Below are 61,244 nucleotides of genomic sequence, written 5' to 3'. Positions count from 1 at the left end.
TTAAGGGACCCCCCCCAAGGTACTCGGGCATTGTGGGGACCCCCCCCAAAATAAAGGGACCCCCCTGGGACCCCCCTCAAAGGTACTGGGACCCCCCCCCAAAATGAAGGGACCCCCTGGGACCCCCCCCAAAGGTACTGGGACTCCCCCCCCCAAAATCAGGGATCCCCCCCAAAGGGACTCGGGCATTGTGGGACCCCCCCCAAAATAAAGGGAACCCCCTGGGACCCCCCCAAAAGGGAGTGGGGCACTCCTGGGACCCCCCCCAAAATTAAGGGACCCCCCCAAAGGTACTCGGGCATTGTGGGACCCCCCCCAAAATGAAGGGACCCCCCTGGGATCCCCCCAAAGGTACTGGGACCCCCCCCAAAATAAAGGAAACCCCCCCAAGGTACTCGGGCATTCAGGGGACCCCCCCCCAAAATAAAGGGACCCCCGCAGGGACCCCCCCCCAAAGGTACTGGGACACCCCCAAAATAAAGGGAACCCCCCCAAAGGTACTCGGGCATTGTGGGGACCCCCCCCAAAATAAAGGGAACCCCCTGGGACCCCCCTCAAAGGTACTGGGACCCCCTCCCAAAATAAAGGGACCCCCTGGGACCCCCCCCAAAGGTACTGGGAGCCCCCCCCCAAAATCAGGGATCCCCCCCAAAGGGACTCGGGCATTGTGGGACCCCCCCCAAAATAAAGGGAACCCCCTGGGACCCCCCCAAAAGGGAGTGGGGCACTCCTGGGACCCCCCCCAAAATTAAGGGACCCCCCCAAAGGTACCCGGGCATTGTGGGACCCCCCCCAAAATGAAGGGACCCCCCTGGGATCCCCCCAAAGGTACTGGGACCCCCCCCAAAATAAAGGAAACCCCCCCAAGGTACTCGGGCATTCAGGGGACCCCCCCCAAAATAAAGGGACCCCCCTGGGACCCCCCCCCAAAATCAGGGACCCTCCCAAAGGGACTCGGGCATTGTGGGACCCCCCCCAAAATAAAGGAACCCCCCTGGGACCCCCCCAAAATGAAGGAAAACCCCCTGGGACCCCCCCAAAGGTACTGGGACCCCCCCCCAAAATTAAGGGACCCCCCCCAAAGGTACTCGGGCATTGTGGGACCCCCCCCAAAATGAAGGGAACCCCCTGGGACCCCCCCAAAATAAAGGGAACCCCCCTGGGACCCTCCCCAAGGGTCTGGGGAACCCCCTGGGACCCCTCCCCAAAATCAGGGACCCCCCCCCCAAGGTACTCGGGCATTGTGGGATCCCCCCCCCCCAAAATAAAGGGACCCCCTGGGACCCCCCCAAAATGAAGGGTGCCCCACCCAGGACCCCTCCCTAAGGCCCCCCATAAGGCCCCCCCCCCATTTTTAACCACCCATAAAGTTCTTTGTCCTGCACCGGCCTCGTTTTTTGGGGTTTTTTGGGGTTTTTGGGGTTTTTTGGGGGTTTGGGGGTTTGGGGGGGCTCGGGGGCGTGGCCAGAGCGGGGGCGTGGCCTCAGACCACGCCCAGAGAGAATCAACCAATGGGAGCGTGTCACCGCCCGGCCTGCAGCCAATAGGAGCGCGGCTTTTGTTGCCAGGCAACGGGGGCGGCCCCACGCGCAGACGCCGCCGGGACTTCCCCCTGCGGGTGGCCCCGCCCACATCCCGAAGTCACCAATCAAAAGACAGAACTAAGCTGAGGGCCCGCCCACTAGGTGACAGACAGCACTATCAACCAATAGAAGCGCGAGACGCCCCTTCCCGCCTCCCTCCCACCGCTGCAGCGTCGACCAATGAAAAGCCGCGTTACAACCTCACCCCGCCCTCCCGCCCAATCAGCGCGCGCTTTGCAAAACACCGCGACCAGCGCGGGGGCCCGGGAGGGAAGCGAGGGGGAAGCGGGAGAGCGCTGACCAATAAGAAGCGTCGTTACATCGGCGCGCGAGGAGGCGGACCAATGGCAGCGCGCGTTACGGCGCGGCGCGGGCCGGGCCGGGGAAGGGGGAGAGGTGGCGGCCATTTTGATCGGGCCCCGTGAGGGGCCGTGAGGGGCGGCCATGGAGGCGCGGCGGCTGCGGGTGCAGGAGCTGCGGGACGAGCTGGGCCGCCGCGGCCTCGACACCCGCGGGCTCAAGGCCGAGTTGGCCGAGCGGTTGCAGGCGGCGCTGGACAGCGAAGGCGCCCGGCGGGGGGACGCGGCGGGCGCCGAGGGGCGCTGTAAGGGGAGAGGGGGTCGCGGCGTGAGGGGTGGGATGGGGCGAGTGGGAGCTTTGCTGGGGTCTCCGTGAGGGGCTTGGGGCGACCCTTCCCTCAGGGCGAGGGTCTGGCCCTGAGGGGTCCGGCTGTTCGGAAACCCCCGGCCTGAGGGGGCTTTGGGACCCCTCGGTTCTGAGGGGACCTGAGACCCCCCCCCAAGACCCCCGGGCCGGGTTCTGAGTGGCCCTGAGGACTCCCCCCCCCCCCCCCCCCCCGCCATTACCCCGCTTCTTGAAGGGACAGGGACCCCCAATTACCGTCATTCCCGAGGGGGTTGGGACCCCCAATCCCTGAGGGATCCCTGCACCCCCTGATCCCCCCTGACCCCCATTCCTGAAGGGTCTGGGATCCCCAATCCCTGAGGGATCCCTGCACCCCCTGATCCCCCCTGACCCCCATTCCTGAAGGGTCTGGGATCCCCAATCCCTGAGGGGTCCCTGCACCCCCTGATCCCCCCTGACCCCCATTCCTGAAGGGTCTGGGATCCCCAATCCCTGAGGGGTCCCTGCACCCCCTGATCCCCCCTGACCCCCATTCCTGAAGGGTCTGGGATCCCCAATCCCTGAGGGATCCCTGCACCCCCTGATCCCCCCTGACCCCCATTCCTGAAGGGTCTGGGATCCCCAATCCCTGAGGGGTCCCTGCACCCCCTGATCCCCCCTGACCCCCATTCCTGAAGGGTCTGGGATCCCCAATCCCTGAGGGGTCCCTGCACCCCCTGATCCCCCCTGACCCCCATTCCTGAAGGGATTGGGACCCCCCTGGGACCCCCACCATTCCTGAGGGTCCTGACCCCTCCCAGTCCCCCCATCCCCCCATTCCTGAGGAGTGTGGGGACCCCCAATCCCTGAGGGGTCCCTGCACCCCCTGATCCCCCCCTGTCCCCCTATTTATGAGGGGGCTGGGACCCCCTGGGACCCACCCCCATTCCTGAGGGTCCCGACTCCCCATTCCTGAGGGGGCTGGGGACCCCCTGTGACCCCCAATCCCTGAGGGGTCCCTGCACCCCCTGATTCCCCCCTGACCCCCATTCCTGAGGGGGCTGGGACCCCCTGGGACCCCCACCATTCCTGAGGGTCCTGACCCCTCCCAGTCCCCCCATTCCTGACCCCCAAATTCAGGTCCCTGCCCCCCAAATTGGGTCCCTGACCCCCAAATCGAGTCCCTGCCCCCCAAATTCAGGTCCCTGCCCCCCAAATCGACTCCCTGACCCCCCAAATCGAGTCCCTGCCCCCCAAATTCAGGTCCCTGCCCCCCAAATCGACTCCCTGACCCCCAAATCGAGTCCCTGACCCCAAATTCAGGTCCCTGCCCCCCAAATTGTGTCGCTGTCCCCCAAATCGTGTCCCTGCCCCCCAAATTGGGTCCTTGACCCCCTGAATTCAGGTCCCTGCTCCCCAAATTCAGGTCCCTGCTCCCCAAATTGAGTCCCTGCCCCCCAAATTGAGGTCCCTGACCCCAAATCGACTCCCTGACCCCCCAAATCGAGTCCCTGCCCCCCAAATTCAGGTCCCTGACCCCCAAATCGAGTCCCTGACCCCAAATCGACTCCCTGACCCCCCAAATCGAGTCCCTGACCCCAAATTCAGGTCCCTGCCCCCCAAATTGTGTCGCTGTCCCCCAAATCGTGTCCCTGCCCCCCAAATTGGGTCCTTGACCCCCTGAATTCAGGTCCCTGCTCCCCAAATTCAGGTCCCTGCTCCCCAAATTCAGGTCCCCACCCCCCAAATTGAGTCCCTGCCCCCCAAATTGAGGTCCCTGACCCCAAATCGACTCCCTGACCCCCCAAATCGAGTCCCTGCCCCCCAAATTCAGGTCCCTGCCCCCCAAATCGAGTCCCTGACCCCCCAAATCGAGTCCCTGCCCCCCAAATTCAGGTCCCTGACCCCCAAATCGAGTCCCTGACCCCCAAGTCGAGTCCCTGCCCCCCAAATTCAGGTCCCCACCCCCCAAATCGAGTCCCTGCCCCCCAAATTCAGGTCCCTGACCCCAAATCGACTCCCTGACCCCCCAAATCGAGTCCCTGCCCCCCAAATTCAGGTCCCTGACCCCAAATCGAGTCCCTGACCCCCCAAATCGACTCCCTGACCCCAAATTCAGGTCCCTGCCCCCCAAATTGTGTCGCTGTCCCCCAAATCGTGTCCCTGCCCCCCAAATTGGGTCCTTGACCCCCTGAATTCAGGTCCCTGCTCCCCAAATTCAGGTCCCTGCTCCCCAAATTGAGTCCCTGCCCCCCAAATTGAGGTCCCTGACCCCAAATCGACTCCCTGACCCCCCAAATCGAGTCCCTGCCCCCCAAATTCAGGTCCCTGACCCCAAATCGACTCCCTGACCCCCCAAATCGAGTCCCTGCCCCCCAAATTCAGGTCCCTGCCCCCCAAATTCCGGTCCCTGACCCCAAATCGAGTCCCTGACCCCCCAAATCGAGTCCCTGACCCCAAATTCAGGTCCCTGCCCCCCAAATTCAGGTCCCTGCCCCCCAAATCGTGTCCCTGCCCCCCAAATTGGGTCCTTGACCCCCTGAATTCAGGTCCCTGCTCCCCAAATTCAGGTCCCTGACCCCAAATCGAGTCCCTGACCCCCAAATCGAGTCCCTGACCCCAAATTCAGGTCCCTGCCCAATTCCTGAGGGATCCCTGCACCCCCTGATCCCCCCCTGTCCCCCCATTCCTGAGGGTCCTGACCCCCCCCCCGTCCCCCCATTTCCCCTCAGGGTTCCCCCCTTTTTCCCTCCCCTCCGCCTCTGATTTTTTTTGAGGGCTCCACCCTCCAACTTTGCCGCTTTTCCCTGCCCGAATTCCCCCTTTTTTCCACCCCGTTTTCCAGACGGCCTCGACAACCACAGCCACGAGCCCCAGGGTGGCTACCAGGGCCACCAAAGCCAGGAGTCCCAGAGCCACCAAGGCCACCAGGGCCACCAAGGCCAGGAGTCCCAGGGCTACCAAAGCCACCAAGGCCAGGAGTCCCAGGGCTACCAACCCTACGAGGGCCACGAGCCCGAGGCCGAGCTGGGCTACGAGAGGAGAGCTCTGGACCAGGAGAGCCCCGGGCTGCCCCCAGGTGGGGTCTGGGGGGGTTCATGGGGTCTCTGAGGGGTCTTTGGTTGTGTTCCAGGGGTTCTTGGGGGTCTCTGCTCACATTTGGGGGGGGGTCTCTGGGGCTGTGTTTGAGTGGGGGTCTCTGGGGGGTCTCTGGGTGTGTTTGGGGGTCTCTGGGTGTGTTTGGGGGTCTCTGGGTGTATTTGGGGGTCTCTGGGGGTGTTTGGGGGGGTCTCTGGGTGTATTTGGGGGGGGTCTCTGGGTGTATTTGGGGGGGGTCTCTGGGGGTGTTTGGGGGTCTCTGGGTGTGTTTGGGGGGGGTCTCTGGGTGTGTTTGGGGGTCTCTGGGGGTGTTTGGGGGGGGTCTCTGGGTGTGTTTGGGGGTCTCTGGGGGTGTTTGGGGGGGTCTCTGGGTGTGTTTGGGGGGGGTCTCTGGGTGTGTTTGGGGGGGTCTCTGGGGGTGTTTGGGGGTCTCTGGGTGTGTTTGGGGGGGGTCTCTGGGTGTGTTTGGGGGGGTCTCTGGGGGTGTTTGGGGGTCTCTGGGGGTGTTTGGGGGGGTCTCTGGGTGTGTTTGGGGGGGGTCTCTGGGTGTGTTTGGGGGGGGTCTCTGGGGGTGTTTGGGGGGGGTCTCTGGGTGTGTTTGGGGGGCTCTGGGGGTGTTTGGGGGTCTCTGGGTGTGTTTGGGGGGTCTCTGGGTGTGTTTGGGGGTCTCTGGGTGTGTTTGGGGGGGTCTCTGGGGGTGTTTGGGGGTCTCTGGGTGTGTTTGGGGGGTCTCTGGGTGTGTTTGGGGGGTCTCTGGGTGTGTTTGGGGGTCTCTGGGTGTGTTTGGGGGGGGTCTCTGGGTGTATTTGGGGGGGGTCTCTGGGTGTATTTGGGGGGGGTCTCTGGGTGTGTTTGGGGGGGGTCTCTGGGTGTGTTTGGGGGTCTCTGGGTGTATTTGGGGGGGGTCTCTGGGTGTATTTGGGGGGGTCTCTGGGGGTGTTTGGGGGGGGTCTCTGGGTGTATTTGGGGGTCTCTGGGTGTGTTTGGGGGGGGTCTCTGGGTGTATTTGGGGGGGGTCTCCATCTCCTCTCTCCCCTCCCCCCCCAGAGATGAAGCTGCCGGAATCGAAGCCGGACGAGGCCCCCCCAGCCGCCGCCCCCCCCCCAAATTACCCCGTGCCCCCTCCCCCCACCTTCCCCACCCCCCCTTACGCCCTTCCCCCCCCTCCCCCCACCTTCCCCACCCCTCCCCCTCCGGGGGGCTACGGTGCCCCCCCTCCCCCCCCTCCCCCCCCCTCGGGCTACCCCGCCCCCAATTACAGCGCCCCCCCCCCAAATTACAGCGCCCCCCCCCCAAATTACAGCGCCCCTCCCCCCCCTAATTACGGCGCCCCTCCCCCCCCTAATTACAGCGCCCCTCCCCCCCCCAATTACAGCACCCCCCCCAATTACTCCGCGCCCCCCCCCTCCTTCAACGCCCCCCCCCCTTACGCCGCCCCCCCGGGGGGGGGTGGGGCCAATTTTGGGGGGGGTCCCGACCCCCCCCGGCCCCCCCCGAGCCGGAAGCGCCCGTTCGAGGAGCCGCGGGGGAGGGGCTACTACGAGCACCGCGAGGAGAAGAGGTGAGGGGAGACCCCCCCCCAAAATTAACATCCCCCCCCTCCCCAGAGAGCGATTTTGGGGTGGGAACCCCTCTCCCAAATTGGGGTGGGAACCCCCCAGATTTGGGGTTGGAACCCTCCCAAATTGGGGTTGGGACCCCCCTGGATTTGGGGTTGGAGCCCTCCCAAATTGGGGTTGGGAACCCCCTGGATTTGGGGCTGGGACCCCCCCAGATTTGGGATTGGAACCCTCCCAAATTGGGGTTGGGACCCCCCCAGATTTGGGGCTTTGACCCCCCCAGATTTGGGGTTGGAACCCTCCCAAATTGGGGTTGGGACCCCCCCAGATTTGGGGCTTTGACCCCCCCACCCCAATTTGGTGTTGGAACCCTCCCAATTTGGGACTGGGACCCCCCCAGATTTGGGGCTGGAACCCCCCCGGATTTGGGATTGGAACCTTCCCAAATTGGGGTTGGGACCCCCCAGATTTGGAGCTTTGACCCCCCCCAAATTTGGGCTGAAACCCCCCAGATTTGGAGCTTTGACCCCCCAGATTTGGGGTTGGGACCCCCCAGATTTGGAGCTTTGACCCCCCCAAGTTTGGGCTGGGACCCCCCCAGATTTGGGGCCGGGACCCCCCCAGATTTGGGGCTGGGACCCCCCAGATTGGGGCTTTGACCCCCCAAGTTTGGGCCGGGGCCCCCCCTAATTCACCCACCCCCCCCAGACCTCAATTTGAGGGGCTGAACCCCCCCCCCCAATTTGGGGTTGGAACCCCCCCGGATTCAGGGCTGGGACCCCCCAATTTGGGGCTGGGGCCCCCAAGATTTGGGGCTGGGACCCCCAAGATTTGGGGCTGGGACCCCCCCAAATTTGGTACCTGACCCCCCAAATTGGGTCCCTGACCCCAAATTTGGTACTTGACCCCCCAAATTGGGTCCCTGTCCCCAAATTGGGTCCCTGTCCCCAAATTTGAGTCCCTGACCCCAATTTGAGTCCCTGCCCCCCAAATTCAGGTCCCTGCCCCCCCAAATTCAGGTCCCTGCCCCCCAAATCGAGTCCCTGCCCCCCAAATTCAGGTCCCTGCCCCCCAAGTTCAGATCCCTGCCCCCCCAAATCGAGTCCCTCCCCTCAAATCGAGTCCCTGTCCCCCAAATGGAGTCCCTGACCCCAAATGGAGTCCCTGTCCCCCAAAATGGAGTCCCTGCCCCCCAAATTCAGGTCCCTGTCCCCAAATGGAGTCCCTGCCCCCCCAAATTGTGTCCCTCCCCCCAAATGGAGTCGCTGCCCCCCCAAATTGTGTCCCTCCCCCCCCAAATGGAGTCCCTGCCCCCCAAATGGAGTCCCTGTCCCCAAATGGAGTCCCTGTCCCCAAATGGAGTCCCTGCCCCCCCAAATTGTGTCCCTCCCCCCAAATGGAGTCTCTGACCCCCCAAATTGTGTCCCTCCCCCCAAATGGAGTCGCTGCCCCCCCAAATTGTGTCCCTGCCCCCCCAAATTGTGTCCCTCCCCCCAAATGGAGTCCCTGCCCCCCCAAATCGAGTCCCTCCCCCAAATTGTGTCCCTGCCCCCCAAATGGAGTCGCTGCCCCCCCAAATGGAGTCCCTGACCCCCAAATGGAGTCCCTATCCCCCAAATCGAGTCCCTCCCCCAAATTGTGTCCCTGCCCCCCCAAATCGAGTCCCTCCCCCAAATTGTGTCCCTGTCCCCCCAAATGGAGCCGCTGTCCCCGCCCTCACCCCGCCTGTCCCCGCTGCGCAGGGGCCGCTCGCCGCAGCCGCCGGCTGAGGAGGAGGAGGAGGACTTTGACGACTCCCTGGTGGCCGTGGACACCTGTGAGCGCCCCGTGCCACCCTCGGTGCCACCCTCGGTGCCACCAGCGGTGCCACCAACGTGCCCTCGGTGGTGTCCCCCGCAGACAACTGCGACCTGCACTTCAAGGTGGCCAGGGACCGGTACAGCGGCTACCCACTGACCATCGAGGGCTTCGCCTACCTGTGGTCAGGGGCCAGGGCCACCTACGGCGTCCGGCAGGGCCGGGTGTGCTACGAGATGAAGGTGAGGGGACAGGGATGGGGACAGGGGGACAGGGACAGGGGGACAGGGGTGGGGACAGGGATGGGGATGGGGACAGGGATGGGGACAGGGATGGGGACAGGGATGGGGACAGGGGACAGGGATGGGGACAGGGACAGGGATGGGGACAGGGATGGGGACAGGGGACAGGGATGGGGACAGGGATGGGGACAGGGGGACACGGGGATGGGGACAGGGACAGGGATGGGGACAGGGATGGGGACAGGGGAGCAGGGATGGGGACAGGGATGGGGACAGGGATGGGGACAGGGATGGGGACAGGGACAGGGGGACAGGGATGGGGATGGGGACAGGGATGGGGACGGGGATGGGGACAGGGGAGCAGGGATGGGGACGGGGGACAGGGATGGGGACAGGGGGACATGGGGATGGGGACAGGGGGACACGGGGATGGGGACAGGGATGGGGACAGGGATGGGGACAGGGGGACACGGGGATGGGGACAGGGATGGGGACAGGGGGACACGGGGATGGGGACAGGGGGACACGGGGATGGGGACAGGGGGACAGGGATGGGGACAGGGGAACAGGGATGGGGACAGGGATGGGGACAGGGATGGGGACAGGGGGACACGGGGATGGGGACAGGGATGGGGACAGGGATGGGGACGTGGGGACAGGGATGGGGACAGGGGGACACGGGGATGGGGACAGGGACAGGTGCCAGTGCTGGGTGACAGTGACAGTTTGTGGTGGCAGAGCTGGGTCCCGGTGGCAGTGCCAGGACGGGGTGACAGTGACAGGGCACAGTGACGGTGCCAGGGCACAGTGACGGTGATGGCTGATGGTGCCAGGGCACAGTGACGGTGACAGGGCACAGTGACAGTGACAGGACAGGGTGACAGGGCACAGTGATGGTGACAGGATGGGGCGACAGCGATGGCTGACGGTGACAGGGCACAGTGACGGTGCCAGGGCACAGTGACAGTGACAGGACCCGGTGACGGTGCCAGGGCCCGGTGACAGCGATGGCTGACGGTGCCAGGGCCCGGTGCTGCTCATGGTGACAGCGACAGGCGCTGGGGACAGGTCCCAGGGGCAGTGCCAGGTGTTGGTGACAGTGCCGGGTCTTGGTGCCAGCTCTGTGTCCCCGTGCCAGCTCCTGGTGCCAGCTCTGTGTCCCGGTGCCACCTCCTGGTGCCAGCTCTGTGTCCCGGTGCCACCTCCTGGTGGCACTGCTGGGTCCTGGTGGCACTGCCGGCTCCTGGTGCCAGCTCCTGGTGGCACTGCTGGGTCCTGGTGGCACTGCCAGGTCCTGGTGCCGGCTCCTGGTGGCACTGCTGGGTCCTGGTGGCACTGCTGGGTCCTGGTGCCGGCTCCTGGTGGCACTGTGGCAGTCACGGTGCTGTGCCCGCTGTGCCCGCAGGTGATGGAGGAGATCTCGGTGCAGCACCTGCCGTCCTCGGAGCCCGACCCCCACGTGGTGCGCGTGGGCTGGTCCCTGGACTCGTGCAGCACCCAGCTGGGTGAGTGCCCAAAATGGCCCCAAATGGCCCCAAAATGGCCCCAAATGGCCCCAAAATGGCCCCAAATGGCCCCAATGTCCCTGGACTCGTGCAGCACCCAGCTGGGTGAGTGCCCAAAATGGCCCCAAATGGCCCCAAAATGGCCCCAAATGGCCCCAATGTCCCTGGACTCGTGCAGCACCCAGCTGGGTGAGTGCCCAAAATGGCCCCAAATGGCCCCAAATGGCCCCAATGTCCCTGGACTCGTGCAGCACCCAGCTGGGTGAGTGCCCAAAATGGCCCAAAATGACCCAAAATGGCCCCAAAATGGCCCCAAATGGCCCCAGTGTCCCTGGACTCGTGCAGCACCCAGCTGGGTGAGTGCCCAAAATGGCCCAAAATAGCCCAAAATGGCCCAAAATGGCCCCAAATGGCCCCAATGTCCCTGGACTCGTGCAGCACCCAGCTGGGTGAGTGCCCAAAATGGCCCAAAATGACCCAAAATAGCCCAAAATGGCCCCAGTGTCCCTGGACTTGTGCAGCACCCAGCTGGGTGAGTGCCCAAAATGGCCCCAACTGGCCTCAAAATGGCCCCAAAATGTCCCGAAAATGGCCCCAAAATGTCCTCAGTGTCCCCAAAGTGTCCCCAAATGTCCCAAAATGGCCCTAAAAGGCTGCAAAATGGCTCCAAAATGTCCCCAAAAGTCCCCAAAATGGCTGCAAAATGTCCCCAAATGTCCCAAAATGTCCCCAAAATGTCCCCAAAGTGTCCCCAAATGGCCCCAAAATGTCCTCAAATGCCCCAAAATGTCCTCAAATGCCCCCAAATGGCCCCAAAATGGCCCCAAAAGGCCCCAAAAGTCCCCAAAATGTCCTCAAATGGCCCAAAATGGCCTCAAATGGCCCCAAAATGGCCCCAAATGGCCCCAAACATCCCCAATGTCCCCAAAATGGCCCCAAATGTCCCCAAAAAGCCCCAAAATTTCCCCAAATAGCCCCAGAATGTCCCCAAAATGTCCCAAAATGGCCCCAAAGTGTCCCCAAAATGTCCCCAAATGGCCCCAAAAGGCCCCAAAATGTCCCCAAGTGTCACCTCCCCCCAGAATTTTGGGGTCCCTAAAGGGAATTTTGGGGTCCCTAAAGGGAATTTTGGGGGCCCTTTAAGGAATTTTGGGGAATTTTGGGGTCCTTAGAGGGGATTTTTGGGATTTTGGGGTCCCCAGTAGGGAATTTGGGGTCCCTAAAGGGATTTTTTGGGGTCTCTACAGGGATTTTTGGGAATTTCTGTGTCCCTAAAGCGAATTTTTGGGGATTTTGGGGTCCCTCAAGGGAATTTTTGGGATTTCAGGGTCCCTAAAGTGAATTTTTGGGAGTTTTTGGGGTCTCTACCGGGAATTTTGGGTCCAAAGGTGGCAATTTTGGGATCCCTAAAGGGAATTTTTTTTGGGTTTTGGAGTCCCTGAAGAGAATTTTTTGGGGAAATTTTGGGTCCCTAAAGGGAATTTTGGGGAATTTTTGGGGTCTCCACCAGGAATTTTGGGGTCTGAAAAAGGGAATTTTTGGGGGGAATTTTGGAGCCTCTAAAGGGAATTTTTTGGGATTTCGGGGGCCCTGGGTGAAATTTTTTGGGGAATTTTGGGATCCCTAAAGGGAATTTTTTGGGGGGAATTTTGGATCCTCTAAGGGGAATTTTTTTGTGGAATTTTGGGGTCCCTAAAGGGAAATTTTTTGGGGAATTTTGGGGTCCCTAAAGGGAATTTTTTGGGGATTTCGGTGTCCCGGGGTGGAATTTTTGGGGGATTTTGGGGTCCCTTTATGGAATTTTTGGGGGATTCCGGTGTCCAAGGGTGGAATTTTTTGGGGAATTTTGGGTTCCTAAAGGGAATTTTTTTGGGAATTTTGGGGTCCCTAAAAGGAATTTTTTGGGAATTCCGGTGTCCCTGGGTGGAATCTTCTGTGGATTTTAGGGTCCTTAAAGGGAATTTTTTTGGGGGGGAATTTTGGAGTCCCTAAAGGGAATTTTTTGGGGAATTTCGGGATCCTGAAAGGGAATTTTTTGGGAATTTCGGTGTCCCTTTATGGAATTTTTTGGGGATTTCAGGGATTTTGGTGATCCGGGGTGGAATTTTTTGGGGATTTTGGGGTCCCTAAAGGGAATTTTTGGGGGAATTTGGGGATCCCGAAAGGGAATTTTTTGGGAATTCCGGCGTCCCGGGGTGGAATTTTTTGGGGGATTTTGGGATCCCTTTATGGAATTTTTTGGGAATTCTGGTGTCCCGGGGTGGAATTTTTGGGGGATTTGGGGGTCCCTTGATGGGATTTTTGGGGGATTTGGGGGTGTCGGTGACGGGTCCCTTTATGGGATTTTTGGGGAATTCCGGCGTCCCGGGATGGAATTTTTTGGGGGATTTTGGGGTCCCTTTATGGATTTTTTTGGGGATTTTGGGGTCCCAGGGTGGAATTGCTTGGGGATTTCGGGATCCCTTTATGGAATTTTTTGGGGGATTCCAGTGTCCCGGGGTGGAATTTTGGGGGGATTTCGGGATCCCTTTATGGAATTTTTTGGGAATTCCGGTGTCCCGGGGTGGGATTTTTGGGGGATTTTGGGGTCCCTTTATGGGATTTTGGGGGATTTGGGGGTGTTGGTGACGGGTCCCTTTATGGGATTTTGGGGGGATTCCGGTGTTCCTGGGTGGGATTTTTGGGGATTTTGGGGTCCCTTTATGGGATTTTGGGGGATTTGGGGGTGTCAGTGACGGGTCCCTTTATGGGATTTTGGGGGATTTGGGGGTGTTGGTGACGGGTCCCTTTATGGGATTTTGGGGGGATTTGGGGGTGTTGGTGACGGGTCCCTTTATGGGATTTTGGGGGGATTTGGGGGTGTCGGTGATGGGGTCCCTTTATGGGATTTTGGGGGGATTTGGGGATGTTGGTGACGGGTCCCTTTATGGGATTTTTGGGGGATTTGGGGGTCCCTTTATGGGATTTTTGGGGGGATTTGGGGGTGTTGGTGACGGGTCCCTTTATGGGATTTTGGGGGGATTTGGGGGTGTTGGTGACGGGTCCCTTTATGGGATTTTGGGGGGATTTGGGGGTGTTGGTGACGGGTCCCTTTATGGGATTTTTGGGGGATTTGGGGGTCCCTTTATGGGATTTTGGGGGGATTTGGGGGTGTCGGTGATGGGGTCCCTTTATGGGATTTTGGGGGATTTGGGGGTCCCTTTATGGGATTTTGGGGGGATTTGGGGGTGTCGGTGATGGGTCCCTTTATGGGATTTTGGGGGGATTTGGGGGTGTTGGTGACGGGTCCCTTTATGGGATTTGGGGGGATTTGGGGGTGTCGGTGATGGGGTCCCTTTATGGGATTTTTGGGGGGATTTGGGGGTGTTGGTGACGGGTCCCTTTATGGGATTTGGGGGGATTTGGGGGTGTCGGTGATGGGGTCCCTTTATGGGATTTTGGGGGGATTTGGGGGTGTTGGTGACGGGTCCCTTTATGGGATTTTTGGGGGGATTTGGGGGTGTCGGTGACGGGTCCCTTTATGGGATTTTGGGGGGATTTGGGGGTGTTGGTGACGGGTCCCTTTATGGGATTTTTGGGGGGATTTGGGGGTGTCGGTGACGGGTCCCTTTATGGGATTTTGGGGGGATTTGGGGGTGTTGGTGACGGGTCCCTTTATGGGATTTTTGGGGGGATTTGGGGGTGTCGGTGACGGGTCCCTTTATGGGATTTTGGGGGGATTTTGGGGTGTTGGTGACGGGTCCCTTTATGGGATTTTGGGGGATTTGGGGATGTTGGTGACGGGTCCCTTTATGGGATTTTTGGGGGATTTTGGGGTCCCTTTATGGGATTTTTGGGGCATTTGGGGATGTTGGTGACGGGTCCCTTTATGGGATTTTGGGGGGATTTGGGGGTGTCGGTGACGGGTCCCTTTATGGGATTTTGGGGGATTTGGGGGTGTTGGTGACGGGTCCCTTTATGGGATTTTGGGGGGATTTGGGGGTGTCGGTGACGGGTCCCTTTATGGGATTTTGGGGGATTTGGGGGTGTTGGTGACGGGTCCCTTTATGGGATTTTGGGGGGATTTGGGGGTGTCGGTGATGGGGTCCCTTTATGGGATTTTGGGGGATTTGGGGGTGTCGGTGACGGGTCCCTTTATGGGATTTTGGGGGGATTTGGGGGTGTCGGTGACGGGTCCCTTTATGGGATTTTGGGGGGATTTGGGGGTGTCGGTGACGGGTCCCTTTATGGGATTTTTGGGGGATTTGGGGGTGTCGGTGACGGGTCCCTTTATGGGATTTTGGGGGGATTTGGGGGTGTCGGTGACGGGTCCCTTTATGGGATTTTGGGGGATTTGGGGGTGTCGGTGACGGGTCCCTTTATGGGATTTTGGGAGGATTTGGGGGTGTCGGTGACGGGTCCCTTTATGGAATTTTGGGGGGATTTGGGGGTGTTGGTGACGGGTCCCTTTATGGAATTTTGGGAGGATTTGGGGGTGTTGGTGACGGGTCCCTTTATGGGATTTGGGGGGATTTGGGGGTGTTGGTGACGGGTCCCTTTATGGGATTTTGGGGGATTTGGGGGTGTTGGTGACGGGTCCCTTTATGGGATTTGGGGGGATTTGGGGGTGTTGGTGACGGGTCCCTTTATGGGATTTTGGGGGGATTTGGGGGTGTCGGTGACGGGTCCCTTTATGGAATTTTGGGGGGATTTGGGGGTGTTGGTGACGGGTCCCTTTATGGGATTTTGGGGGATTTGGGGGTGTTGGTGACGGGTCCCTCCCCCTCTCGGGGTGCGCAGGGGAGGAGCCGTTCTCCTTCGGCTACGGCGGCACCGGCCGCAAGTCCAGCAGCGGCCGCTTCGAGAGCTACGGCGAGCCCTTCGGCGAGAGCGACGTCATCGCCTGCCTGGCCGTGAGTGAGCCCGAGGGACCCCTGAGTGACCCCTGAGTGACCCCTGAGTGACCCCCGAGTGACCCTGAGTGACCCCTGAGTGACCCCTGAGTGACCCCTGAGTGACCCCTGAGTGACCGCTGAGTGACCGCTGAGTGACCGCTGAGTGACCCCCGAGTGACCCTGAGTGACCCCTGCGTGACCGCTGAGTGACCCTGAGTGACCCTGAGTGTGACCCCGAGTGACCCCTGAGTGACCGCTCAGCGACTCCGAGTGACCCTGAGTGACCCTGAGTGACCACTGAGTGTGACCCCGAGTGACCGCTCAGGGACCCCGAGTGACCCTGAGTGACCGCTGAGTGACCCCTGCGTGACCGCTGAGTGACCCCGAGTGACCGCTGAGTGTGACCCTGAGTGACCCCTGAGTGTGACCCTGAGTGACCACTGAGTGACCGCTGAGTGTGACCCCGAGTGACCCCTGAGTGTGACCCTGAGTGACCGCTGAGTCACCGCTGAGTCACCGCTGAGTCACCGCTGAGTGTGACCCCCGAGTGACCGCTGAGTGACCCCGAGTGACACTGAGTGACCACTGAGTGTGACCCCGAGTGACCCCTGAGTGACCCCGAGTGACCGCTCAGGGACCCCGAGTGACCCGTGAGTGACCACTGAGTGTCCCCTGAGGGTGACCCTGAGTGACCCCTGAGTGACCCCAAGTGACCGCTGAGTGACCTCTGAGTGACCCTGAGTGACCCCTGTGTGACCTGAGTGACCCTGAGTGACCCCTGAGGGTGACCCCGAGTGACCCCTGAGTGACCACTGAGTGTCCCCGGAGGGTGACCCTGAGTGACCCTGAGTGACGAGTGACCCCTGAGTGACCCTGAGTGACCTCTGAGTGACCCTGAGTGACCCCCGAGTGACCCCTGAGTGACCCCGGATTTGGGGATTTTGGGCCATTTTGGCATTTGAGGTTTTTGTCTCTCCCGCTTTCCCTCGTTTGCCCCATTTTTCACTGGTTTTTCCTTTTTTTTCCTGTTTTTCCCCATTTTTTCACCGTTTCCCCCATTTTTTTCCCATTTTTTCCCCATTTCCCCCCATTTTCCCATTTTTCCCCATTTTTCCCTGTTTTTTCCCCTCCTTTCCTCCCATTTTCTTGGCCATTTTTTCCCGGTTTTCCCCCATTTTTCCCCATTTTTTCACCGTTTCCCCCATTTTTTGGCCATTTTTTCCCCATTTCCCCCATTTTTTCCCCATTTCCCACCATTTTTTCCCATTCTTCCCTGTTTTTCCCCATTTTTCCCATTTTTTCACTGTTTTTCCCCATTTTCCCCCCATTTTTCCCCATTTTTTCCTCATTTCCCCCCATTTTTTCCCATTTTTCCCTCTTTTTCCCTCCTTTTCCCTCCTTTTCCCCGTTTTTTCCTGTTTTTTTCCTGTTTTTCCCCATTTTCCCCATTTTTCCCCATTTTCCCCCACTTTTTCCCACTTTTCCGTTTTTCCTCATTTTCCCCGTTTTCCCCCATTTTTTCCCATTTTTTCACTGTTTTCCCTCATTTTTTCCAATTTTTTCACCCTTTTCCCCCATTTTCCCCCATTTCTTCCCCATTTTTTCCCCATTTTTCCCCGTTTTTTTCTGTTTTTCCCCGTTTTTTCCCCATTTTTTTTCCCTTTTTTCCCATTTTTCCCCATTTTCCCCGTTTTTCCCCATTTTCCCCCATTTTTTCCCCATTTTTCCCCGTTTTTTTCTGTTTTTCCCCATTTTTTCCCCATTTTTTTCCCCTTTTTTCCCATTTTTCCCCGTTTTCCCCTTTTTTCCCCATTTTATCACCTTTTTTCCCTGTGTTTTCCCATTTGTTCACTCTTTTCCCCATTTTTTCCCTGTTTTCCCGATTTTTCCCCATTTTTCCCCATTTTTCCATTTTCCCTTTTTTTCACTGGTTTTCCCCATTTTTTGGCCATTTTTTCCTATTTTTTCCCCATTTTTCCCCCATTTTCCCCCATTTTTTCCCCTTATTTCACCGTTTTTCGCATTTTCCCATTTTCCCCCATTTTTGGCCATTTGTTCCCATTTTTCCCCCGTTTTCCCCATTTTTTCCCCATTTCCCCTATTTTCCCCTTTTTTCCCCATTTTCCCGCCAGTTTTCCCCATTTCTTGGCCATTTTTCACTCTTTTCCCCGGGTTTTCCCATCCCCCCCCCCCCCATTTTTTCCCATTTTTCCCATTTTTTGGCCATTTTTTCCCATCTTTTCCCATTTTTTCCCATTTTTCCCCATTTTCCCCCTTTTTTCCCCATTTCCCCCCGTTTTTGGGGCATTTTTTCCCATTTTCCCTGGTTTTCCCTGGTTTTCCCTGTTTTTTCTTGTTTTTCCCTGTTTTTTTCTGTTTTTCCCTGTTTTTTCCTGTTTTTTAGTTTTTTCCCTTTTTTTCACTGCTTTTTCCTGTTTTTCCCCATTTTTTGCCCATTTTTAACCATCTTTGCCCATTTTTCCCCATTTTCTTGCCATTTTCCCCCTTTTTTTGGCCTTTTTTTCCCATTTTTTCCCCTGTTTCCCCCCATTTTTGGGGCATTTCCCCCCCCATTTTTTCCCGTTTTCTCCCGTTTTATCATCTCTTTTTTCCCTGTTTTCTCCCCCATTTTTTCAGTTTTTTCCCCATTTTTCCCCATTTTTTCCCCGTTTTTCCCCATTTTTCCCCATTTTTTCCCCATTTTTCCCCGTTTTTCCCCGTTTCCCCCAGGATTTCGAGGCGGGCGAGGAGCTGGAGCTCTCCTTCCTCAAGAACGGCCCCTGCCTGGGCTCTCCCTCACTCTGAGGGCGCCTCATTTCCCATTTTTTCCCCATTTTTTCCCCGTTTTTCCCCATTTCTCCCCATTTTTTCACCCTTTTCCCCCATTTTTCCCCGTTTCCCCCAGGATTTCGAGGCGGGCGAGGAGCTGGAGCTCTCCTTCCTCAGGAGCGGCCCCTGCCTGGGCTCTCCCTCACTCTGAGGGCGCCGCATTTCCCATTTTTCCCCATTTTTTCCCCGTTTTTCCCCATTTCTCCCCATTTTTTCCCCATTTTTCCCCATTTTTTCCCCGTTTTTCCCCATTTCTCCCCATTTTTTCACCGTTTTTCCCCGTTTTTCCCCGTTTCCCCCAGGATTTCGAGGCGGGCGAGGAGCTGCAGCTCTCCTTCCTCAGGAGCGGCCCCTGCCTGGGCTCTCCCTCACTCTGAGGGCGCCGCATTTCCCATTTTTTCCCCATTTTTTCCCCGTTTTTCCCCATTTTTCCCCATTTTTTCCCCATTTTTCCCCATTTTTCCCTGTTTTTCCCCATTTTTCCCCGTTTTTTCACCGTTTTTCCCCATTTTTCCCCGTTTCCCCCAGGATTTCGAGGCGGGTGAGGAGCTGGAGCTCTCCTTCCTCAAGAACGGCCCTGCCTGGGCTCACCCTGGGCTCTCCCTCACTCTGAGGGCGCCGCATTTCCCATTTTTTCCCCGTTTTTCCCCATTTTTCCCCATTTTTTCACCGTTTTTCCCCGTTTTTCCCCGTTTTCCCCAGGATTTCGAGGCGGGCGAGGAGGTGGAGCTCTCCTTCCTCAAGAATGGCCACTGGCTGGGCGTGGCGTTCCGCGTGCCCAAGGAGTCGCTGGGTGGCCGCGCGCTCTTCCCCCACGTGCTGGTCAAGAACTGCGCCGTGGAGTTCAACTTCGGCCAGCGGCCGGAGCCCTTCTGGCCACTGCCCGCCGGCTTCACCCTCATCCAGCACCTGCCCCTCGGCCAGCGGCTGCGCGGCACCCTGGGGCCCAAGAGCAAGGCCGAGTGCGAGGTGGGGACCTTGGGGACACCATGGGGACATTGGGGACACCTTGGGGACCTTGGGGACACCTTGGGGACATTGGGGATATCATGGGGACATCCTGGGGACACCTGGGGACAGCACCTGTGGGGCACCCTGGGGCCCAAGAGCAAGGCCGAGTGCGAGGTGGGGACACCCTGGGGATACCTTGGGGACATTGGGGACACCCTGGGGACATCCTGGGGCACCCTGGGGACATCCTGGGGCCCAAGAGCAAGGCCGAGTGCGAGGTGGGGACGTCGGGGACACCTTGGGGACATCCTGGGGACATCCTGGGGACACCTTGGGGACATTGGGGACACCTTGGGGACATTGGGGACACCCTGGGGACATCCTGGGGCCCAAGAGCAAGGCCGAGTGCGAGGTGGGGACGTCGGGGACACCTTGGGGACACTCTGGGGACACTCTGGGGACACTCTGGGGACATTGGGGACACCCTGGGGACATCCTGGGGACACCCTGGGGGCCTTGGGGACACCTTGGGGACACCTTGGGGACACCTTGGGGACACCCTGGGGACATCCTGGGGACATGGGGACAGCACCTGTGGGGCACCCTGGGGCCCAAGAGCAAGGCCGAGTGCGAGGTGGGGACACCCTGGGGACATCATGGGGACACCCTGGGGACACCCTGGGGACACCCTGGGGACACTTTGGGGACATCCTGGGGACACCCTGGGGGCCTTGGGGACACCTTGGGGACACCTTGGGGACACCTTGGGGACACCCTGGGGACATCCTGGGGACATCCTGGGGACATTGGGGACACCCTGGGGACATTGGGGATATCATGGGGACATCCTGGGGACATTGGGGACATCATGGGGACATCCTGGGGCCCAAGAGCAAGGCCGAGTGCGAGGTGGGGACGTCGGGGACACCTTGGGGACACTCTGGGGACATTGGGGACATCATGGGGACATTGGGGACACTCTGGGGACACTCTGGGGACACTCTGGGGACATTGGGGACATCCTGGGGACATTGGGGACACTCTGGGGACACTCTGGGGACATCCTGGGGACATGGGGACAGCACCTGTGGGGCACCCTGGGGCCCAAGAGCAAGGCCGAGTGCGAGGTGGGGACCTTGGGGACACCTTGGGGACATCATGGGGACATTGGGGACACCCTGGGGACATCCTGGGGCCCAAGAGCAAGGCCGAGTGCGAGGTGGGGACGTCGGGGACACTCTGGGGACACTCTGGGGACATTGGGGACACCCTGGGGACACTCTGGGGACATTGGGGACATCCTGGGGACATTGGGGACACCTTGGGGACATTGGGGACATTGGGGACACCCTGGGGACATCCTGGGGACATGGGGACAGCACCTGTGGGGCACCCTGGGGCCCAAGAGCAAGGCCGAGTGCGAGGTGGGGACCTTGGGGACATTGGGGACACCTTGGGGACATTGGGGACATCCTGGGGACATTGGGGACATCCTGGGGACATCATGGGGCCCAAGAGCAAGGCCGAGTGCGAGGTGGGGACGTCGGGGACACCTTGGGGACACCTTGGGGACATCCTGGGGACACCCTGGGGACATTGTGGACACCCTGGGGACATCCTGGGGACATTGGGGACACCTTGGGGACACTCTGGGGACATTGGGGACACCCTGGGGACATCCTGGGGACACCCTGGGGACCTTGGGGACATCCTGGGGACATTGGGGACATCCTGGGGACATTGGGGACACCCTGGGGACCCTGGGGACACCCTGGGGACATCCTGGGGACACATTGGGGACATTGGGGACATCCTGGGGACATTGGGGACATCCTGGGGACATCCTGGGGCCCAAGAGCAAGGCTGAGTGCGAGGTGGGGACGTCGGGGACACCCTGGGGACACTCTGGGGACACCCTGGGGACATTGGGGACATCGGGGACACCCTGGGGACATTGGGGACATCCTGGGGACATTGGGGACACCTTGGGGACACTCTGGGGACATCCTGGGGACACCCTGGGGACATTGGAGACTTTGGGGACACCCTGGGGACATCAGGGACATCCTGGGGGCACCCTGGGGACACCCTGGGGACACCCTGGGGACATTGGAGTGGGGGACTCTGGGGTGGCTGTGGGGTGGCCCTGGGTGGCCCTGGGGGTGTCCCATCCCCGAGGTGACCCCGAGGTGACCCCGAGGTGACCCCAGGGTGTCCCTGTCCCCCCAGATCCTGATGATGCTGGGGCTGCCGGGGTGGCTCTGAGGGACATTGGGGTGGGTCACAGGGACATTGGGGTGGCTCTCAGGGACATTGGGGTGGCCCTGGGTGGCCCTGGGGGTGTCCCATCCCCGAGGTGACCCCGGGGCGTCCCCCCAGATCCTGATGATGGTGGGGCTGCCGGCGGCGGGGAAGACGACGTGGGCGGTGAAGCACGCGGCCGCCAACCCCGGCAAGAAGTACAACATCCTGGGCACCAACGCCATCATGGACAAGATGAGGGTACGGGATACTGGGGATACTGGGATGGACTGGGGACACTGGGACATCCTGGGCACCAACGCCATCATGGACAAGATGAGGGTACGGGATACTGGGGATACTGGGATGGACTGGGGACACTGGGATGGGACACTGGGGACACTGGGATGGGACACTGGGGACACTGGGACATCCTGGGCACCAACGCCATCATGGACAAGATGAGGGTACGGGACACTGGGGATACTGGGATGGACTGGGGACACTGGGACATCCTGGGCACCAACGCCATCATGGACAAGATGAGGGTACGGGACACTGGGGATACTGGGATGGGACTGGGGACACTGGGATGGGACACTGGGGACACTGGGACATCCTGGGCACCAACGCCATCATGGACAAGATGAGGGTACGGGACACTGGGGATACTGGGATGGACTGGGGACACTGGGATGGGACACTGGGGACACTGGGACATCCTGGGCACCAACGCCATCATGGACAAGATGAGGGTACGGGATACTGGGGATACTGGGATGGGACACTGGGGACACTGGGATGGACTGGGGACACTGGGACATCCTGGGCACCAACGCCATCATGGACAAGATGAGGGTACGGGATACTGGGGATACTGGGATGGACTGGGGACACTGGGACATCCTGGGCACCAACGCCATCATGGACAAGATGAGGGTACGGGACACTGGGGATACTGGGATGGGACTGGGGATACTGGGACATCCTGGGCACCAACGCCATCATGGACAAGATGAGGGTACGGGATACTGGGGATACTGGGATGGGACACTGGGGACACTGGGATGGACTGGGGACACTGGGACATCCTGGGCACCAACGCCATCATGGACAAGATGAGGGTACGGGACACTGGGGATACTGGGATGGGACACTGGGGACACTGGGACATCCTGGGCACCAACGCCATCATGGACAAGATGAGGGTACGGGATACTGGGGATACTGGGATGGGACACTGGGGACACTGGGATGGACTGGGGACACTGGGACATCCTGGGCACCAACGCCATCATGGACAAGATGAGGGTACGGGACACTGGGGATACTGGGATGGACTGGGGACACTGGGATGGACTGGGGACACTGGGACATCCTGGGCACCAACGCCATCATGGACAAGATGAGGGTACGGGACACTGGGGATACTGGGATGGGACACTGGGGACACTGGGACATCCTGGGCACCAACGCCATCATGGACAAGATGAGGGTACGGGATACTGGGGATACTGGGATGGACTGGGGACACTGGGATGGACTGGGGACACTGGGACATCCTGGGCACCAACGCCATCATGGACAAGATGAGGGTACGGGACACTGGGGATACTGGGATGGGACTGGGGATACTGGGACATCCTGGGCACCAACGCCATCATGGACAAGATGAGGGTACGGGATACTGGGGATACTGGGATGGGACTGGGGACACTGGGATGGGACACTGGGGACACTGGGACATCCTGGGCACCAACGCCATCATGGACAAGATGAGGGTACGGGATACTGGGGACACTGGGATGGGACACTGGGGACACTGGGACATCCTGGGCACCAACGCCATCATGGACAAGATGAGGGTACGGGATACTGGGGATACTGGGATGGGACACTGGGGACACTGGGATGGGACACTGGGGACACTGGGACATGCTGGGCACCAACGCCATCATGGACAAGATGAGGGTACGGGACACTGGGGATACTGGGATGGGACTGGGGACACTGGGATGGGACACTGGGGACACTGGGACATGCTGGGCACCAACGCCATCATGGACAAGATGAGGGTACGGGACACTGGGGATACTGGGAGGGGACTGGGGACACTGGGATGGGACACTGGGGACACTGGGACATCCTGGGCACCAACGCCATCATGGACAAGATGAGGGTACGGGACACTGGGGATACTGGGATGGGACTGGGGACACTGGGATGGGACACTGGGGACACTGGGACATCCTGGGCACCAACGCCATCATGGACAAGATGAGGGTACGGGACACTGGGGATACTGGGATGGGACACTGGGGATACTGGGGACACTGGGACATCCTGGGCACCAACGCCATCATGGACAAGATGAGGGTACGGGACACTGGGGATACTGGGATGGACTGGGGACACTGGGATGGGACACTGGGGACACTGGGATGGGACACTGGGGACACTGGGACATCCTGGGCACCAACGCCATCATGGACAAGATGAGGGTACGGGACACTGGGGATACTGGGATGGGACTGGGGACACTGGGATGGGACTGGGGACACTGGGACATCCTGGGCACCAACGCCATCATGGACAAGATGAGGGTACGGGACACTGGGGATACTGGGATGGGACTGGGGATACTGGGACATCCTGGGCACCAACGCCATCATGGACAAGATGAGGGTACGGGATACTGGGGATACTGGGATGGGACTGGGGACACTGGGATGGGACACTGGGGACACTGGGACATCCTGGGCACCAACGCCATCATGGACAAGATGAGGGTACGGGACACTGGGGATACTGGGATGGGACTGGGGACACTGGGATGGGACACTGGGGACACTGGGACATCCTGGGCACCAACGCCATCATGGACAAGATGAGGGTACGGGACACTGGGGATACTGGGATGGGACTGGGGACACTGGGATGGGACACTGGGGACACTGGGACATCCTGGGCACCAACGCCATCATGGACAAGATGAGGGTACGGGACACTGGGGATACTGGGATGGGACTGGGGACACTGGGATGGGACACTGGGGACACTGGGACATCCTGGGCACCAACGCCATCATGGACAAGATGAGGGTACGGGACACTGGGGATACTGGGATGGACTGGGGACACTGGGATGGGACACTGGGGACACTGGGACATCCTGGGCACCAACGCCATCATGGACAAGATGAGGGTACGGGACACTGGGAGGGGACTGGGGACACTGGGATGGGACACTGGGGACACTGGGATGGACTGGGGACACTGGGACATCCTGGGCACCAACGCCATCATGGACAAGATGAGGGTACGGGATACTGGGGACACTGGGATGGACTGGGGACACTGGGATGGACTGGGGACACTGGGATGGGACACTGGGGACACTGGGAGGGGACTGGGGTCACTGGGATGGGACACTGGGGACACTGGGATATCCTGGGCACCAACGCCATCATGGACAAGATGAGGGTACGGGATACTGGGGATACTGGGATGGATTGGGGACACTGGGATGGACTGGGGACACTGGGATGGGACACTGGGGACACTGGGATGGGACTGGGGACACTGGGATGGACTGGGGACACTGGGATGGGACACTGGGGACACTGGGACATCCTGGGCACCAACGCCATCATGGACAAGATGAGGGTACGGGATACTGGGGACACTGGGAGGGGACTGGGGACACTGGGATGGGACACTGGGGACACTGGGAGAGGACTGGGGATACTGGGATGGGACACTGGGGACACTGGGATGGGACACTGGGGACACTGGGAGGGGACTGGGGACACTGGGATGGGACTGGGGTCACTGGGATGGGACCCTGGGGACACTGGGATGGGACACTTTGGACACTGGGATGGGACACTGGGGACACTGGGACGGGACTGGGGTCACTGGGAGGGGACCCTGGGGTCACTGGGATGGGACACTGGGGACACTGGGATGGGACTGGGGACACTGGGATGGGACACTGGGGACACTGGGACGGGACTGGGGTCACTGGGATGGGACCCTGGGGTGGCTCTGAGGGTGTCCCAGGCGTGTGACAGCCCTGAGGTGACCCCAATGTCCCCCCGTGCCCAGGGGATGGGGCTGTGGGTGCAGCGGAGTTGTGCCGGACACTGGGATGGGACTGGGGACACTGGGGGACACTGGGGTGACTCAGGGTGCCACTGGGGTGGCACTGGGGTGACACTGGGGTGGCACTGGGTGGCACTGGGTGTGGTTGATGCCCAGGTGATGGGGCTGCGGTGGCAGCGGAACTACGCCGGCCGCTGGGACGTGCTGATCCAGCAGGGCTGGGACTGGGGACACTGGGGGACACTGGGGTGACACTGGGGGGCACTGGGGTGACTCAGGGTGCCACTGGGGTGGCACTGGGTGGCACTGGGTGGCACTGGGTGTCCCTGTGCCCAGGTGATGGGGCTGCGGCGGCAGCGGAACTACGCCGGCCGCTGGGACGTGCTGATCCACCAGGCCACGCAGTGCCTGAACCGCCTCATCCAGATCGCCGCCCGCAAGCGCCGCAACTACATCCTGGACCAGGTGCCAGCCTGGGCTCCTGTGCCCACCCTGGGCTCCTGTGCCACCCCCCGGGATCCCTGTGCCCATCCTGGGGTCTCTGTGCCACCCCCTGGGGTCCCTGTGCCCATCCTGGACCAGGTGCCACCCTGGGGTCCTGTGCCCACCCCCTGGGGTCTCTGTGCCACCCCCTGGGGTCCCTGTGCCACCCCCTGGGGTCCCTGTGCCCATCCTGGACCAGGTGCCAGCCTGGGGTCCTGTGCCCACCCTGGGGTCCCTGTGCCACCCTCTGGGGTCTCTGTGCCACCCCCTGGGGTCCTCGTGCCCATCCTGGGGTCTCTGTGCCACCCCCTGGGCTCCTGTGCCACCCCCTGGGCTCCTGTGCCACCCCCTGGGGTCCTGTGCCCATCCCGGGCTCCCTGTGCCCACCCTGGGGTCTCTGTGCCCATCCTGGACCAGGTGCCAGCCTGGCATCCCCGTGCCCACCCTGGGGTCCCTGTGCCCACCCTGGCATCCCCGTGCCCATCCCTGGGGTCTCTGTGCCACCCCCTGGGGTCCTCGTGCCCATCCTGGGGTCTCTGTGCCACCCCCTGGGCTCCCTGTGCCCTCCTGGGCTTCCTGTGCCCATCCCGGGCTCCCTGTGCCACCCTGGGCTCCCTGTGCCCATCCCGGGCTCCCTGTGCCACCCTGGGCTCCCTGTGCCCATCCCGGGCTCCCTGTGCCCACCCTGGGGTCCCCATGCCCATCCTGGGGTCCCCGTGCCCACCCTGGGGTCTCTGTGCCACCCCCTGGGGTCTCTGTGCCACCCCCTGGGGTCCCTGTGCCCACCCTGGGGTCCCTGTGCCCACCCTGGGCTCCCTGTGCCACCCTGAGGTCCCTGTGCCCATCCCAGGTATTTCCCTTTCCCTTTTCCCAAATTTCCCCTTTTCCACCCCAAATTCCCCCCTTTTTTGGCTGAGCAGAACAAAAACTCCCCCAAAACCCCCCCTAGGTCCCAAGTTTTCCCAATTTCCCCCAATTTTTCCACAATTTTTCCACAATTTTTCCCCCAATTTCCCCAAGTTTTCCCCAATTTTCCCCCAATTTTTCTCCATTTTTCCCATTTTCCCCACAATTTTCCCCAATTTTCCCCCATTTGTCACATTTTTCCCCAATTTTCCCTTTTTTTTCCCCAATTTACCCAATTTTTTCCCAATTTTCTGTCATTTTTTGCCCATTTTTTCCCCGTTTTTCCCAAATTTCCCATTTTTCACCCCAGACTCTCTCCAGCTCTCCCCAGCAGCAGGAAACGCTTCCAACTCCTCCTTTCCCACCCCAAAATCTCCATTTTTCAGCCAAACCGGCTGCAAAAATTCCCAAAAATCGCTAAAAAATCCCAATTTTTCCCTGTTTTTTCCCCGTTTTTTCCCAATTTTCCCATTTTTCACCCCAGACTCTCTCCAGCTCTCCCCAGCAGCAGGAAACGCTTCCAACTCCTCCTTTCCCGCCCCAAAATCTCCATTTTTCAGTCAAACCGGCTGCAAAAATTCCCAAAAATCCCTAAAAAATCACAATTTTTCCCCGTTTTTTTCCCATTTTTTCCCCTTTTCACCCCATTTTTTCCCGTTTCTCCCCATTTTCACCCCAGACCAACATGTACAGCTCAGCGCAGCGGCAGAAGATGCCTCCCCAACTCCTCCTTTCCCACCCCAAAATCTCCATTTTTCAGCCAAACCGGCCTGAAAAAATCCCCAAAAATCGCTAAAAAATCCCATTTTTTTGCTGTTTTTTCCCCGTTTTTTCCCGTTTTCTCCCTTTTTCACCCCAGACCAACGTGTACAGCTCGGCGCAGCGGCAGAAGATGCCTCCCCAACTCCTCCTTTCCCACCCCAAAATCTCCATTTTTCAGCCAAACCGGCTGCAAAAATTCCCAAAAATCCCTAAAAAATCACAATTTTTTGCCGTTTTTCCCCTTTTCACCCCATTTTCACCCCGTTTTTTCCCCTTTTCCCTGTTTTTCACCCCAGACTCTCTCCAGCTCTCCCCAGCAGCAGGAAACGCTTCCAACTCCTCCTTTCCCACCCCAAAATCTCCATTTTTCAGCCAAACCGGCCTGAAAAAATTCCCAAAAATCGCTAAAAAATCCCCATTTTTCCCTGTTTTTTCCCCGTTTTTTCCCAATTTCCCCATTTTTCACCCCAGACTCTCTCCAGCTCTCCCCAGCAGCAGGAAACGCTTCCAACTCCTCCTTTCCCACCCCAAAATCTCCATTTTTCAGTCAAACCACCTGAAAAAATTCCCAAAAATCCCTAAAAAATCCCATTTTTTTGCTGTTTTTTCCCATTTTTTCCCCGTTTTTTCCCTTTTTTTCCCCTTTTTTCCCCATTTTTTCCCATTTTCACCCATTTTCACCCCAGACCAACATGTACAGCTCAGTGCAGCGGCGGAAGATGCCTCCCCAACTCCTCCCTTCCCACCCCAAAATCTCCATTTTTCAGCCAAACCGCCTGAAAAAATTCCCAAAAATCCCTAAAAAATCACAATTTTTCCCCGTTTTTTTCCCATTTTTTCCCTTTTTCACCCCGTTTTTTCCCCTTTTCCCCATTTTTCACCCCAGACTCTCTCCAGCTCTCCCCAGCAGCAGGAAACGCTTCCAACTCCTCCTTTCCCACCCCAAAATCTCCATTTTTCAGCCAAACCGGCTGGAAAAATTCCCAAAAATTGCTAAAAAATCCCATTTTTTTGCTGTTTTTTCCCATTTTTTTCCCATTTTTTCCCTTTTCACCCCATTTTTTCCCATTTTCACCCATTTTCACCCCAGCCCAACATGTACAGCTCAGCGCAGCGGCAGAAGATGCCTCCCCAACTCCTCCCTTCCCACCCCAAAATCTCCATTTTTCAGCCAAACCGGCTGCAAAAATTCCCAAAAATCCCTAAAAAATCCCAACTTTTTGCTGTTTTTTCCCCTTTTTTTCCCATTTTTTCCCCTTTTCACCCCATTTTTTCCCGTTTTCACCCATTTTCACCCCAGACCAACATGTACAGCTCAGCGCAGTGGCAGAAGATGCCTCCCCAACTCCTCCTTTCCCACCCCAAAATCTCCATTTTTCAGTCAAACTGGCCTGAAAAAATTCCCAAAAATCGCTAAAAAATCCCATTTTTTTGCTGTTTTTTCCCCGTTTTTTCCCGTTTTCTCCCTTTTTCACCCCAGACCAACATGTACAGCTCGGCGCAGCGGCAGAAGATGCCTCCCCAACTCCTCCCTTCCCACCCCAAAATCTCCATTTTTCAGTCAAACTGGCTGCAAAAATTCCCAAAAATCGCTAAAAAATCCCATTTTTTTGCTGTTTTTTCCCCTTTTTTTCCCATTTTTTCCCCTTTTCACCCCATTTTTTCCCGTTTCTCCCCATTTTCACCCCAGACCAACATGTACAGCTCAGCGCAGTGGCAGAAGATGCCTCCCCAACTCCTCCCTTCCCACCCCAAAATCTCCATTTTTCAGTCAAACCGGCCTGAAAAAATTCCCAAAAATCGCTAAAAAATCCCATTTTTTTGCTGTTTTTTCCCCTTTTTTTCCCATTTTCTCCCTTTTTCACCCCAGCCCAACATGTACAGCTCAGCGCAGTGGCAGAAGATGCCTCCCCAACTCCTCCCTTCCCACCCCAAAATCTCCATTTTTCAGCCAAACCGGCCTGAAAAAATTCCCAAAAATCGCTAAAAAATCCCATTTTTTTGCTGTTTTTTCCCATTTTTTCCCATTTTCTCCCTTTTTCACCCCAGACCAACGTGTACGGCTCGGCGCAGCGGCGGAAGATGCGGCCGTTCGAGGGCTTCCAGCGCAAGGCCATCGTCGTCTGCCCCACGGACCAGGAGCTGCGCCAGAGAACCATGAAGCGCACGGACGAGGAGGGCAAGGACGTGCCCGACCACGCCGTGCTCGAGATGAAGGGTGCGCTTTGGGGAGAAAAACGGGCATTTCGGGAAAAACGGGGCGAGACACGGGGAAAATGGGGGAAAAAGGGTGAAAAACGGGGAAAAAAAACGGGGAAAAAACGGCGAAAATACAGCGGAAAACGGGGGGGAAATGGGGAAAAAGCGGGGGGAGAAAAGGGGGGAAAAACAGGGAAAAATGGCAAAAAAATGGGGAAAAAATAGCGAGAAATGGGGGGGAATAGGGAAAAACGGGGGGAGAAACGGGGAAAACGGGGGAAAAATGGCAAGAAAATGGGGAAAAAAATGGGGAAAAATGGGGAAAAAATGGTGAAAATACAGCGGGAAATGGGGGGGAAACGGGGAAAAAGCGGGGGGAGAAAAGGGGCGAAAAACAGGGAAAACTGGCAAAAAAATGGGGAAAAACGGGGAAAAAATAGCGAGAAATGGGGGGGAATAGTGAAAAACGGGGGGAGAAACGGGGGAAAAAGGGCAAAAAACGGGGAAAAAATGGGGAAAAAACGGTGAAAATACAGCGGAAAATGGGGGAAACGAGGAAAAAGCGGGGGGAGAAACGGGGCGAAAACCAGGGAAAACTGGCAAAAAAATGGGGAAAAACGGGGAAAAAATAGCGAGAAATGGGGGGGAATAGGGAAAAACGGGGGGAGAAACGGGGAAAAAGGGCAAAAAACGGGGGAAAAAACGGGGAAAAATGGGGAAAAAACGGTGAAAATACAGCGGGAAACGGGGGGGAAAACGGGGAAAAAGCGGGGGGAGAAAAGGGGGGAAAACCAGGGAAAAATGGCAAAAAAAAGGGGAAAAACGGGGAAAAAATAGCGAGAAATGGGGGGAATAGGGAAAAACGGGGGGAGAAACGGGGAAAACGGGGAAAAAATGGTAAAAACCAGTGAAAAAATGGCAAAAACACAGCGAAAAACGGGGGGGAAATGGTAAGAAAATGGGAAAAAATGGGGAAAAAGGGAAAAAAAACGGGGAAAAACTGCTAAAAAGGGGGGGGAATGGGAAAAACGGAAAAAATGCTGAAAAAATGGGGAGAAACGGGGAAAAAGAGCAAAAAACGGAGAAAAGGGGGAAAAAATGGCGAAAAAATGGGGAAAAATGGGAAAATTGGAAAAAACGGGGAAATGTGATTTTTGGGGGTTTTTTGGGGGGGGTTGGAAGTTGGGGGTGGGGGGAAAGGCTGGAATTTTGGGGGATTTTGGGAGAAAAAGGAGCAATTTGGTGGCAAAGCAGGGATTTGGGGAAAAGGCTGGAATTTGGGGGGAAAAGCAGGGATTTGGGGGAAAGGCTGGAATTTGGGGGGAAAAGCAGGGATTTTGGGGGTTGTGGGGCGCGGGGAGCTGCGGGAGCGGGAGGGGAAGCGCTCGGACGAGGAGGGCAAGGACAGGCCCGAGCACGGCGTGCTGGAGATGAAGGGTGCGCTTTGGGGAGAAAAACGGGCATTTCGGGAAAAACGGGGCGAGACACGGGGAAAATGGGGGAAAAGGGTGAAAAACGGGGAAAAAAAGGGGGAAAAAACGGCGAAAATACAGCGGAAAACGGGGGGGAAACGGGGAAAAAGCGGGGGGAGAAACGGGGGGAAAAACAGGGAAAAATGGCAAAAAAATGGGGAAAAATGGGGAAAAAATAGCGAGAAATGGGGGGGAATAGGGAAAAACGGGGGGAGAAATGGGGAAAATGGGGGAAAAAGGGTGAAAAACGGGGAAAAAAACGGGGAAAAATGGGGAAAAAACGGTGAAAATACAGCGGAAAACGGGGGGGAAACGGGGAAAAAGCGGGGGGAGAAAAGGAGGGAAAAACAGGGAAAAATGGCAAAAAAATGGGGAAAAACGGGGAAAAAATAGCGAGAAATGGGGGGGAATAGGGAAAAACGGGGGGAGAAATGGGGAAAATGGGGGAAAAAGGGTGAAAAACGGGGAAAAAAACGGGGAAAAATGGGGAAAAAACGGTGAAAATACAGCGGAAAACGGGGGGGAAATGGGGAAAAAGCGGGGGGAGAAAAGGGGCGAAAAACAGGGAAAAATAGCAAAAAAATGGGGAAAAACGGGGAAAAAATAGCGAGAAATGGGGGGGAATAGTGAAAAACGGGGGGAGAAACGGGGGAAAAAGGGCAAAAAACGGGGAAAAAATGGGGAAAAAACGGTGAAAATACAGCGGAAAATGGGGGAAACGAGGAAAAAGCGGGGGGAGAAACGGGGCGAAAACCAGGGAAAACTGGCAAAAAAATGGGGAAAAACGGGGAAAAAATAGCGAGAAATGGGGGGGAATAGGGAAAAACGGGGGGAGAAACGGGGAAAAAGGGCAAAAAACGGGGGAAAAAACGGGGAAAAATGGGGAAAAAACGGTGAAAATACAGCGGGAAACGGGGGGGAAAACGGGGAAAAAGCGGGGGGAGAAAAGGAGGGAAAACCAGGGAAAAATGGCAAAAAAATGGGGAAAAACGGGGAAAAAATAGCGAGAAATGGGGGGGAAATAGGGAAAAACGGGGGGAGAAATGGGGAAAACGGGGAAAAAATGGTAAAAACCGGTGAAAAAATGGCAAAAATACAGCGAAAAACGGGGGGGAAATGGGGAAAAAGCGGGGGGAGAAACGCGGGGAAAATGGTAAGAAAATGGGAAAAAATGGGGAAAAAGGGAACAAAAACGGGGGGGAAATGGGAAAAACAGGGAAAAAACGGGGGAAAAAATAGGGAAAACCGGCAAAAAAATGGGGAAAAACCGGGGAAAAAACAGCGAGAAACGGGGGGGAAATAGGGAGAAACGGGGAAAAAACGGGGGGGGGAAACGGGGATAAAAGGGCGAAAAATGAGGGGGGAAACGGGAAAAATGGGGGAAATGGGGAAAAACGGGGAGAAAAGGTGATTTTTGGGGGGTTTTTAGGGGCAAAAATGCCAAAATAATCCCAAAAAACAAACAAAAAAATCCTCCAAAAATCCCCAAAAAAACCCCAAAAATCCCCCCAAAAATCCCAAAATATACCAAAAATCTCCCCCCAAAAAATCTTCCAAAAACCACCCAAAAAATCTCCAAAACATCCCCAAAAATTCCCAAAAAATCCCCAAAAATTCCCAAAAAATCTCCAAAAAATCCCAAAAAAATCCAAAAAAATAAAAAAAAAAAATCCCCAAAAATCCCAAAATATCTCTAGAAAATGCCCCAAAAAAATCTCAAAAAATATCAAAAAGTCACCAAAAATAAAAAAAATCCCCCCCCCAAAAAAAAATCTCCAAAAAATCCCCAAAAATCCCCAAAAAGTCGCCAAAAAATCCCTTAAAAATCCCCAAAAATTTCCAAAAAATCCCAAAAAAATCCCCAAAAATCCCCAAAAATTCCCAAAAAATCCCAAAAAATCTCCAAAAAATCTCCAAAAAATCCCCCAAAAATTCCCAAAGAAATCTCCAAAAAATCTCAAAAAAGTCCGCAAAAAATCCCAAAAAATCTCCAAAAAATCCAAAAAAAATCCCCAAAAATCCCCAAAAATCCCAAAAAATTCCCAAAAAATCAAAAGTCGCCAAAAAAATCTCCAAAAAATCCCCAAAAAATCTCCAAAAAATATCCAAAAAATCCCCAAAAAATCCCCAAAAAATCCCCAAAAATCCCCAAAAATCCCCAAAAATTCCCAAATAATCCCAAAAAATCTCCAAAAAATCTCCAAAAAAATCCCCAAAAATCCCCAAAAATTCCCAAAAAATCCCCAAAAAATCCCCCAAAATCCCCAAAAAATCCCCAAAAATTCCCAAAAAATCCCCCAAAAAATCCCCAAAAAATCCCCAAAGAATCTCCAAAAAATCCCCAAAAAATCTCCAAAAAATCCCCAAAAAATCCCCAAAAAATCTCCAAAAAATCCCAAATTTTCTCCCAAAAATCCCGAAAAAATCCCCAAAAATTCCCAAAAAATCCCCAAAATTCCCAAAAAATCCCCAAAAAATCTCAAAAAAATCTCCAAAAAATCTCCAAAAAATCCCCAAAAATTCCCAAAAATTCCCAAAAAATCTCCAAAAAATCCCAAAAAATCTCCAAAAAATCTCCAAAAAATCCCCAAAAAATCTCCAAAAAATCTCCAAAAAATCCCAAATTTTCTCCCAAAAATCCCCAAAAAATCCCCAAAAATTCCCCAAAAATCCCCAAAAAATTCCCAAAAAATCCCCCAAAAAACCCCAAAAAATCTCCAAAAAATCTCCAAAAAATCTCCAAAAAATCCCCAAAAAAATCCCCCAAAAAATCTCCAAAAAATCCCAAAAAATCCCCAAAAATCCCCCAAAAATCCAAAAAAATCTCCAAAAAATCCCAAAAAAATCCCCAAAAATCCTCAAAAAATCCCCAAAAATCCCCAAAAAATCCCCAAAAATCCCAAAGTGCCCCGAATTTGCCCTCAGCTAATTTCACGCTGCCGGAGGCGGGCGACTTTCTGGACGCCGTGCAGTTCGTGGAGCTGCAGCGCGACGAGGCGGCCGCGCTCGTCCGGCGCTACAACGAGGAGGGCCGGAGCGCGGCCGGAGCGGCCGGAGCGGCCGGAGCAGACCGGTCACGGCCGGACGCGGCCGGAGCGCGGCCCCACGGCTTCCGAGGCCGCCCGGGAACCTTCCAGAACCGCGGAGGGAACGCCGGGAATTGCCGAGGCTTCCAGGGCCGAACGTTCCGGGGAGGAGGAGGAGGAGGAGGAGGAGGAGGAGGAGGAGGAGGAGGAGGAGGAGGAGGAGGGAATGGGACAGGTAGGGGGGGATTTGGGGGGTTTTGGGGGGATTTTGGGAGGATTTGGGGGGGATTTGGGGGATTTGCGAGGTTTTGGGAGGATTTGGGGGGATTTTGGGAGGGTTTGGGGGGGATTTGGGGGGGATTTGGGGGTGGTTGGGAGGATTTGGAGGGATTTGGGGGGATTTGGGGATTTGGGGTTTGGTTGTAGGATTCTTGTAGGATGCCTGTGGGATTCCTGTAGGAATCAGATGTAGGATTCCCGTAGGATTCCAGTGTAGGATTCCCATAAGATTCCCATAGGATTCCCATAGGATCCCTATAGGATTCCCAGTGTCGGATTCCCATAGGATTCCCGTAGGATCCCTATAGGATGCTGTAGGATTCCCATAGGATTCCCATAGGATTCCCATAGGATTCCCATAGGATCCCTATAGGATGCTGTAGGATTCCCATAGGATTCCCATAGGATCCCTATAGGATTCCCAGTGTCGGATTCCCATAGGATTCCCATAGGATTCCTATAGGATTCCCATAGGATTCCCATAGGATTCCCATAGGATCCCTATAGGATGCTGTAGGATTCCCATAGGACTCCCATGGGATTCCCCTAGGAGTCATCGTGGGATTCCTGTAGGATACCCGGGATTCCCATAGGATTCCGCTATCGGATTTCACTGTTGGATTCCCATAGAATTCCCATAGGATTCCCCCATGGAATTCCCATAGGATTCTATAGAATTCCCATGGGATTCAGCTGTGGAATTCCCAGAGGATTCCCCCACAGGATTCCATAGGATTCCAGTGTAGGATTCCCATAGGATCCCTATAGAATCCCTTAGGATTCCCATAGGATTCCCGTAGGATTCCACTGTGGGACTCCCATGGAATTCCCACAGGATTCCCAGGATTCAGCCATGGAATCCCACTGTAGGATTCCTGTCAGATTCCCATCGGATTCCCATGGGATCCCAGTGTAGGATTCCCATGGGATTGAACCCGGGTGCTTCCACCCCAAATGGGGGGGGGGACGGTGGGGGGTGACAATGATTCCCATAGAATTCCCCCAGAGATTCCCATAGAATTCCCATAGGATTCAGCTGTGGGATTCCCATAGGATCCCCTTCAGATTCCTGTGGGATCCCATAGGCTTCCTGTAGAATTCCCATAGGATTCTCATAGGATCCCATAGGATTCCTGTAGTTTCCTCTTAAGATTCCCATAGGTTTCCCATAGGATTCGGCTGTGGGATTCCCAGAGGATCCCAGAGGGTTCCTGTAAGATTCCCATAGGATCCCGGTGTTGGATTCCCAGAGGATCCCATAGGATTCCTGTAGCATTTGGCTGTGGGATTCCCACAGGATTCCCATAGGATTCCCCCCTAGGATCCCAGTGTAGGATTCCCTTACGATTCCCATAAGATCCCCCCACAGGATTCCCATAGGATCCCATAGGATTCCTGTAGGATCCCCTTAAGATTCCCGTAGGATCCCATAGGATTCCAATGTAGCATTCCCATAGGTTTCCCATAGGATTCGGCTGTGGGATTCCCAGAGGATCCCATGGGATTCCTGTAAGATTCCCGTAGGATCCCGGTGTCGGATTCCCAGAGGATCCCATAGGGTTCCTGTAGGATTCCCATAGGATTCCCCATAGGATTCCCATAGGATCCCAGTGTAGGATTCCCATAGGATCCCATAGGATTCCTGTAGGATTCCCATAGGGTCCAAATGTCGGATTCCCAGAAGATTCCAGCTGTGGGATTCCCATGGGATCCCTATAGAATCCTGTAGGGTTCCCATAGGATTCCTGTAGCATTTGGCTGTGGGATTCCCACAGGATTCCCACGGGATTCCCACAGGATTCCCACAGGATTCCCATAGGATTCTCCCATGAAATTCCCCCATAGGATTTCCCCATAGGATTCCCGTAGGATCCCCTTAAGATTCCCAGAGGATCCCATAGGATTTCCCCACAGGATTCCCATAGGATTCCCATAGGATCCCCTTAAGATTCCCATAGGATCCCATAGGATTCCCGCGTAGGATTCCCATAGGATTCCCCCCTAGGATTCCCATAGGATCCCAGTGGAGGATCTCCATAGGATCCCGTAGGATTCCTGTAAGATTCCCATAGGATCCCGGTGTCGGATTCCCAGAGGATTTCCCATAGGTTTCCCATAGGATTCAGCTGTGGGATTCCCATAGGATCTCCATAGAATCCCGTAGCGTTCAGCTGTAGGATTCCTGTAGCATTTGGCTGTGGGATTCCCACAGGATTCCCATAGGATTCCCCCCTAGGATCCCAGTGTAGGATTCCCTTACGATTCCCAGAGGATCCCATAGGATTCCTGGAGGATCCCCTTAAGATTCCCGTAGGATCCCATAGGATTCCAATGTAGGATTCCCATAGGTTTCCCATAGGATTCAGCTGTGGGATTCCCATAGGATCCCATGGGATTCCTGTAAGATTCCCATAGGATCCCGGTGTCGGATTCCCATAGGATCCCATAGGGTTCCTGTAAGATTCCCATAGGATTCCCCCCTAGGATTCCCATAGGATCCCAGTGGAGGATCTCCATAGGATCCCGTAGGATTCCTGTAGGATTCCCATAGGGTCCAAATGTCGGATTCCCAGAGGATTCCAGCTGTGGGATTCCCATGGGATCCCTATAGAATCCTGTAGGGTTCCCATAGGATTCCTGTAGCATTTGGCTGTGGGATTCCCACAGGATTCCCACAGGATTCCCATAGGATTCCCATAGGATCCCCTTAAGATTCCCATAGGATCCCATAGGTTTCCTGTAAGATTCCCATAGGATTTCCATAGGATCCCAGTGTAGGATTCCCATAGGATTCCCATCGGATCCCACCAGATCCCAGTGTAGGATTCCCATAGGATCCCCATAGGATTCCCGTAGGATTCCCATAGGATTCCTGTAGGATCCCCTTAAGATTCCCATAGCATTCCCCCATAGGATTCCCATTGGATCCCAGTGTTGGATCCCCATCGGATCCCCTCAGAATTCCCATCGGATCCCCTTAGAATTCCCATTGGATTCCCATCGAATCCCAGTGTAGGATTCCCGTAGGATCCCAGTGTGGGATTCCCATAGGATCCCATAGGATTCCCGTAGGATTCCCATAGGATCCCTTTAAGATTCCCATAGGATTCCTGTAAGATTCCCATAGGATCCCATAGGACCCCAGTGTAGGATTCCATAGGATCCCATAGCATCCCCTTAGGATTCCCATAGGATTCCTGTAGGATCCCCTTAGAATTCCCATAGGATTCCCTTCAAATCCCAGTGTAGGATTCCCATAGGATCCCTGTAGGATCCCCTTAAGATTCCCGTAGGATTCCCCCATCGGATTCCCAGTGTGGGATTCCCACAGGATCCCCATAGGATCCCCTTAAGATTCCCACAGGATCCCCATAGAATTCCTGTCAGATTCCCATCGGATTCCCATCGGATCCCAGTGTAGGATCTCCATAGGATTCCCTCAGAATTCCCATCGGATCCCCTTAGAATTCCCATAGGATCCCAGTGTGGGATTCCCATAGGATCCCATAGGATTCCCATAGGATTCCCCCATAGGATCCCATAGGATCCCTTTAAGATTCCCATAGGATTCCTGTAAGATTCCCATAGGATCCCATAGGACCCCAGTGTAGGATTCCATAGGATCCCATAGCATCCCCTTAGGATTCCCATAGGATTCCCTTCGAATCCCAGTGTAGGATTCCCATAGGATCCCATAGGATCCCTGTAGGATTCCCATAGGATTCCTGTAGGATCCCCTTAAGATTCCCATCGGATTCCCCCATCGGATTCCCAGTGTGGGATTCCCATAGGATTTCCCCATAGGATCCCCTTAAGATTCCCACAGGATCCCCATAGAATTCCTGTCAGATTCCCATCGGATTCCCATCGGATCCCAGTGTTGGATCCCCATCGGATCCCCTCAGAATTCCCATCGGATCCCCTTAGAATTCCCATAGGATCCCAGTGTGGGATTCCCATAGGATCCCATAGGATTCCCATAGGATTCCCCCATAGGATCCCATAGGATCCCTTTAAGATTCCCATAGGATTCCTGTAAGATTCCCATAAGATTCCCATAGGATCCCGGTGGAGGATTCCATAGGATCCCATAGCATCTCCTTAGGATTCCCATAGGATTCCCTTCAAATCCCAGTGTAGGATTCCCATAGGATCCCATAGGATCCCTGTAGGATCCCCTTAAGATTCCCATCGGATTCCCCCATAGGATTCCCAGTGTGGGATTCCCATAGGATTTCCCCATAGGATCCCCTTAAGATTCCCACAGGATCCCCATAGAATTCCTGTCAGATTCCCATCGGATTCCCATCGGATCCCAGTGTAGGATTCCCATTGGATCCCCTCAGAATTCCCATGGGATTCCCATCGGATCCCACCAGATCCCAGTGTAGCATTCCCATAGGATCCCATAGGATCCCTTTAAGATTCCCATAGGATTCCTGTAAGATTCCCATAGGATCCCATAGGACCCCAGTGTAGGATTCCATAGGATCCCATAGCATCCCCTTAGGATTCCCATAGGATTCCCTTCGAATCCCAGTGTAGGATTCCCATAGGATCCCATAGGATCCCTGTAGGATTCCCATAGGATCCCTTTAGGATCCCCTTAAGATTCCCATCGGATTCCCCCATCGGATTCCCAGTGTGGGATTCCCATAGGATTTCCCCATAGGATCCCCTTAAGATTCCCACAGGATCCCCATAGAATTCCTGTCAGATTCCCATCGGATTCCCATCGGATCCCAGTGTTGGATCCCCATCGGATCCCCTCAGAATTCCCATCGGATCCCCTTAGAATTCCCATAGGATCCCAGTGTGGGATTCCCATAGGATTCCCATAGGATTCCCCCATAGGATCCCATAGGATCCCTTTAAGATTCCCATAGGATTCCTGTAAGATTCCCATAAGATTCCCATAGGATCCCGGTGGAGGATTCCATAGGATCCCATAGCATCTCCTTAGGATTCCCATAGGATTCCCTTCAAATCCCAGTGTAGGATTCCCATAGGATCCCATAGGATCCCTGTAGGATTCCCATAGGATTCCTGTAGGATCCCCTTAAGATTCCCATCAGATTTCCCCATAGGCTCCCCTTAAGATTCCCACAGGATCCCCATCAGATTCCCATCGGATCCCACCGGATCCCATCGGATCCCAGTGTTGGATCCCCATCGGATCCCCTCAGAATTCCCATCGGATCCCTTTAGAATTCCCATAGGATCCCATCGGATCCCAGTGTAGGATCCCCATCGGATCCCCTCAGAATTCCCATCGGATCCCCTTAGAATTCCCATAGGATTCCCCCATAGGCTCCCCTTAAGATTCCCACAGGATCCCCATCGGATTCCCATCGGATCCCATCGGATCCCAGTGTTGGATCCCCATAGGATCCCCTCAGAATTCCCACCGGATCCCACCGGATCCCAGTGTTGGATCCCCCTCGGATCAAACCCGGGCTGTTCCACCCCAAACAGAGGCGGGGGGGGGGGGGGGGGTTGGGCAGAGTGGGGGGAGGGGAGGGCGGTACCAATGTCGGGTTGGGATGGGGGGGGGGAGGGGACACTCAGGACCCCCCCGCGGTGACCCCGCGGTGACCCCGTGTCCCCCCCTCCCCTCCCCCACAGGGTACCCCCGGGGGGGTTTCCCCTCCCCCCGCTGGGGCAGCGCCCCTCCCCCACCCCCGCCCCTCCCCCCCCCACCCCTCCCCCCCCAGGCCTCGGGGGGCTTCAGCCCCGGCCGGGGGGGGGCGGGGGGGTACAAGACCCCCGGCGGGAGCCCCCCCAGCGCCGCCAACGCCCCCGCGGCCGGGTACGGACAGGGACAGCAGGTGAGCAGCCCCAAAAACCCCAAATCAGCCCCAAATCCCTGTGGGGCACCCCAAAAACCCCGAAATCAGCCCAAAATACCTGTGGGGCACCCCAAAAACCCCGAAATCAGCCCAAAATCCCTGTGGGGCACCCCCGAAAAACCCCAAATCAGCCCAAAATCCCTGTGGGGCACCCCCGAAAAACCCCAAATCAGCCCCAAATCCCTGTGGGGCACCCCAAAAACCCCAAATCAGCCCAAAATCCCTGTGGGATACCCCAAAAACCCTGAAATCAGCCCAAAATCCCTGTGGGATACCCCCGAAAAACCCCAAATCAGCCCAAAATCCCTGTGGGATACCCCCGAAAACCCCAAATCAGCCCAAAATACCTGTGGGATACCCCAAAAACCCCGAAATCAGCCCAAAATCCCTGTGGGGCACCCCAAAAACCCCGAAATCAGCCCAAAATCCCTGTGGGATACCCCAAAAACGCCGAAATCAGCCCAAAATCCCTGTGGGACACCTCCAAAAAACCCCAAATCAGCCCAAAATCCCTGTGGGGCACCCCAAAAACCCCGAAATCAGCCCAAAATCCCTGTGGGATACCCCCGAAAAACCCCAAATCACCCCAAAATCCCTGTGGGGCACCCCAAAAACCCCAAATCAGCCCAAAATCCCTGTGGGATACCCCAAAAAACCCAAATCAGCCCAAAATCCCTGTGGGGCACCCCAAAAACCCCGAAATCAGCCCAAAATCCCTGTGGGATACCCCCGAAAAACCCCAAATCACCCCAAAATCCCTGTGGGGCACCCCAAAAACCCCAAATCAGCCCAAAATCCCTGTGGGATACCCCAAAAAACCCAAATCAGCCCAAAATCCCTGTGGGGCACCCCAAAAACCCCAAATCAGCCCAAAATCCCTGTGGGATACCCCCAAAAAACCCCAAATCAGCCCAAAATCCCTGTGGGATACCCCAAAAACCCTGAAATCAGCCCAAAATCCCTGTGGGATACCCCAAAAAACCCCAAATCAGCCCAAAATCCCTGTGGGGCACCCCCGAAAAACCCCAAATCAGCCCAAAATCCCTGTGGGGCACCCCAAAAACCCCGAAATCACCCCAAAATCCCTGTGGGATACCCCAAAAACCCCAAATCAGCCCAAAATCCCTGTGGGGCACCCCAAAAACCCCGAAATCAGCCCAAAATCCCTGTGGGGCACCCCCGAAAAACCCCAAATCAGCCCAAAATCCCTGTGGGGCACCCCAAAAACCCCAAATCAGCCCAAAATCCCTGTGGGATACCCCAAAAACCCTGAAATCAGCCCAAAATCCCTGTGGGATACCCCCGAAAACCCCAAATCAGCCCAAAATCCCTGTGGGATACCCCAAAAACCCCAAATCAGCCCCAAATCCCTGTGGGATACCCCCAAAAACCCCAAATCACCCCAAAATCCCTGTGGGGCACCCCAAAAACCCCAAATCACCCCAAAATCCCTGTGGGATACCCCCAAAAACCCCAAATCAGCCCAAAATCCCTGTGGGGCACCCCAAAAACCCCAAATCAGCCCAAAATCCCTGTGGGGCACCCCAAAAACCCCAAATCAGCCCAAAATCCCTGTGGGGCACCCCAAAAACCCCAAATCAGCCCAAAATCCCTGTGGGGCACCCCAAAAACCCCAAATCAGCCCAAAATCCCCGTGGGGCACCCCAAAAACCCCAAATCAGCCCAAAATCCCTGTGGGGCACCCCAAAAACCCCAAATCAGCCCAAAATCCCTGTGGGATACCCCCAAAAACCCCAGATCAGCCCCAAATCCCTGTGGGATACCCCAAAAACCCCAAATCAGCCCAAAATCCCTGTGGGGCACCCCAAAAACCCCAAATCAGCCCAAAATCCCTGTGGGGCACCCCAAAAACCCCAAATCAGCCCCAAATCCCTGTGGGGCACCCCCGAAAAACCCCAAATCAGCCCCAAATCCCTGTGGGGCACCCCAAAAACCCCAAATCAGCCCCAAATCCCTGTGGGGCACCCCCGAAAAACCCCAAATCAGCCCAAAATCCCTGTGGGATACCCCCGAAAACCCCAAATCAGCCCAAAATACCTGTGGGATACCCCAAAAACCCCAAATCAGCCCAAAATCCCTGTGGGGCACCCGAAAAACCCCAAAATCAGCCCAAAATACCTGTGGGATACCCCCCAAAAACCCCGAAATCAGCCCAAAATACCTGTGGGATACCCCAAAAACCCCGAAATCAGCCCAAAATCCCTGTGGGGCACCCCCGAAAAACCCTGAAATCAGCCCAAAATCGCTGTGGGGCACCCCCGAAAAACCCTGAAATCAGCCCAAAATCCCTCTGGGGCACCCCAAAAACCCCAAATCAGCCCAAAATCCCTGTGGGATACCCCCGAAAAACCCCGAAATCAGCCCAAAATCCCTGTGGGATACCCCAAAAACCCTGAAATCAGCCCAAAATACCTGTGGGATACCCCAAAAAACCCCAAATCAGCCCAAAATCCCTGTGGGGCACCCCAAAAACCCCGAAATCAGCCCAAAATCCCTGTGGGATACCCCCAAAAAACCCCAAATCAGCCCAAAATCCCTGTGGGATACCCCAAAAACCCCAAATCAGCCCAGAATCCCTGTGGGGCACCCCAAAAACCCCAAATCAGCCCAAAATCCCTGTGGGATACCCCCAAAAAACCCCAAATCAGCCCAAAATCCCTGTGGGGCACCCCCGAAAAACCCCGAAATCAGCCCAAAATCCCTGTGGGGCACCCCCGAAAAACCCCAAATCAGCCCAAAATCCCTGTGGGATACCCCAAAAACCCTGAAATCAGCCCAAAATACCTGTGGGATACCCCAAAAAACCCCAAATCACCCCAAAATCCCTGTGGGGCACCCCAAAAACCCCGAAATCAGCCCAAAATCCCTGTGGGATACCCCCAAAAAACCCCGAAATCAGCCCAAAATCCCTGTGGGATACCCCAAAAACCCCAAATCAGCCCAAAATCCCTGTGGGGCACCCCCGAAAAACCCCAAATCAGCCCAAAATCCCTGTGGGGCACCCCAAAAAAACCCCAAATCAGCCCAAAATCCCTGTGGGATACCCCAAAAACCCCAAATCAGCCCAAAATCCCTGTGGGGCACCCCAAAAACCCCAAATCAGCCCAAAATCCCTGTGGGATACCCCCGAAAAACCCCAAATCAGCCCAAAATCCCTGTGGGGCACCCCAAAAACCCCAAATCAGCCCAAAATCCCTGTGGGGCACCCCAAAAACCCCAAATCAGCCCCAAATCCCTGTGGGGCACCCCCGAAAAACCCCAAATCAGCCCAAAATCCCTGTGGGGCACCCCAAAAACCCCAAATCAGCCCCAAATCCCTGTGGGGCACCCCAAAACCCCCAAATCAGCCCCAAATCCCTGTGGGGCACCCCAAAAACCCCAAATCAGCCCCAAATCCCTGTGGGGCACCCCAAAAACCCCAAATCAGCCCCAAATCCCTGTGGGGCACCCCAAAAACCCCAAATCAGCCCAAAATCCCTGTGGGATACCCCAAAAACCCTGAAATCAGCCCAAAATCCCTGTGGGGCACCCCCAAAAAACCCTGAAATCAGCCCAAAATCCCTGTGGGGCACCCCAAAAACCCCAAAATCAGCCCAAAATCCCTGTGGGATACCCCAAAAACCCCGAAATCAGCCCAAAATCCCTGTGGGGCACCCCAAAAACCCCGAAATCACCCCAAAATCCCTGTGGGGTACCTCCGAAAAACCCCAAATCAGCCCAAAATCCCTGTGGGGCACCCCCGAAAAACCCCGAAATCAGCCCAAAATCCCTGTGGGATACCCCAAAAACCCTGAAATCAGCCCAAAATCCCTGTGGGGCACCCCCGAAAAACCCCAAATCAGCCCAAAATCCCTGTGGGATACCCCAAAAACCCCAAATCAGCCCAAAATCCCTCTGGAGCAGCCCAAAAAACCCCGAAATCAACCCAAAATACTCTGGGATACCCCGAAATCCCCAAAATCACCCCAAAATCCCTGTGGGATACCCCAAAAACCCCAAATCAGCCCAAAATCCCTGTGGGATACCCCAAAAACCCCGAAATCAGCCCAAAATACCTGTGGGATACCCCAAAATCACCCCAAAATCCCTCTGGAGCAGCCCAAAAAACCCCGAAATCAACCCAAAATACCTCTGGGATACCCCGAAATCCCCAAAATCACCCCAAAATCCCTCGGGATACCCCAAATCCCTGTGGAGCACCCCAAAACCCCCGAAATCGCCCCAAAATCCCTCTGGGATACCCTGAAATCCCCAAAATCACCCCAAAATACCTGTGGGATACCCTGAAATCCCCCCAAATCCCTCTGGAGCACCCCAAATCCCCCAAAATCACCCCAAAATCCCTCTGGGATACCACAAAACCCCCCAAAATCACCCCAAAATCCCTCTGGGATACCACAAAAACCCCAAAATCACCCCAAAATCCCTCTGGGATACCCCCAATCCCCCAAAATCCTTCTGGGATACCCCAAATCCCTCTGGAGCACCCCAAATACCCCGAAATCGCCCCAAATATGTCTGGGATACCCCAAATCCCCCAAAATCACCCCAAATACCTCTGGAGCACCCCAAAACCCCTGAAATTACCCCAAAATGCCTCTGGGATACCCCAAATGCCTCTGGGATACCCCAAAAAATCTCCCAGGACCCCAAAACCTCCCCCAAAAGCCCCCCAGGACCCCCCAAATCTCCCCAAAACCCCCCAAAAAATCCCCCAGGACCCCCCAAAACCCCCCCACATCCCCCCGAGTAACCCCCAAAATCCCCCCAAATCTCCCCAAAATCCCCCCAAAATCACCCCAAGACCCCCCCCAAAATCTCCCCAAACCTCCCCCAGAACCCCCGAAACCCCCCCAAAAACCCCCCAAATCTTCCCAAATCCCCCCAAAACCCCCCAAAAAATCCCCCAGACCCCCCCCCAAATCCCCCCCAAATCTCCCCAAAACCCCCCCAGAAGCCCCCAAAATCTCCCTAAAAAATCCCCCAGAGCCCCCAAACCCCCCCAAATCTCCCCAAAATCCCCCCCAAAATCCCCCAGGACCCCCCCAAATCACCCCAAGATCCCCCCAATTCTCCCCAAAACCCCCCCAGAACCCCCAAACTCCCCCAACCCCCCCCAAAATCTCCCCAAACCCCCCCAGGACCCCCCAAATCTTCCCAAATCCCCCCAAAACCCCCCAAAAAATCCCCCAGACCCCCCCAAGACCCCCCCAAATCTCCCCAAAACCCCCCAGGACCCCCCAAAATCTCCCTAAAAAATCCCCCAAACCCCCCCAAATCTCCCCAAAATCCCCCCCAAAATCCCCCAGATCCCCCCCAAACCTCCCCAAATCTCCCCAAAACCCCCCAAAAAATCCCCCAGATCCCCCCAAAAATCCCCCAGATCCCCCCAAACCTCCCCAAATCCCCCCAAAATCCCCCAAATCCCCCCAAATCACCCCAAAATCCCCCAAACCTCCCCCAAAAATCCCCCAGACCCCCCAAATCCCCCCTAAACCACCCAAAACCTCCCCAGATCTCCCCAAAACCCCCCCAGGACCCCCCAAATCACCCCAAAATCCCCCAAAAAATCCCCCAGATCCCCCCAAACCTCCCCAAAATGCCCCAAATCCCCCCAAATTCCCTCCTCCCCCCCCAGCCCCGGGGGACCCCCAAATTTGGGTCGGGGGGGGCTGGGGGAGGTTTTGGGGCAAAAAAAGGGGAATTTGGGAGGGATTTGGGGGGGAAAAGTTGAATTTTGGGGGGGGGGAACTGAGGGATTTGGGGGAAAAAAGGGGATTTTGGGGGAAAATGGGGATTTTGGGGTGGAAAAAGGGGAATTTTGGAGGAGAAGATGGGAATTTTGGGGGGAAAGTTTAATTTTGGGGGGAAAAAGGGAATTTGGGGAAAAATTGGGAATTTGGGTGGAAAAAGGGGAATTTGGGGGGAAAAAAGGAATTTTTGGGGGGAAAATTGGGAGTTTTAGGGGAAAAAAGGGAATTTGGGGGAAAACAAAGGGAATTTGGGGGGGAAATTGGGAATTATGGGGGAAATGGGGATTTTGGGGTGGAAAAAAGGGAATTTTGGGGAAAAAGGAATTTGGGGAGGGGAAGAAAGGGAATTTTTTTGGGGAAAAAGGGAATTTTTTGGGGAAAAGGGGAATTTGGGGGGAAAAGGGGGATTTTGGGGTGGAAAAAGGGATTTTTTGGGAAAAGAGGGATTTTGGGGGAGAAACAAAGGGAATTTTGGAGGAAAAAAGGGGATTTTGGGGGTGAAAAAAGGGAATTTTTGGGTAAAATGGGGATTTTGAGGGGAGAAAAGGGGATTTTTGGGGGAAGAAAGGGAATTTGGGAGAAAAAAGGGAATTTTGGGGGAAACAAAGGGAATTTGGGGGGGAAATTGAGAATTATGGGGGGAAATGGGGATTTTGGGGTGGAAAAAAGGGAATTTTGGGGAAAAAGGAATTTTTTGGGGGGGAAAAAAGGGGATTTTGGTGGAAAAAAGGGGATTTTTGGGTGAAAAAAGGGAATTTGGGGGGGAAAAAAGGGGATTTTGGTGGAAGAAAGCGAATTTGGAGGAAAAAAGGGAATTTTGGTGGAAAAAAGGGGATTTCGGGGGTGAAAAAAGGGAATTTTTGGGTAAAATGGGGATTTTGAGGGGAGAAAAGGGGATTTTTGGGGGAAGAAAGGGAATTTGGGAGAAAAAAGGGAATTTTGGGGGAAACAAAGGGAATTTGGGGGGGAAATTGAGAATTATGGGGGGAAATGGGGATTTTGGGGTGGAAAAAAGGGAATTTTGGGGAAAAAGGAATTTTTTGGGGGGGAAAAAAGGGGATTTTGGTGGAAAAAAGGGGATTTTTGGGTGAAAAAAGGGAATTTGGGGGGGAAAAAAGGGGATTTTGGTGGAAGAAAGCGAATTTGGAGGAAAGAAGGGAATTTTGGTGGAAAAAAGGGGATTTCGGGGGTGAAAAAAGGGAATTTTGGGGGTGAAAAAAGGGAATTTTTGGGGGGAAAAAGGGAATTTTTGGGGTGAACAAAAGGGAATTTTTGGAGGGATAAAAACCCCGCCCCCCCCGTGCCCCCCAGAATTTGGGGGGGGGTCCGGGGGTGACCCCTCCCCCTCCTTTCCCCTCCCCCCCCAGAGCTACGGGCAGAGCTTCACCCCTCCCCCCCCCGGCTACTTCGGGGCCTTCGGGGGCTACGGGGGGGGGGGAGGGGCCACCGGGGGGTTCCCCCCCCCCCAGCCCCCCCAGCCCCTCCCCCCCCCCCCCGGGCAGAGCTTCGGCTACGGACAGTACCAGGTGGGGGAGGGGCGGGCGGGTTTTGGGGGGAAAAAGGGAGAAAAGGGGATTTTGGGGGGGGAAAAGGGGGAGAAAAGGGGATTTTGGGGAGAAAAAGGGGGATTTTGGGGGGAAAAGGGGGATTTTGGGGGGAAAAAGGGGAGAAAAGGGGATTTTGGGGGGGGGGAAAGGGGGATTTTGGGGGGAAAATGGGGGATTTTGGGGGGAAAATGGGGAGAAAAGGGGATTTTGGGGAGAAAAGGGGGATTTTGGGGGGAAAAATGGGGATTTGGGGGGATAAAGGGGGATTTTGGGGGGATGAAGGGGGGAAAAATGGGGATTTTGGGGGGAAAATGGGGAAAAAGGGGGATTTGGGGGGAAAAGGGGGAAAAAAAGGGGGTTTGGGGGGATTTGGGGGGGATAAAGGGAGATTTGCGGGGGATGAAGGGGGAAAAAGGGGATTTTGGGGGATAAAGGGGGATTTGGGGGGATGAGGGGGGAGAAAAGGGGATTTGGGGGAGGAAAAAGGGGGGATTTTGGGGGCAAAAGGGATTTTGGGGGGGATAAAGGGGGAAAAAGGGGATTTTAGTGGGGGAAAGGGGGATTTGGGGGGGAAAAGGGGGAAAAAAAGGGGGTTTGGGGGGAAAAGGGGGGATTTGGGGGGGATAAAGGGAGATTTGCGGGGGATGAAGGGGGAAAAAGGGGATTTTGGGGGGAAAATGGGGAGAAAAGGGGATTTTGGGGGGGAAAAAAGGGGATTTGGGGGGGGAAAGGGGGAAAAGGGGATTTTGGGGGCAAAAAGGGGGATTTGGGGGATTTAGGTGGGAAAAAGTGAATTTTGGTGGGAAAAGTGGGAATTTGGGTGGGAAAACCGGGAATTTGGGTGGGAAAACGGGAATTTAGGTGTGAAACGTGGGAATTTGGGTGGGAAAAGTGGGAATTGGGTGGGAAACGTGGGAATTTGGGTGGGAAACGTGGGAATTTGGGTGGAAAAGTGGGAATTTAGGTGTGAAACGTGGGAATTTGGGTGGGAAACCGGGAATTCGGGTGTGAAACGTGGGAATTGGGTGGCAAAAGTGGCCGTTTTGGGTGGGAAAAGTGGGAATTTTGGGGGAAAAAATGAATTTTGGTGGGAATTTTGGGGGAATTCGGGTGTGAAACGTGGGAATTTGGGTGGGAAAACCGGGAATTCGGGTGTGAAACGTGGGAATTTGGGTGGAAAAAGTGGGCATTTTGGGGGAAAAAATGAATTTTGATGGGAAAAAGGGGGAATTTGGGTGTGAAACGTGGGAATTTGGGTGGGAAAAGTGGGAATTTGGGTGGGAAAAGTGGGAATTGGGTGGCAAAAGTGGCCGTTTTGGGTGGGAAAAGTGGGAATTTTGGGGGGAAAAATGAATTTTGGTGGGAAAAAGGGGGAATTTGGGCGTGAAACGTGGGAATTTGGGTGGGAAAAGTGGGAATTTGGGTGGGAAACATGGGAATTTGGGTGTGAAACGTGGGAATTTGGGTGGGAAACGTGGGAATTGGGTGGCAAAAGTGGCCGTTTTGGGTGGGAAAAGTGGGAATTTTGGGGGGAAAAATGAATTTTGGTGGGAATTTTGGGGGAATTTGGGTGTGAAACGTGGGAATTTGGGTGTGAAACGTGGGAATTTGGGTGGAAAAAGTGGGCATTTTGGGGGAAAAAATGAATTTTGGTGGGAATTTTGGGGGAATTTGGGTGTGAAACGTGGGAATTTGGGTGGGAAAAGTGGGAATTTGGGTGGGAAAAGTGGGAATTGGGTGGCAAAAGTGGCCGTTTTGGGTGGGAAAAGTGGGAATTTTGGGGGGAAAAATGAATTTTGGTGGGAAAAAGGGGGAATTCGGGTGTGAAACGTGGGAATTTGGGTGGAAAACTGGGAATTTGGGTGGGAAACGTGGGAATTTGGGTGGAAAACCGGGAATTCGGGTGTGAAACGTGGGAATTTGGGTGGAAAACCGGGAATTTGGGTGGGAAACGTGGGAATTTAGGTGTGAAACGTGGGAATTTGGGTGTGAAACGTGGGAATTTGGGTGGAAAACCGGGAATTCGGGTGTGAAACGTGGGAATTTGGGTGTGAAACGTGGGAATTTGGGTGGGAAACTTGGAATTTGGGTGGGAAAAGTGGGAATTGGGTGGCAAAAGTGGCCGTTTTGGGTGGGAAAAGTGGGAATTTTGGGGGGAAAAATGAATTTTGGTGGGAATTTTGGGGGAATTTGGGTGTGAAACGTGGGAATTTGGGTGTGAAACGTGGGAATTTGGGTGGGAAAAGTGGGAATTGGGTGGCAAAAGTGGGAATTTGGGTGGGAAAAGTGGGAATTTGGGTGGGAAACGTGGGAATTTGGGTGGGAAAATGGGAATTTAGGTGTGAAACGTGGGAATTTGGGTGTGAAACGTGGGAATTTGGGTGGAAAACCGGGAATTTGGGTGTGAAACGTGGGAATTTGGGTGGAAAACTTGGAATTTGGGTGGGAAAAGTGGGCATTTTGGGGGAAAAAATGAATTTTGATGGGAAAAAGGGGGAATTTGGGTGTGAAACGTGGGAATTTGGGTGGGAAAAGTGGGAATTTGGGTGGGAAATGTGGGAATTTGGGTGGAAAACCGGGAATTTGGGTGTGAAACGTGGGAATTTGGGTGGAAAAGTGGGAATTGGGTGGGAAAAGTGGCCGTTTTGGGTGGGAAAAGTGGGAATTTTGGGGGAAAAAATGAATTTTGATGGGAAAAAGGGGGAATTTGGGTGTGAAACGTGGGAATTTGGGTGGGAAAAGTGGGAATTTGGGTGGGAAAAGTGGGAATTTGGGTGGGAAAAGTGGCCGTTTTGGGTGGGAAAAGTGGGAATTTTGGGGGAAAAAATGAATTTTGGTGGGAAAAAGGGGGAATTTGGGCGTGAAACGTGGGAATTTGGGTGGGAAAATGGGAATTTGGGTGGGAAAAGTGGGAATTGGGTGGCAAAAGTGGCCGTTTTGGGTGGGAAAAGTGGGAATTTGGGTGGGAAACGTGGGAATTTGGGTGTGAAACGTGGGAATTTGGGTGGAAAACTGGGAATTCGGGTGTGAAACGTGGGAATTTAGGTGGGAAACCGGGAATTTAGGTGTGAAACGTGGGAATTTGGGTGTGAAACGTGGGAATTTGGGTGGAAAACCGGGAATTCGGGTGTGAAACGTGGGAATTTGGGTGTGAAACGTGGGAATTTGGGTGTGAAACGTGGGAATTTGGGTGGGAAAACGGGAATTTGGGTGGGAAACGTGGGAATTTGGGTGGGAAACGTGGGAATTTGGGTGGAAAACCGGGAATTCGGGTGTGAAACGTGGGAATTTGGGTGGGAAATGTGGGAATTTGGGTGGAAAACCGGGAATTCGGGTGTGAAACGTGGGAATTTGGGTGGGAAAAGTGGGAATTGGGTGGCAAAAGTGGCCGTTTTGGGTGGGAAAAGTGGGAATTTTGGGGGGAAAAATGAATTTTGGTGGGAATTTTGGGGGAATTTGGGTGTGAAACGTGGGAATTTGGGTGGGAAACGTGGGAATTTGGGTGGAAAACCGGGAATTCGGGTGTGAAATGTGGGAATTTGGGTGGAAAACTGGGAATTCGGGTGTGAAACGTGGGAATTCGGGTGTGAAACGTGGGAATTTGGGTGGGAAACGTGGGAATTTGGGTGGAAAACCGGGAATTCGGGTGTGAAACGTGGGAATTTGGGTGGAAAACTGGGAATTTGGGTGTGAAACGTGGGAATTTGGGTGTGAAACGTGGGAATTTGGGTGGGAAAAGTGGGAATTGGGTGGCAAAAGTGGGAATTTGGGTGGGAAAAGTGGGAATTTGGGTGGGAAACGTGGGAATTTGGGTGGGAAAATGGGAATTTAGGTGTGAAACGTGGGAATTTGGGTGTGAAACGTGGGAATTTGGGTGGAAAACCGGGAATTTGGGTGTGAAACGTGGGAATTTGGGTGGAAAACTTGGAATTTGGGTGGGAAAAGTGGGCATTTTGGGGGAAAAAATGAATTTTGATGGGAAAAAGGGGGAATTTGGGTGTGAAACGTGGGAATTTGGGTGGGAAAAGTGGGAATTTGGGTGGGAAATGTGGGAATTTGGGTGGAAAACCGGGAATTTGGGTGTGAAACGTGGGAATTTGGGTGGAAAAGTGGGAATTGGGTGGGAAAAGTGGCCGTTTTGGGTGGGAAAAGTGGGAATTTTGGGGGAAAAAATGAATTTTGATGGGAAAAAGGGGGAATTTGGGTGTGAAACGTGGGAATTTGGGTGGGAAAAGTGGGAATTTGGGTGGGAAAAGTGGGAATTTGGGTGGGAAAAGTGGCCGTTTTGGGTGGGAAAAGTGGGAATTTTGGGGGAAAAAATGAATTTTGGTGGGAAAAAGGGGGAATTTGGGCGTGAAACGTGGGAATTTGGGTGGGAAAATGGGAATTTGGGTGGGAAAAGTGGGAATTGGGTGGCAAAAGTGGCCGTTTTGGGTGGGAAAAGTGGGAATTTGGGTGGGAAACGTGGGAATTTGGGTGTGAAACGTGGGAATTTGGGTGGAAAACTGGGAATTCGGGTGTGAAACGTGGGAATTTAGGTGGGAAACCGGGAATTTAGGTGTGAAACGTGGGAATTTGGGTGTGAAACGTGGGAATTTGGGTGGAAAACCGGGAATTCGGGTGTGAAACGTGGGAATTTGGGTGTGAAACGTGGGAATTTGGGTGTGAAACGTGGGAATTTGGGTGGGAAAACGGGAATTTGGGTGGGAAACGTGGGAATTTGGGTGGGAAACGTGGGAATTTGGGTGGAAAACCGGGAATTCGGGTGTGAAACGTGGGAATTTGGGTGGGAAATGTGGGAATTTGGGTGGAAAACCGGGAATTCGGGTGTGAAACGTGGGAATTTGGGTGGGAAAAGTGGGAATTGGGTGGCAAAAGTGGCCGTTTTGGGTGGGAAAAGTGGGAATTTTGGGGGGAAAAATGAATTTTGGTGGGAATTTTGGGGGAATTTGGGTGTGAAACGTGGGAATTTGGGTGGGAAACGTGGGAATTTGGGTGGAAAACCGGGAATTCGGGTGTGAAATGTGGGAATTTGGGTGGAAAACTGGGAATTCGGGTGTGAAACGTGGGAATTCGGGTGTGAAACGTGGGAATTTGGGTGGGAAACGTGGGAATTTGGGTGGAAAACCGGGAATTCGGGTGTGAAACGTGGGAATTTGGGTGGAAAACTGGGAATTCGGGTGTGAAACGTGGGAATTCGGGTGTGAAACGTGGGAATTTGGGTGTGAAACGTGGGAATTTGGGTGGGAAACTTGGAATTTGGGTGGGAAAAGTGGGAATTGGGTGGCAAAAGTGGCCGTTTTGGGTGGGAAAAGTGGGAATTTTGGGGGGAAAAATGAATTTTGGTGGGAATTTTGGGGGAATTTGGGTGTGAAACGTGGGAATTTGGGTGTGAAACGTGGGAATTTGGGTGGGAAACTTGGAATTTGGGTGGGAAACGTGGGAATTTGGGTGGAAAACCGGGAATTCGGGTGTGAAACGTGGGAATTTGGGTGGAAAACCGGGAATTCGGGTGTGAAACGTGGGAATTTGGGTGTGAAACCGGGAATTCGGGTGTGAAACGTGGGAATTCGGGTGTGAAACGTGGGAATTTGGGTGGGAAACCGGGAATTTGGGGGAAAAGCCGGACGTGCCGAGGCGAACCCCGCGCAGTTGCTGCCGAGACGGGGCCGAAACTCCACTTTGCGCTCCCCATTTTTGGGGTGAAGCGACGGCCAAAAACGGCAATTTTGGGGCCGAAGGAGGCGCGCTCGGGGTGGGCTGAGATGGGGCCGTTTTGGGCTGAATCCCTGCGGCTTTTGGTGCCTGATGGGGCGATTTTGGGGCTTTTTCTTGCAGTACCCCCCGAGCTGGCAGCACTTCTACCCCCAGAGCCCCTGGGCCCCCTACTACGGCTCCTACGACTACGGCGGGGGCTACGGCAGCTCCCAGGGGGGCACCAGCGCCCAGTGACCCCAAAATCCCCCCAAATTCCCCCAAATCTCCCCAAATCCCCTCCCCCCTTTCCCAGGGGGGGGTTGGGCTCCGTGTGGACCGAACAAAAAAGCTGCTTTTTAACCTCAGAACGTCTCCGTGTGCTTTGGCTTCTCCCTCTGCTGCCCCGCTCCCGGCCCTGCTCCCTTTTTGGGGGGATTTGCCCAAATTCCTGCACTTTCTCCGGGGTTTGTTGCTTTTTTTTGGAGTTTTCCCCCTTTTTTTTGGAGTTTTCCCCCTTTTTTTGGAGTTTTCCCCCTTTTTTTTGGAGTTTTCCCCCTTTTTTTTGGAGTTTTCCCCTTTTTTTTGGAGTTTTCCCCCTTTTTCTTGGAGTTTTCCCCCTTTTTTTTGGAGGTTTTCCCCCTTTTTTTTGGAGTTTTCCCCCTTTTTTTTGGAGTTTTCCCCCTTTTTTTTGGAGTTTTCCCCCTTTTTTTGGAGTTTTCCCCCTTTTTTTGGAGTTTTCCCCCTTTTTTTTGGAGTTTTCCCCCTTTTTTTTGGAGTTTTCCCCCTTTTTTTTGGAGTTTTCCCCCTTTTTTTTGGAGTTTCCCCCCTTTTTTTTGGAGTTTTCCCCCTTTTTTTGGAGTTTTCCCATTTTTTGGAGTTTTTCACCATTTTTTGGGGGCGGGCTCCCTTTTTTTTTGAGTTCCCCCCCCCCCTTTTTTTTTTTCCCCCTTTTTTTGGGTTTTCCCCTTTTCTTTGGATTTTTTTCCCCTTTTCTTGGAGTTTTTCCCTTTTTTGGGGTTTTTTCCCTTTTTTTTGGATTTTTCCCCTTTTTTTGGAGTTTCCCCCCTTTTTTTTGGAGTTTTTCCCCCTTTTTTGGAGTTTTTCCCCTTTTTTTTGGAGTTTTCCCCTTTTTGGGGGGTTTTTCCCCTTTTTTTTGATTTTTTTCCCTTTTTTTGCAGTTTTCCCCCTTTTTTTTGGAGTTTTTCCTTTTTTTGGAGTTTTTCCCTTTTTTTGGAGTTTTCCCCTTTTTTTTGGAGTTTTCCCCTTTTTTTGTTGTTTTTCCCCTTTTTTGGGTTTTTTTTCCTTTTTTAAATTTTTTTTCCCTTTTTTTTTTTGAGTTTTCCCCTTTTTTGGGGGGTTTTCCCCCTTTTTTTGCGTTTTTCCCTCTTTTTTTGGATTTTTTCCCTTTTTTCCTCGTTTTTTCCCCATTTCCCCCATTTCTGGCTCTCCTCATCCCCTCCTTTGTGTTCCTCCCCCTCCTCTTTGAACTCCTTTTCCTTTTTGGGCTTTTCCCCATTTTTCCCAAATTTTCCCCTTTTTCCCCAATTTTTCCCTTTTTTCTCCAAATTTCCCCTTTTTTTCCATTTTTTCCCATTTTTTTCCCTGCTTTTCCCCATTTCCCCCCATTTTTGGTTCCCCTTTGTGTGTCCCCCTCCCTTTTCAGCTCCATCCCCCTTTTCCCATTTTTCCCATTTTTTTCCCATTTTTCCTGGGCTTTTTTCTCATTTTTCCCTTTTTTTCCCATTTTTTTCCCATTTTCCCCCATTTCCCCCATTTCTGGCTCTCCTCATCCCCTCCTTTGTGTTCCTCCCCCTCTTCTTTGAACTCCTTTCCCCTTTTGGGCTTTTTCCCCATTTTTTCCGATTTTCCCTTTTTTCCTGGTTTTTTTCCCATTTCCCCCCTTTATTCCCCCTTTTTTTCCTTTTTTTCCCATTTTTTTCCGGTTTTTTCCCATTTCCCCCCATTTTTGGTTCCCCTTTGTGTGTCCCCCTCCCTTTTCAGCTCCATTCCCTTCTTCCCATTTTTCCCAATTTTCCCCTTTTTTCCCCCTTTTTCCCCATTTTTTCCCATTTTTATTCTGATTTTTCCCATTTTTTCCCCATTTTTCCCATTTTTCCTGTTTTTTCCCCATTTCCCCCCATTTTTGGTTCCCCTTTGTGTGTCCCTCCTCCCCTTTTGCTCTCTCCTCCCCTTTTCCCATTTTTTCCCGATTTTTCCCATTTTTTCCTTATTTTCCCCATTTCTCCTGGGTTTTTTCCCATTTCTCTCATTTTTCCCATTTTTTCCCATTTTTTCCCATTTTTTCCCCGTTTTTCCCCATTTTTCTCATTTCTCCCCATTTTTGGTTCCCCTTTGTGTGTCCCCCCTCCCTTTTCAGCTCCATTCCCCTTCCCCCCCCCTTTTTCCCCAGTTTTTCCCAATTTTCCCCATTTTTTCCCCATTTTTTCCCCATTTTTTCCCCATTTTTCCCCCATTTCCCCCTTTTTTACCATTTACCCTCTTTTCCCCCCATTTCTTCCTTCTCCCCTTCGTGTTCCCCCCTCCCCTCCACATTTTTCAGGAATTTCACCTTTTTTGGCGCCTTTTCCCCATTTTTGGGGATTTTTTGGGGGATTTTTTGGGGAATTTTGGGGATTTTTTGAGGTTTTTGGCCTCGGCTTTTTCCAGGTGGGGAAGAAAAATGGGGAAAGCCAATTCCAACCCGCAAACCGCGCCCTCTCCCCCCATTCCCGCCTCCCTCCCCAAATTTTGGGACAAATTTGGGGATTTTTGGGATCTCCCGTGACCTTTGACCGGGGGGGGGTGGGGGGGCGGAACCAAAGCACCCCGGAACCTTCGGGCAAAGCCCTTGTTTCCCTCCTCGGAAGTGACGTCATCGCGAGACGGACGCGCGGCGTGAGGCGCCGGTGGTGTCGCAACGAAACGGGGCCGGGCGGAACCGCGGGGAAGTTTTGGGGGTCCCGGCGGGGATTTTGGGGTCCCGGGGGGGAATTTTTGGGGTCCCGCGAGGATTTTGGGGGTCTCCGGGAGACTTTTGGGGGCCCCCGTGCGGTTTTGGGGGGGTTTTGGAGTCCCAGGAGCCGCTCCCGGCCCGGCAGTCGCAGCTTGGGGCCTTCAGGCTTTGCTGAGGCCTTTGGGGGTCCCGGGGAGGATTTTGGGGTCCCAGGAGGATTTTGGGGTCCCAGAGAAGATTTCGGGGTTCCCTGAAGGATTTGGGGGTTCCCAGCCTCCCATTTTGGGAGAATTCGGGCTCCCCTGAGGGGTTTGAGGTCGCCCTCCCCTCCCGCCATTTTCTGAGGGGTTTGGGCTCCCCTCAGGGGTCCCATCCCCTTTTCTTTAAGGATTTTGGGGTCCCCTCACCCATTTTAGGCTCCCAGGGAGGATTTTTGGGGTCCCAGAGAAGATTTCGGGGTTCCCTGAAGGATTTTGGGGTTCCCAGCCTCCCATTTTGGGAGAATTTGGGCTCCCCTCAGGGGTTTGGGTCCCCCCTCCCTCCCGCCATTTTCTGAGGGGTTTGGGCTCCCCTCAGGGGGTCCCATCCCCTTTTTTTTTAGGATTTTGGGGTCCCAGGGAGGATTTTTGGGCTCCCAGGAGGATTTTTGGGGTCCCAGAGAAGATTTTGGGGCTCCCTGAATGATTTTGGGAGAATTCGGGCTCCCCTGAGGGGTTTGAGGTCCCCCCTCCCTCCCTCCCGCCATTTTCTGAGGGGTTTGGGCTCCCCTCAGGGGGTCCCATCTCTTTTTTTCTTTTAGGATTTTGGGGTTTCCCCCACCCCTTTTGGGGTCCCCTCACCCATTTTAGGGACCCTCGACCCTTTTTAAACTCCCCCCACCATTTTTTGGGTGTGTCCCCCCCCCTTTTTTCAGGGACCTTCCCCCATTTTAGAACCCCCAATATTTGTTTTATTTAGGGACCCTCCCCCCAATGGCCGCAAACTCCCCCGAAACTCCCGAAGCCTCCCCAAAAACCTTCGAGGGACCCCCGAAAATTTGGGGAGAGGCCGAATTTCCCCGGGGGGGTCCCCAAAACCCTTCCAGGGGAGCCGCCCCCCCCCCCGCCCGCACCCGGCTGCGGAATCGCCGCTTCGCAGCCCTGAGGGAGCTGCTCAAAGGTGGGGGAGGGGCCCAAAATTGGGGGGGGGAGGGACCCAAAACTGGGGGGGGAGGGGTCCAAAATTTGGGGGGGAGGGGTCCTTGAATTGGAGGAGAGGGGAGCAAAATTTGGGGGCGGAAAGAGGCCAAATTTGGGGGGAGAGGGACCCAAAATTGGGGGGGGAGGGGCCCAAAATTTGGGGGGGAGGGACCCAAAAGTGGGGGGGAGGAGCCCAAAATTGGGGGGGAGGGGTCCCTAAGTTGAGGGGGGAAAGAGGCCAAAATTGGGGGGAAAAAAGCCCAAAATTGGGGGTGAGAGACCCAAAATTGGGGGTGGGAAAGAGCCCAAAATTGGGGGGGAGGGGTCCTTGAATTGGAGGAGAGGGGAGCAAAATTTGGGGGCGGAAAGAGGCCAAATTTGGGGGGAGAGGGACCCAAAATTGGGGGGGGGAGGAGCCCAAAATTGGGGGGGGAGGGGTCCTTGAATTGGGGGGGAGGGTCCCAAATTTGGGGGGGAGGGACCCAAAATTGGGGGGGGAGGGACCCAAAATTGGGGGGAAAGAGCCCAAAATTGGGGGGGAGGGGTCCCTAAGTTGAGGGGGGAAAGAGCCCAAAATTGGGGGTAAAAAAGCCCAAAATTGGGGGGGAGAGGGGCCCAAATTTTGAGGGGGGAGGGGCCCAAAATTGGGGGGAGGGGCCCAAAATTGGGGGGAGGGGCCCAAAATTTGGGGGGGAGGGGCCCAAAATTGGGGGACAGGGGAGCAAAATTTGGGGGGGAAAAGAGGCCAAATTTGGGGGGAAAGAGCCCAAAATTTGGGGGGGAGGGGCCCAAAATTGGGGGGGGGAGAGGGACCCTAAGTTGAGGGGGGAAAGAGCCCAAAATTGGGGGGAAAAAAGCCCAAAATTGGGGGGGAGAGACCCAAAATTGGGGGTGGGAAAGAGCCCAAAATTGAGGGGAAAGAGCCCAAAATTGGGGGGGGAGGGGTCCTTGAATTGGGGGGGAGGGGCCCAAAATTGGGGGACAGGGGAGCAAAATTTGGGGGTGGAAAGAGGCCAAAATTGGGGGGAGAGCGACCCAAAATTGGGGGGGAGGGGCCCAAAACTGGGGGGGGAGGGACCCAAAATTTGGGGGAAAGAGCCCAAAATTGGGGGACAGGGGCCCAAAATTGGGGGGGAGGAGCCCAAAATTGGGGGGGAGGGGTCCTTGGATTGGGGGGGGGGGAGCAAAATTGGGGGGGGAGGGACCCAAAATTGGGGGGAAAGAGCCCAAAATTGGGGGTAAAAAAGCCCAAAATTGGGGGTGGGAAAGAGCCCAAAATTGGGGGGGAGAGGGGCCCAAATTTTGAGGGGGGAGGGGCCCAAAATTGGGGGGAGGGGCCAAAATTTGTGGGGAGGGGTCCCAAAATTTGGGGGGGAGGGGCCCAAAATTGGGGGGGGAGGGTCCGTAAATTTTGGAGGGGGGGGTGTCCTAAATTTGGGGGGGTCCCTAAAATGTGAGGGGGGTCCCTAAAATATTGGGGGGCACAAAAATCCCCCATTTTTGGGGTCCTTAACCCCATTTTGGGGTCCCTGTCCCCATTTTTGGGCCCCCTCATCCCATTTTTGGGGTCCCCACCCCCATTTTTGGGTCCCCAATCCCATTTTAGGCCCCTCCAACCCCATTTTTTGGCCCCCCACCCCATTTTAGGCCCCCCTCATCCCATTTTTGGGGTCCTTATTTCCATTTTTGGGGTCCCCATCCCCATTTTGGGGTCCTTAACCCCATTTTTGGGGTCCTTAACCCAATTTTTGGGTCCCCAATCCCATTTTAGGCCCCTCCAACCCCATTTTCGGGGTCCTTATTTCCATTTTTGGGGTCCCCAATCCCATTTTAGGCCCCCCTCATCCCATTTTCGGGGTCCTTATTTCCATTTTTGGGGTCCCCATTACCATTTTAGGCTCCCCCACCCCATTTTAGGCCCCCCTAACCCCATTTTGGGGTCCCCAATCCCATTTTTGGGGTCCCCACCCCCACTTTTGGGGTCCCCACCCCCACTTTTGGGGTCCCCACCCCCACTTTTGGGGTCCTTAATCCCATTTTTGGGGTCCCCATTCCCATTTTTGGGGTCCCCATTCCCATTTTTGGGGTCCTCCACCCCATATTAGGCCACTCCCACCACATTTTTGGGGTCCTTAATCCCATTTTAGGCCCCCCATCCCCATTTTTGGGGTCCCCACCCCCATTTTTGGGTCCCCAATCCCATTTTAGGCCCCTCCAACCCCATTTTCGGGGTCCTTATTTCCATTTTTGGGGTCCCCATCCCCATTTTAGGCTCCCCCACCCCATTTTAGGCCCCCCTAACCCCATTTTGGGGTCCCCAATCCCATTTTTGGGGTCCCCACCCCCACTTTTGGGGTCCTTAATCCCACTTTTGGGTCCCCAATCCCATTTTAGGCCCCTCCAACCCCCTTTTAGGCTCCCCCACCCCCATTTTAGGCCCCCCTAACCCCATTTTTGGGGTCCCCAATCCCATTTTTGGGGTCCCCAATCCCATTTTTGGGGTCCTTAACCCCATGTTTGGCCTCTCACCCCCGTTTTTGCCCCGTTTCCCCGTTTTTAGGGGGCGAATATTTCAGCGAGGAGCAGATGCGCCTCCGGGCCCCGGGGCTCTTCCACCACTACATCGGGAGATTCCGGGAGCCCAAAACCGCCCCGGGCCACCCCAAAACCGCCCCGGGGCCACCCCAAAACCGCCCCGGGCCACCCCAAAAGCCGTGGGAGCTGCTGCTGAGCTCCCTGCAGGAGGCGGCGCTCGGGCACTGCCCAGGTTGGGGCCATTTCGGGGCATTTCGGGGCATTTTGGGGCATTTTGGGGTCAGTTGGGGGGGATTTGGGGGCATTTTGGGATTGGTTGGGGGGGATTTGGGGGCATTTTGGGATCATTTGGGGGCATTTGGGGGCATTTTGGGATCATTTGGGGGGGGATTTCGGGGCATTTTGGGGTCACTTGGGGGGGATTTGGGGGCATTTGGGGTCGGTTGGGGGGGATTTTGGGGCATTTTGGGATTGGTTGGGGGGGATTTTGGGGCATTTTGGGGCCGGTTGGGGGGGATTTTGGGGCATTTGGGGGCATTTTGGGGTCGGTTGGGGGGGATTTGGGGGCATTTGGGGGCATTTTGGGATCATTTGGGGGGGATTTGGGGGCATTTTGGGGTCGGTTGGGGGGGATTTGGGGGCATTTTGGGATTGGTTGGGGGGGATTTGGGGGCATTTTGGGATCATTTGGGGGCATTTGGGGGCATTTTGGGATTGGTTGGGGGGGGATTTCGGGGCATTTTGGGGTCGGTTGGGGGGATTTTGGGCATTTTGGGATCATTTGGGGGGGGATTTGGGGGCATTTTGGGATCAGTTGGGGGAGATTTGGGGGCATTTGGGGGCATTTTGGGATCATCTGGGGGGGATTTGGGGGCATTTTGGGGTCGGTTGGGGGGGATTTGGGGGCATTTCGGGGCATTTTGGGGTCGGTTGGGGGGGATTTTGGGGCATTTCGGGGCATTTTGGGATCATTTGGGGGGATTTTGGGGCATTTTGGGGTCGGTTGGGGGGGATTTGGGGGCATTTGGGGATTGGTTGGGGGGGATTTGGGGGCATTTTGGGATCATTTGGGGGCATTTGGGGGCATTTTGGGATCATTTGGGGGGGGATTTCGGGGCATTTTGGGGTCAGTTGGGGGGGATTTTGGGGCATTTTGGGGTCGGTTGGGGGGGATTTT

General features: G+C 55.0%; 1 protein-coding gene across 1 annotated transcript; it reads left to right on the top strand.

The window, feature by feature from the left end:
• Positions 1-2,010: 2,010 nt before the first annotated feature.
• Positions 2,011-53,677, top strand: HNRNPUL1 (heterogeneous nuclear ribonucleoprotein U like 1). The gene is made up of 17 exons (XM_082299660.1): positions 2,011-2,187; positions 5,053-5,286; positions 6,354-6,465; positions 6,682-6,867; positions 8,608-8,681; positions 8,765-8,904; positions 10,310-10,409; positions 15,189-15,301; positions 18,815-19,081; positions 21,443-21,565; positions 25,744-25,872; positions 29,608-29,776; positions 34,155-34,413; positions 39,867-39,963; positions 40,249-40,362; positions 47,636-47,683; positions 53,543-53,677. Exons 1-17 carry the CDS (start codon positions 2,028-2,030, stop codon positions 53,654-53,656), a joined length of 2,439 nt encoding a protein of 812 aa, XP_082155786.1. The 5' UTR covers positions 2,011-2,027; the 3' UTR covers positions 53,657-53,677.
• The last annotated feature ends 7,567 nt before the right edge of the window (positions 53,678-61,244 follow it).

This window comes from Coloeus monedula, assembly GCF_965178545.1.
Source record: "Coloeus monedula genome assembly, chromosome: 33".
Taxonomy (NCBI): Eukaryota; Metazoa; Chordata; class Aves; order Passeriformes; family Corvidae; genus Coloeus; species Coloeus monedula.
The sequence above is the reverse complement of the archived record's forward strand: the minus strand, read 5'-3'. Positions and strand labels throughout refer to the sequence as shown.

Excerpts from the sequence above, each read along its gene's own strand:
- HNRNPUL1 (XM_082299660.1), top strand. The coding sequence starts at position 2,028 with ATGGAGGCGCGGCGGCTGCGGGTGCAGGAGCTGCGGGACGAGCTGGGC. Across the intron at positions 15,302-18,814 it reads ACGTCATCGCCTGCCTGGCC|GATTTCGAGGCGGGCGAGGA; the intron begins GTGAGTGAGCCC and ends CGTTTTCCCCAG. Across the intron at positions 25,873-29,607 it reads GCAACTACATCCTGGACCAG|ACCAACGTGTACGGCTCGGC; the intron begins GTGCCAGCCTGG and ends TTTTCACCCCAG.